General features: G+C 37.4%; 3 protein-coding genes across 8 annotated transcripts in view; 1 reads left to right on the top strand and 2 right to left on the bottom strand.

The window, feature by feature from the left end:
• Nucleotides 1-13,115, top strand: part of LOC131524872 (sialic acid-binding Ig-like lectin 13) — a 15,027-nt gene extending 1,912 nt beyond the window's left edge. For 2 of the 5 annotated variants that reach the window (XM_058752241.1, XM_058752242.1), the window contains 5 exons: nt 8,505-8,813; nt 8,908-9,165; nt 11,058-11,142; nt 11,224-11,245; nt 12,798-13,115. In XM_058752241.1, coding sequence (XP_058608224.1) covers nt 8,505-8,813; nt 8,908-9,165; nt 11,058-11,142; nt 11,224-11,245; nt 12,798-12,959 — 836 coding nt within the window. In that variant the 3' untranslated portion in view covers nt 12,960-13,115. Of the gene's footprint in view, nt 1-8,504; nt 8,814-8,907; nt 9,166-10,604; nt 11,174-11,223; nt 11,246-12,797 lie in introns of those variants that run through there. The other 3 variants (XR_009267093.1, XM_058752243.1, XM_058752244.1) reach the window with 3 other exon arrangements.
• A 30,956-nt stretch (nt 13,116-44,071) lies between these two features.
• On the bottom strand, nt 44,072-52,261 carry b3gnt2l (UDP-GlcNAc:betaGal beta-1,3-N-acetylglucosaminyltransferase 2, like). Of its 2 annotated transcripts, none has more exons than XM_058750593.1 (2): nt 52,132-52,261; nt 44,072-49,091 (listed from the first exon to the last, which is right to left on the bottom strand). In XM_058750593.1, the coding sequence occupies exon 2, from the start codon at nt 48,915-48,917 to the stop codon at nt 47,640-47,642; it is 1,278 nt and encodes a 425-aa protein (XP_058606576.1). In that variant the 5' UTR covers nt 48,918-49,091; nt 52,132-52,261; the 3' UTR covers nt 44,072-47,639. The 2 variants fall into 2 exon arrangements, with proteins under 2 accessions (XP_058606576.1, XP_058606577.1); XM_058750594.1 differs by lacking the exon at nt 52,132-52,261 and adding an exon at nt 49,202-51,514.
• A 9,216-nt stretch (nt 52,262-61,477) lies between these two features.
• napab (N-ethylmaleimide-sensitive factor attachment protein, alpha b) lies at nt 61,478-71,165 on the bottom strand. Its single transcript, XM_058750496.1, has 11 exons — nt 70,974-71,165; nt 70,214-70,293; nt 69,431-69,547; nt 68,965-69,011; nt 67,348-67,425; nt 67,206-67,261; nt 66,787-66,871; nt 66,021-66,125; nt 65,846-65,914; nt 64,776-64,826; nt 61,478-64,554 (listed from the first exon to the last, which is right to left on the bottom strand). Exons 1-11 carry the CDS (start codon nt 71,069-71,071, stop codon nt 64,453-64,455), a joined length of 888 nt encoding a protein of 295 aa, XP_058606479.1. The 5' UTR covers nt 71,072-71,165; the 3' UTR covers nt 61,478-64,452.
• Between the last annotated feature and the right edge of the window lie 924 nt (nt 71,166-72,089).

Below are 72,089 nucleotides of genomic sequence, written 5' to 3'. Positions count from 1 at the left end.
CTGCCGGGTTCTCTGGTAGTGGGCGGGACTAATGCGCAAACGACAATCTCATTGGCTGGCGCTCACCTATTATCATCACTGTTTTGATTTCAGCAAATCAATTCGAGCGAAGGCAGACAACGTGATTAATATTCATGAACCCAGCAGCTCATTAATCCTTAGTGCGTTTTATATTGATGACAAATATGCATTCATACCTGGTTATTCTAATTACTAAAGTTCTATCATCATACAATATTAAATTATCATAATATTATATTATAATGCTTGACTGACTGATAATAAGTGTCAGTAGATAAATAGTGTAGATTAATGTACAATGTTTTATAATAATAATTTATTCTTTTTAGTGTTCATTTAATTAATTTAACATAATTAATATTGGGGCATCCAAAGTTATTTGACATTTGAACATTTTTTAAAAAGTAACGCAATAGTTACTTTCCCTGGTAATTAGTTACTTTTATAATGATGTAACTCAGTTACTAACTCAGTTACTATTTGTGAGAAGTAACTAGTAACTATAACTAATTACTTTTTTAAAGTAACGTGCCCAACACTGTTCTTCAGTCAAGTCATTCTTCTTTAACACTAGCAAAGCTGTCAGCCAGCAAGCACACTTTATCACTCATTAAACAGCACTAATAAGAAGTAGAATTGAACAATCTAATGCAAAATTTCTTAACAAAATAAGAATGACAGCTCTTTACACTTCAGTATATGTTACATGGTCTATGTTTACATTACAGTACAAAATTATTCCCATTTTGTACAGATATGAAACACCTGTGTAGGTGTTCAGCTACATCTAATAGTTTTGATAGTAATTCTTTCTTTAGATTTTGAATATATTTTAATATATTACCGTAGAAATGTAGTAAATTGCTGTCTTATTCAGTTTTTTATTATGTTTTTAGCTTAAATGAAGAGACTGTATTAACGTGCAAATTGGCCTGTAGGTTCACTGAGTTTTGGTGATCATTGTGTTTGAGTGAGAAAAGAATTCATGTCATTTTGAAAGAAGTAAATACAGTTTTTTACAATCATTTTGTCGCCAATTTCAGAACCTTGATGTCATTTTTCAAAACTCTAGACACAAAACTCAAAACAATCATTATTTGTAACACAGGCTGTCCAATGTTCAAAATTTTGCATGTTGCGTTCATATCTTTAAAGAAGCCTTGCATTTGCAGAATCATTGGTTCAAATAATTAATTTATCATGAAATACATAGGTGTGTTACTTTAGATCACCCACACACAAAATACATGTAGTTTCAATGTATAGTTGTTAGTACAATGACTAAATATAGTTGTACAAAATGCACGATGCAGCCATTTCATTATGGTTCTACACATTCATACATCATTGTAATAGACTAGAGAGACAATTGATCATATCTGAACATACTCAGTCCTCAGTTGTTTCACTTTCATAATCTAAACGTATTGTTCATCATTTTGTAAAAAACTGTGCATCAAGAGTTATGCAACAGTTAGCATTTTGAGCACATTACTGTATCTGATAGTAGATCATTGTAATGAAATGAATAGACACCTGAAAACTGAAGCGGACTATGTATGTCAAAAGTCTGGTTATGCAAAGTACTTGCATAGGCCTACATGCTAAATTAACAGTAAACAAATATTACAGTTTTTTTCATCGCTTTGGCCCAATTCTCAGATTAGATTTTTTTCCCCCTCAAAACAAGTAAAAGTGCAAGTTGCAACATGGCTTATTATCATACTGCACATGCTAAGTTAGCCCCTCATCCTTCCTGAAAGAAAGCAGCCACATGTGATCATTCCTTCTACAAAAAATAAATAAATAAAATTTCATGGTAAAAAGGTAAATTTTCTATGATCAGATTTTTTTTTATATATGCTAGGTTGTTTGCATGAAGCATTGTAAAGTCATATCATTTTAATCATTCTGAGCTTCTATTAGGTATAGCTAGCGTGTGTCAAACATATTGTGTCAAGTTAGAATAGCAAGTTTTAGCACGGCTGCCAGTGTAGGGACAGTTGCTGTCCCGTAACACAACATTGATGTAAACGCTTGCCATAACATTACAAAATTGTAGTTTTATGGATTAATAAAGAACCCCTTTCAATGGTCAGGTATCTCTCCTTTTTTAAGTAAATAGGTTTTAAGGCAAGGTAAGGCAATTTATTTCTAAAGTACAATTAAAACCATAATAAGCCAATGTGCTGTACTGTAACATCACGCCAGCAGAGGGAGCCCTCTCCAGAGTACAGACTATGTTCCGCTCCTCTGCTTCACTGGTTACTTTCTGTTGTGAGACATTTAGCATGGCCTGGCTAGAGATTATCTTACTATAGGGCAGGGTTCCTCAAATCTTTCCTGGAGGGCCAATTGATCATATCTGAACATACTCAGTCCTCAGTTGTTTCACTTTCATAATCTAAACGTATTGTTCATCATTTTGTAAAAACTGTGCATCAAGAGTTATGCAACAGTTAGCATTTTGAGCACATTACTGTATCTGATAGTAGATCATTGTAATGAAATGAATAGACACCTGAAAACTGAAGCGGACTATGTATGTCAAAAGTCTGGTTATGCAAAGTACTTGCATAGGCCTACATGCTAAATTAACAGTAAACAAATATTACAGTTTTTTCATCGCTTTGGCCCAATTCTCAGATTAGATTTTTTCCCCTCAAAACAAGTAAAAGTGCAAGTTGCAACATGGCTTATTATCATACTGCACATGCTAAGTTAGCCCCTCATCCTTCCTGAAAGAAAGCAGCCACATGTGATCATTCCTTCTACAAAAAATAAATAAATAAAATTTCATGGTAAAAGGTAAATTTTCTATGATCAGATTTTTTTTTATATATATGCTAGGTTGTTTGCATGAAGCATTGTAAAGTCATATCATTTTAATCATGCATTGTTTTCTGAGCTTCTATTAGGTATAGCTAGCGTGTGTCAAACATATTGTGTCAAGTTAGAATAGCAAGTTTTAGCACGGCTGCCAGTGTAGGGACAGTTGCTGTCCCGTAACACAACATTGATGTAAACGCTTGCCATAACATTACAAAATTGTAGTTTTATGGATTAATAAAGAACCCCTTTCAATGGTCAGGTATCTCTCCTTTTTTAAGTAAATAGGTTTTTAAGGCAAGGTAAGGCAATTTATTTCTAAAGTACAATTAAAAACCATAATAAGCCAATGTGCTGTACTGTAACATCACGCCAGCAGAGGGAGCCCTCTCCAGAGTACAGACTATGTTCCGCTCCCTCTGCTTCACTGGTTACTTTCTGTTGTGAGACATTTAGCATGGCCTGGCTAGAGATTATCTTACTATAGGGCAGGGTTCCTCAAATCTTTCCCTGGAGGGCCAATCTGCTGCAGAGTTTAGCTCCAACCCTAAATCAAACTCACCTACCTGTGATTTACTAATGATCTTGAAGACTCTGATTAGCATGCTCAGGTGTGTTTGATTAGGGTTAGAGCTAAACTCTGCAGGAGTGGGCCAGATTTGAGGATGCCTGCTATAGGGAGATGAGAGGGTTACTTATTGGAGAAAGCGTAACGGCTAACTTGGATCACGTGTCGCTTAATAAAAGTGAAGTGACATGTGGCCAAGTATGATAACCCATACTCGGAATTTGTGCTCTGCATTTATCCCATCCAAAGTGCACACACACAGCAGTGAACACACACCCGGAGCAGTGGGCAGCCATTTATGCTGCGGCGCCTGGGAGCAGTTGGGGGATTGGTGCCTTGCTCAAGGGCACCTCAATCGTGGCCGCTGGTTATTCACTCCCCCCTACAATCCCTACCGGACCTGAGACTCAAAGCCACAACCTTTGGGTTACGAGTCCGACTCTCTAACCATTAGGCCGCGAATTCCCCTATAACCTATCACATTAGAGTTGTGTGACACTCGTTTATGGATCCCATAGGAATGAATGCTATGCTGATTGTAGGTTGTAGAAATAGGAGAAAAAAGATGGCACCGGTGCGTTTGGCTTGCCGTCTTCAATCTACCTGGTTGTGTTATTGTTCTGTTTTTATCTCTGATTTTTCAATATGTTTCAACTATACTTGTCTATGACAAGCAAACACTTTTTGATATTCGAAATGCAGTCGAAATATCGATTAACAAGGATCTAAGGCAATCGAATAGCAGTTTTCCTCCGCCTTTGTCTACTACTCCGGAAAGCCTACGCCAGTTACCCTATGCTTTTCCCGGGAGAAAGCGACGTCGGAGACGTGGAAAGCGAGGTGGTGTACTTTATCAGATGGAAATCGTACCTGGCGTCTTTTGTTGTTCCCCATTCCTACCCCTCTGCCTGCCGATATGAGTTGGTCCGGGATCATTACTTTTCTTGGAGTTGCCTGGAGCCGTTGCACTGTTGGATTCGGTCTGTTGTACCTGTTTTCCACTCAATTCCCTCTAAGGTACGTTTGCCTCGTTTGCATAGAGGTGGTGTGGATCTGATGAATCTTCAGCCGCTATGTCATGCATCACGGTCGGTTGGTGACCCGATTGTGGTCAGGATGGCTCTGGTTAACTCAAGATCATTAGTAAATAAGTCCTTTATATTGAACGACTTTTTTACTTCACGCGGTCTGGACTTTTTATTTGTGACTCAGAACTTGTGCCACCGGAGTGTACGTTTTTTAATTCTCCTCGGACTGCTGGTCGAGGTGGAGGACTTGCATCAGTTTTTAAAAGACATTTCGGCTGTCGGAGACTGCCGGCTGATGTATACTCCAGTTTTGAACTGCAATTGTTACAAATTGATTTAACCAATCCAGTGCTATGTGCGCTGGTTTACCGACCTCCCAAATTACATAAGGATTTTATTTCTGAGTTTACTGAATTTTTAGGAGGAATTATGACAAAGTATGACAGACTGCTAATTCTTGGGGATTTTAATATTCATGTTTGTTGTCCTTCAAACTCTCTGGCTAAAGCATTCTTAAATCTTATCGACTCTTTTAATCTTGTTCAGTCTGTGACTGGGTCAACGCACGAACATGGTCATACTTTAGATCTTGTTCTATCCCATGGCTTTACTGTATGTGATATTGAAATCTCTGATACTGGTTTTTCTGACCACAAGTCTGTTGTGTTTGAAATTTCTCTACCCTGTTCTGTTGTCAAACCATGTGTGGCTGCCCGCTGTCTCCGTACAGTGAATTCTGAAACTGTCAATGATTTTTGCAATGCTTACAATGATTTTGTTTCTCCTCTAAATTTGGATTGTGTAAACTTATGCTCGCAATTATGTGCTGAAGAGTTACTTTCTCTGTTTAATTCTACATGTACCAGTATCTTAGATTCTATTGCACCTTTGAAGGTTAAGCGTGCAAAACATAAATCAAAGCCTTGGCAAAATGAATCTACTCGTGCCCTCCGACAGATTTGTAGTCGAGCGGAGCGCAAATGGAAGAAGGACAAGCTTCAAATTTCTTATGAGATTTTTAGGGATTCTCTAGCCAATTATCAGAAGTTTTTAAATAGAGCGAGGGATAATTATTTCTCTGATGTTATTGAAAAAAATCGGCACAAACCTAGAGTTTTGTTTAACACGTTAAATTCTGTTATAAATCCTCCTGCTCCTGATTGTCTTGATGCTTCTTTGCAAACAAAGGGAGCATGTATAGAGAAAAAATTAATGGGGCAAGAATGGACCCTTGAGGGACGCCACAGGTGAGAGGAACTGGGGTAGATAAAAATTCACCAACATTTACTGCAAAGCTTCTATTTGATAAATAAGACTTAAACCAGGATTGCAGAGGCTCCAGAGTCAACGGTTAATAAAATATCATTGTAGACTTTTAAGAGAGCCAGTTCTGTGCTGTGTTTTGCTCTAAAACCTGATTGGAAAACTTTGAGTACTGAATTTTTCTCTAAAAAGGACTGTAATTGAGTGAAAACTACTTTCTCCAACACTTTTGAAAAAAAGGTAGTTTCGAAATCGGTCTAAAATTTGAACAAACTGTAGGATCCAAATTAGCTTTTTTAATAAGAGGCTGCACATGATTTTTGGATCACGTGTCACTTAAGGTGTGGTTAGGAGTACATCACATAAGAAAGATTGGTGGGATACCTAACTTGTAGAACCTTTACTGCATTATCAACACAAGGAAGACACTAGTGTAATAAAATAGATTTTATTAACAAATGATAGACAAGAGTAATCAACAACTACTAAATGAATACCATGAATGGGAACGGAATAAAGTGCATAAGATCCATAAAATGCAAGTGATTATGTTGGATGTTGCTATGTCAGAGCTACGTTATCTGGAAAGATAAACTGTCACTACTCTGAAACAAGTAAGGTGAAGAACCTTATTATGCATCAAACAAATACCTGAAAGATTATTTGTTATCAACTGCAATCAGCTATATAACATCTAATGTCAATTAGAAAAAGCATATACTGATAATACACAACAATGCCAAGGTCTCTGGAAGAGGTTTGGATAGATGATAGTTATGTTCTCTGTGGTCGAGTGAGCAGTCTGGTGGCGGTGACTTCATCCACTGGTTGTGCTGGTAACAATGCAGTGGGCAAAGGAGCAGGAAACCGTTTCGACAACCTTGAACACAAAGCGCTGGAGGATGCTGATCTCCTGGAGCACCAAAGGGTCCTAGAATCTGGAACACGCAGATGTGGCCCGGGAGTAGGTGCAGAAGGTCCTTAGCCTGGAACACACAAGCAAAGGTACCTTGGAGTGAAGGTTTGCTCACCGGAGCTTAACCTTTTTGCAAATGTCTGTGTGTCTTCTGCCTGTCTGGGCTAGAAACCTAGAATTTGGTCGATCCGCTTTGTCTCTCTAGGATGGAGACTCTGGATGTACTGCGTCTGTTGTTGTCTCACTGGACGAAGACTCTGAAGTCTAAAGATTATCTCTTTCCTCGCAGGCTGGAGGCTCAGAACGTGGTCGTATCTGTGGCTGCCTCGAAGCTGGAGTCTCTGGACTTGGTATCTGTTATTGCCTCTTCCCTCACGGGCCCGAGGCTCAGAATGTTGGTGATCTGTTGCAGTCCTTTCCTTGACAGGACTCAGATAGTAGGTTGATCTGCTATCGTCTCACCCATGCAAAGCTCAGACTCAGAACGGAGGTGTTCCTTTTAGTGTCTCTCTGGACGTGCCGGAGACGGTTAGTGTCTCCCCCTTTCGGGACACAGACTCAGAACAAGGAGTGTCTTTTGGGAAGGTACCTTTATCTCTTTCCGATGAGGAGGAGATTGCAGTCTGGCACTTCTCCATTTCCAGACTGTGATTGGCTGTTTCCATCAGAGTGGGGACACACAGTGTGGTCCACCCTTCTTTCCCCCTGTGGAACTTATTTGCATAGTCCAAACACACATTCAGAAAAGTGTCACTAAAGTTTTAACAATGCATCATTCAATTACCAAACCACAACCATAATACCTTTGGCAATGTTATGAACACATTGAGTCCAAACATGATGGAAAAATATTGAACTGTCATGCGTGCATTCATTTGTCCATCAACAGCTGAGTTTGTGTAAGATGTTGCACTACACATCGCTGTCACTGAGAATAAATATTTCTCTGAATAAGTATGAGATGTGAGTGTTTTAATGTGCATCAGTTTTAAGGTTTGAAAACATAGTTATGAATGGATTTGGATGGATCTCTGTGATCTCTTTTTGTTTCACCCACTGCTGATGTATCCAGAGGTCCTAAGGAATTTTACAGGCCAAAACCTTAGAAATCAGTCTCTTGGTGGGTGAAGGGCAGAAACTGCATTTTGACCAATGAGAAGTCCTGTCCTTCCTGGGATTGTACCAAAGGTCTTCTTCTTGCCCTCTAAGAGGTGTCTGGCTGTTGTCCTTGCATCTTTATCTGATGGCGTTGGACAGTTTGCTTCTGTTAGTCCACCAAGATCCAATAAAAATGTAGCAAACCTTTGTCCACTATTGTGGTCAGAGAGGGGCCCCGCCATAAACTGGGCCCTGGAATGTGCTGTCCACTACAACAGCCAGTTTAACTTATTGAAGACCCTGTCTGTGAACAAATAAAATAAAAAAATAAAATAAAAAAATTATATTTAAGAATTTTAATAACATTTTAATGAATGTTGCAACCATCACCTGTTATGAGGTCAGTTGCAGAATTTGTCTTTGTCTATTCAAGAATTAATTGTACATATAATATGATACAGTATGTAAACATGTTACAGAAGGTTGGGTGAGTAGCTGACAGATGTAGCTTTATTGTATTAATATTTTGGCTTTCCAAAACAAACCGCCTCTGAGAAACTGATATGCAATACGTGTTGCAACCATCACTACTCTCCACTAGTTTTACCTACTGCTGAAATCTGTATCTAAAAAGTATGGAAGCTTGTTCCCACCACGGGATTTACAAAAAAAAAAAAAAAAACTTTACTCACAATTTCAAGTGTATATCTCATGATGAAGAATGTTAAGACTGTTTGGAAGATTTCTGTAAATGAATACATTACGTTCTCCTCTCAAATAGATTCCTTGGCTGAGCCGAATGTAACTGTGCCGGTGCTCAGGGAGGGTGAGAAAGTAAATATGACCTGCACTGCTCCAGCTCCCTGCCCCAGTCACCCTCCAAATATAAAATGGGATCCTGCATTAGGTGGTGACATATCACAGAGGACACAGATGAACGCTGATGGGACTCAGAGTGTTTCTGCCATCTTGAATTTTGTCCCGTCGTTCCACCATCATGAGCTGAAAGTGAACTGTGTTTCCATTCATCCTCTACACAGAGAGGACAAGCCCCTGCTCAGCCACAAGACCGTCATCCTCAGTGTGGAGTGTGAGATTTTAACCCAACACAGTTTGTAGCTTTTTTTTTTCTTTTTTTCTTTTGTTTTTAAATACACACTGTTTCTTTCCTTTTCGGCCCACAGATCCTCCTAAGAAAACATGGATCTCTCTCACAGGCTTGGTCTGGCTTGGTAATAATATGACCCTCACCTGTCAAAGTAATGCCAACCCTCCTGCGGTCCACAGGTGGTTCATGAAGAGAGCAGGTGTAGAGGAAGAACTGGGCGTCTCGCATGTGCTTTCCTTCACTGCGGCCCATGAGAACACTGGGGAATATATTTGTGAGGCACAGAATCCATACGGTGCAATGAACTCCACAAACCTACAGATCACTGTCCCAGGTCAGTCTGTGCTTGTAGAGTTTCATTATTTATTGTTACACTTCACTTTGGCCCAAGTCTCGAATCAGAACACTTTTTCAATAAGTTTAGATCTCTGAACAATTAGTTTCTTGTTCACACCAAGTTTTAATTTCTTATTCTTTTACAGTTTTTTTTCCATTCACTAGGACTCATTTCTCAATATTTAAGTCACTTTTCAAAACTTTTTACACAGTGAGCTCAACAGCTCAACAGTGGATCTTTAATAATAATAATAATAAGCTTTATTTTATAGTGCCTTTAAAAACAGCTATATACAGTATTTGCTTTATAAAGCAGCTTTGTAAAGTTGGTGGAGGAAACGAGTAGCATTACTTCAGTTTTGCTGTTGTTCAGAAAATTGTTATTCATCCAAGCCTTTATCTCAGAAACACAATCAGAAAAGAAGCAAACATCAAGCTTTTAACAAAATGTTGAGTGTAGGGGAGCGCGGGGCACAAAGTAACGCAGGGTTAGTTGTAACACACGTCTTTTAAATATTTCCAAACATGCTAGCATAACCAAATTTACAGTATTTACTAGTTACCATATAAACATTATATAGAGAAAAAAAAGTGCGCCAAATTCAAAAGTCTTTTGAACATATCGCTGAACATTTATTTTACCTTAAGTAAAATAAGGCTTAAGTACATTTTTCATCTCAGTTTTTATTACTAATTTAAAATTAGACAAATCAGCTATTATTTTAATCTCCAATCTGTTATTTATCAGTTTAGATAGTTTTTTTTAATGCCTCGATAACTAGCAGAAGACACTAACCGGTTTTAAATTAAAGTTGCACAGACGGGGTAAGTTGTAACACTGCGTTACAATCTGCCCTGCCGTGCTATTCTATGACATTAGCGATGTAATTCACACTATTTACTTTAATACATTTTAATGAGAAACGACAAGAAACAGGTGAATAAAGACTGACAATCATTGGTTAATGTTCAGAAATTATTATTTCAAGACATGTAAAGCATTTTGGCTCGTTTATGTGGGCCGTCCCAGGCATGGTTGCAATATGTTCATTGTCAAACTCAAAAATCAGATTACTTTAAATTATTAAAAAATGCCATTATTTTATTTTAAATAAATAATTATTTTATTTTATTGACAAAATATTTTAGTTTGTCTTGTATATTTTTTTCATAAGATCAGATAACATTTTAGGGTGTCATATGGTCATGTTACAATGTACCCCACCTATGGGGCATGTTGTCACATTTCACTTCCAATTTTTGAGGGTAAATAAAGAAAAACGTATACACTGTATTTATGAAACAATGCGACATATTTGTACTAGACAAGTGTGAAATTATTGTGAATAAAAAAATTATACTCTGAACACGAAGTGGATTTACACAATTTGAGAAAGTCAAAAAGTGTTACTTTGTGCCCCACTCTCCCCTATATAGATCATTGTAAAAATGATAATGGAGGTAAGAGATGCCCAGGTGGTGATAAATAGATACTGAAGAGTAAAGGACCCAATACTGAGGCCTGAGGAACACCAGTGAATATGAAACTTATTTCAGACCTGTAACCACCCAAATGAACCGCAATCGTCAGTAAACTTAAATTTAAACAAGTTTAAGGCTGTCCCGAAAAAGCAAGACAAGTAAGTAAAAGACTATGATCAACAGTATCAAAAATGAAGGAGGACAGAAATGAAGCCATAATCAGATGCCATCAGCAAGTCTTTGGTAACTTTGACCAAGGCCGTTCCTGTACAGTGAAATTTATGAACACCTGACTAAAGGGGTTCAAGGTGGTTATACAAGCAAGAGGAAATGATGGTGTGGTAATTGTTAATAGTTTCCAGGTCAGCTACAGTAACAATTTTTAATGCTACTTCTTTGTTTTTGCAGGCATATCCTTCACTGCTTTCCTCTCAATTTTGGCAGTTTTATTATTGCTTGTATTTGCACTTCTTATTCTTATGATTTACAGAAGGTAGGATCTTGCTAGATTTTTTTATTGTTAAATATTTCATACATTATTTGAGATAATGTTTTCTTGTTTTGGTATATGCAGGTATAAAGAACCAATCAGAAGTGTAAGTTCTGCCATATGTTTTTCAAGTGTATGTGTGTGTGTGATATATATATATATATATATATATATATATATATACACAGTGCCCTCCAAAAGTATTGGAACAGTGAAGACAAAATTGTTCTGTTGGCTGTGGGGTCAAGACATTTGCAAATATGATGAAAAGATGAATATTAGACAAAACTACAGAATGTCACATTTTATTATTAGCCGTTTCAACACAGATGTTTTACCAAATAAAAAGAACAGCACTTTTAGAGTTCATCCCACTCATTGATGCGAGCATAAGTATTGGGACAGTTGAACATAAGTCAGATATAAAAGATTAAAAGCTATTATTTAGTTGCAGATCCCTTGTGCACAATCACAGCAGTGAGTCTGTGACCCATAGACATCAGCAGACTCTCGGTCTCATTCTTTGAAATACTTTTCCCAGCCTTTAATGCAGCCAATTCCAATTGTTGCTTGTTTGGGGAGTTTCTGCCTTTACTCTCCTCTTCAGCAGGTGAAATTCATGTTCAATCGGATTTAAATCTTGAGATTGACTTCTGAGTTGGCAATCTAAGACTTTCCATTTCTTTGCCCTTATAAACTCCTTGACTGAACTGGCAGGTGTTTTGGGTCATTGTCCTGATGCAATATGAAGCACTTCCCAATGAATCAGGTGGCATTTTCTTGAATATTGGTAAGCAAGATGGTTTTTTACTCTTCCAAATTCATTCTGCTACTGTCATCATACATTAAGTCATCAGTAAAGTTGAGAGGGCCTGTTCCAGAGGCAGCCATGCATGCCCATGCCATGACACCACCTCCACCATGCTTTACAGATGAGGCTGTATGCTTGGGATCATTGCAGTCCCCTTTTTTTCTCCACATTTTTGCTTTCCCATCACTTCGATAAAGGTTCATCTTTGTCTCATCAGTCCATAAACACAGTTCCAAAACTCTTCTGGCTCACCTTTGTGCTTTTTGGCAAACTCTAATCTTGCCTTTCTATTTTTGGTTTGTATCTTGCTGTGTAGCATCTGTAATTCTGTGTCAAAGTCTCCTGAGGACAGTAGATTGTCAGAGCATCACCCCAGCTTTCTGGAAGTTGTTGGTGATTTTACAGACACGTTTTTTAGGGTTAATTTTCACAGCTTTTATGATTTATCTGTCATCAACTATATACTGTTGCTTTCTCAGTCGATCAGATGTTGGTTGCTGGTGGTTTCCAAACTCTTCCTCTTTTCTTTTAGCATCCAAATTGCTTGCTTTTCTCCTAAAGTCAGCTCCCTCATCTTCATCCTGGTTTGTGTGTGTCATCATCGAATGCAAGATTCAGAATGCAGAAGTAATGGATATAACTGATACGACACATTCCCTGCTTTTAATATCTGAAGAATTCAGATTTTGTCTTTACTGTTCCAATACTTTTGGAGGGCACTGAATATATATGAAATTATTTGATTTTAAAAAATAAGTTTCATTTCTGTTTGTATTTTTGTATTGTGCCTGTTTGTGAGAGAATTAAGAGAAGAGTAATTTACAGCTCATTTATCAATGCATTTCAGGAAACAAGCCAAGATCAGAACATTTATGCCAATGTGTCTGCAAGTGCAGTGAAAAGCCGGCAGCTTCAGTCAAAGAAGACCTACACCATTAACCCTGTATACGGACTCAAACAGAATCTCCCCGACGAAAGCATCTACGCAAACTATTCAAGTGAAAAGTAGCATGTTTTAAACACCCGTTCATGGATTACCACTGAACAATTAGTCTCTGCATGTCATTAGTGATCATTTTAATCAGTATTAAATGTACACTTCCCAAAAATTATAATGTTCAGAACCATATCCTTCCCTGCAAACAAGGCTGCACTGGTCCTTTACGAGCCCACTTAGGGCTGCCAGCACAGGGCCCCTGAGAATTTGCTCATTGGCAAAACATTGGCCCCTTAGCACTGGCCCTGCACGGGCAGCCGTCACTTAGCCTCCAGGAAGCCTAAGCACTGTTTTATTGAAAATAATAACGTTTGAATTCACCGTTATGGAGGTAAACGCTTGCTTTAGTTGGGCTCTTGACCCTTGACTTTTTAACTTTAATGTTTCTTTGGCTGCTATAACTGTGTTTCTGAAGCACATTTGTTATAGCAAATGTTGTGAGAAGACAAACTGATCAGATGGTGATGGTTACTTGATGATGCAGTCATCATGTAGTGTCCTCCTGATTCACTGATCTCATCCAGAGGCTGATCTCTGAGAACATTATTTAGGTTTAATAGTTTCACTTTATTGTAGCCCTAGAATACCACTGCATTAAATTTTGTCCTGCTTTAATATTTTGAATGTTTTTAAGTCGTTATGCAGAAATTATTTGGATGGGATCATGTAGACTCACAGATTTCAAGATTGAGCGTATGAACCTCAACAATGGTGACAGACAGTCAACGAAAAGCTTGTTTTGTGATGTTCAGAGTTGATCTGAATATTTTGTTGACTGTCACCATTGTTGAGGTTCATACGCTGAATCTTGATATCTGTGTGAGTCTATGTGATCCCTTCCAAATAATTTCTCCATAACAACTTAAATGTTCAAAATATTAAAACAGGACACCATTTCATGCAGTTGTATTCTAGGGCTACTATAATGTGAAATAATTAAATCTAAATAATGTCCTCAGAGATCAAACTCTGGGAGAGATCAGGGAATCAGGCCACTACGTGATGACTGAATAATCAAATCAGTTTTTCTTCTCACAACTTTAGTCATAACAAATGAGCTTCAGAAACACACAGTTATAGCAGCCAGAGAAAAACTTAAGTTTAAAAGTCAAGGGTCAAGATCCCAAATAAAGCAAGCCCTTACCTCCATAATGGTGACTTCAAACTTTATTATTTTTTATAAAACAGCGCTTAGGCTTCCTGGAGGCTAAGTGACGGCTGCCCATGCAGGGCCAGTACTAAGGGGCCAACGTTTTGCCAATGAGCAAATTCTCAGGGGCCCTGCGCTGGCAGCCTGTAAAGGGCCAGTGCAGGCTTGTTTGAACTACCTGTATCTTTATTTTTTATTTTTATGTGAAACAATTTCCCCCACGTAATTTAAGAATTTTATAGTATTTATGGGTAATTTTTGCATTCATAATGCATAATGCATTAATACTGTAAGTAGTATAGTACAGTGTAAGGTTGGAAATTGAAATTGAAGGTTGGAAGCAGACTTCTGCTTTCCTGTCTCAAACCTATCTTCTGTAACAAAAGAATCATTTGGAATTCCTAAAGTCACAGAAGTGCTGATTGTTGATTGTGATCAAGGCCTGTAGGCCAACATGCGACATTGGGTGTCTTCTAACTGTCACACCTTTAGTACAGTGGGCGAAGCTGTGCTATGCTGATTGGTCAGTTTGAATGTCTCACATTTGGGTTTTAGTCACATGGTCAAGAAAGGGATAAAAGAAGATTGTAACTGTCTCTTTTCTTGGCTGGTAGATCACCAATCTATAGATCACGATCTCTTCGCTGGGGCTCTGCTCTCTCTCCCTCTATATTTCTCTTTCTCTCTCAGGTAACATTTTACATATATGCTGCATACATTTAAACTTTGTTTTATCACCCTTAATCTATTTTGTAATCAATTAAAGTGTAACCATAACAAAATATTTTATGAAGAGTAGGCTACTGAAGAGTAGAGCCTGTGGTTAGGTTGACGATTGGCTGAAAACCATCAAGAAATGTTACTTCATTTAAAAAGTGATGGATGTGCACTCTTCAGCGCAGTGATTTGTTTGAAACGGAGTATTTCTTTGTTAAATACTCAAGTACATCCAGGTGTGCTTGTGTTATGTTGACTGACAGTATATGTGTATAATGTAAATAATTACAAAATATAAGAAATATATATTTCTATATGTGTGTCTATGTACTGCATGAGTAAATATATGTGACCCTGGACCACAAAACCAGTCTTAAGTCGCTGGGGTATATTTGTAGCAATAGCCAAAAATACATTGTATGGGTCAAAATTGACACTTAAGACTGGTTTTGTGGTCCAGAGTCACATATGATCAATATATTTATACACACGCTGTACCATCTCTTATCCCATGTATATCTATACATGTTATGAAGTGTATTGCAGAATATAAAATTAAATACATTAATATAAGTAAATATATTGCCACATATATTTATATTAACACTGCAGTGTGTGTGGGGGGGGGGTGTTATTTGATCCCCTGCGTATTTTGTATGTTTGTCCACTGACAAAGAAATGATCAGTCTATAATTTTAATGGTAGATTTATTTGAACAGTGAGAAACAGAATAATAACAAAAAAATTCCAGAAAAACGCATTTCAAAAAAAGTTATAAATTGATTTGCATTTTAATGAGTGAAATAAGTATTTGATCCCCTATCAATTAGCAAGATTTCCGGCTCCCAGGTGTCTTTTATACAGGTAAGGAGCTGAAATTAGGAGCACTCTCTTAAAGGGAGTTATCCTAATCTCAGTTTGTTATCTGTATAAAAGACACCTGTCCACAGAAGCAATCAATCAATCAGATTCCAAACTCTCCACCATGGTCGAGACCAAAGAGCTGTCCAAGGATGTCAGGGACAAGATTGTAGACCTACACAAGGCTGGAACGGGCTACAAGACCATCGCCAAGCAGCTTGGTGAGAAGATGACAACAGTTTATTCGCAAATGGAAAAAATAAAATAAAAGTTTTGTTTAATATAAGCGAGTTTGTCTTTATTTTTGCTGTTTTCATAAAAAAAATGATAATAATGAATAAAACAATGAACCACAATGCATTTGTTTTAAAAGAGAGAAGAGACCTTGGATCAAACGACTTACTAAGTCAATTTAAGTTGAAACGATTTTCACGATCAATTTGACTTGACCTGGTAACTTAATTCATGTTTTACTGTTGCTTATTGTCATTGTAGGCTTGGGCTTCTTTTTTCTATTAATTGTAATGAATATACAAATTAATAAAATAAGTTTTATTTATTTTCTGTTACAAAATGTTCATTTATTTATTTTTAACACAGCACGCCCACGCAAGTGCTCGAGCCCTGCCCCTTTAATCGCCGACGGTAAAGTGCCCTTTCTGTCCTGGACACCCCTGGCATCTGATCAGCCACCCCAATAATAATTAACATGCTACTATTTCATTTTCTTTGTTTAATCATTCTGAAAGAAGCGTTATTTTAGCTTCGAACTCAAGGATGTGGGATGTGTCTGGGATTCAAGCGAAGCAGGAGTGAATTCTTAGCATGAAGTAAATATTGAACGAACGTCCGATGTTGAAAGATACACTACAACTTAATGAATAGTGTCTCATAATCATTCAATGAGTGTTTCAACCACGGAAAGACAGCAGCTAGGAAACATAAAAGCAGAAATTCCATTCAGTGTCTATAATCTAGTGAGAAAAATGTAGACTAGAGTTAATTTAGCAAAAATTACATTTATATATTTACTCATAATTGCTCTTTTTTATTATAATTTAAAAAATCTATGGATACAACATTATAAAAATGGTCTAATATGAACTTGTATACAAAACAATTGGTACTTTTAACCCTATCAATAGGGTTCCCTGTATAGTTTAGAAAAATTAAGAAAAAATAAAGTGTACATAACCCATCAAAAAAGTAAGATTTTTAATGGGGTTTTTTGTTTTTTTAAGAATTCTCTTCTGCTCACCAAGCCTGCATTTATTTGATCCAAAATACAGCAAAAGCAGTAATATTGTGAAATATTTTTACTGTTTAAAATAACTGCTTTCCATTTGAATATATTGTAAAATGTAATTTATTTCTGTGATCAAAGCTGAATTTTCAGCATAATTACTCCAGGCTTCAGTGTCACATGATCCTTCAGAAATCATTCTAATATGCTGATTTGCTGCTCAAGAAACATTTTATTATTATTATTATTATAAATATTTAAAACAGTTGAATACATTATTTTCAGGATTCTTTTAATGAATATAAAGATCCAAAGATCAGCATTTATCTGAAATAAAAAGCTTTTGTAACACTATACAATTCAAAAGCTTGGAGGAAGAAATTATATAAATTAATACTTTTATTTAGCAAGGATGCTTTAAATTGATCAAAATTGATGATAAAGACTTTTTTTTGTTGTTGTTGTTTTTTCTACACACAACATCACAACATCCATTCAAAACAACAAAAAAACAAAACAACAGACATATAATCAATACTTTAAAGAGTCCAGTCAATAGAAAGAGAGAGAGGGAGGAAAAAAAGAACAAACAAAACAAGCAATTCCTTTATATAATCAAGTATGTTAAAGGAAAAACCCTGCCAAGCATCAATAGTAGAGGGCTTGGCCCCATTAATTTGCGCTGTTGTACATTCACAAGTCACTATTTTCAGGAGGCTATGGATCCAATATGTTTTTCCACACATGTGTAAACCACTTCTTGTTATTGTCGTCTTTGCAGCTGTAAAACCAGCAAACAACATTCTCTTTTGTATTAAGCTTATACAGAGACCAGAATCATCATTAAAACAACACAAACTTGGTTTAGCAAAGCAATTAATTTGTAGTAAGGAGGGTAAAACCAGGTTTACATGTGTCCATAGACTGATGACGATAGGACACCCCCAAAACATATGAAGAAAAGTACCTGATGATGCAGTATTACATATATGGCAGTTAAAATTCGGATGCAGTTTCATTTTGAATCTTTTGTAAGGAGTTCTGTATGCTTTATAAATGACTTTGAAGTGAATCAGACGATGAGCCAAGCTTTTAGATGTTAAGCTGAGGTTAGACCACACTTTCTCCCAGTCGACAGATAAATTAAGGTCAGATAATTCTCGACTCCAAATAGATTGAATAGAAAGAGGTTTTGTAATACAATCAATAAATTTATTATATATTAAGGAAACAGATGGCCGACCAGAAGGTGGTGCAATCCAATCCCGCATAGGATGAGAGGAAATGGAAGATGCCCGAGGAACTCCATACGCTTTGAGAGCAGAACGTAATTAAAGAAAGACAAAATATGATGATGCTGATAAACAAAATTTGATTCTTAATGTCTGAAATAAACAGAGGCCCTGGTTATCATATATATCACCGCAAGTGTTTACGCCTAAAGAAGACCAAGAGGTTTGGACAAATGGACGATTTCCGCATACAAAATGTTAAAAAAAAAATTATAATTTGAAGGGTCCTCCTATCAGACGTTCAACCGTTTTCCAGATTTTAATAGAATTAGCCACAACCGGACCAAATTCATAATTATCAGCTTTTTCCCCTGTGCCAGTAAATAAAATATCTTGGAGTCTGTTTGGTTTAACCTTGTCAGCTTCAGTCACTCTCCATGAAACTTTCGATTGAGGATCAACCCAATTATGAAGAGCCTTGAGCTGGACGACCAATAATATAATTCAAAATTTGGTACAGCCAGTCCCCCTGCACGATTGGGATGTTGTAATGTGGTAAATTTGATTCTGGGGCATTTATCGTTCCAGAGAAACTATGGCGTTGATCTCCTTAAAGTAACCTGGAGGGGGAGAAAGTGGTAACATAGAGAAAAGAAAGTTAAACCGAGGTAACAAATTCATCTTAACTGTGGAGATTCTTCCTTGAAGAGAGACTTTAAGATTCTTCCATCTTTGAATGTCATTTTTGACCTTAACTAGAATAGTATTAAAATTGTTTCTGGCAATCTTATGTATGTTTTTATGTAGGGTAATGCCCAGATAGATAGATTCCTTAATGGGGATAAATGAGGGAATAAAAGAATTAACTTTAACATTGTTAATTGGCATTAAAGCAGATTTGCTCCAATTTATTTTGTATCCTGATAAGCTACTAAAATGATCAAATTCCTTAATTAGAGACTGAAACATCAAAGTGGTCTAAATATAGAATAATATGGATCAAGACATTTATAAATGTACAGAAGATTTCTATTTCAGATAAATGCTGTTCTTCTGAACTTTCTATTCATCAAAGAAACCTGAAAAAAATTCTACTCGGCTGTTTTCAACATAATAATAATAATAAATGTTTTTTTGAGCAGCAAATCAGAATATTAGAATGATTTCTGAAGGATTGTGTGACTGGAGTAGGCTAATAATGCTAAAGATTCAGCTTTGAAATCACAGGAATAAATTACATTTTAAAGTATATTCAAATAGAAAACTGTTATTTAAATAGTAAAAATAGGCCTATTTCACAATAGCCTGAAGCGCAGTTCTTTTAATTGTGCACGAGCGGTGTGCAAATCACCCTATACTCTGTGTGCGTTCACCAGCGCGCTCGAGAAGTGTGAGAAGATTTGCGGGAGCTATTCCTATCGCGAAGCTGATGGTAAAATATACGATCTATTTGAATTCTATTGAGAAAACTGCCACTTTAAAATGTTATGGAGAAAGGCGAACATTATCTAAAAAAAGGCACAAACTAAAAAGACTGATGAAAAGAGGAGAAACAATCTTGCACCAGCACTAACATAATATTAAAATATTTTTAAACTACTCATGACCACCTTTACTATAATTTATCACGTTTTACTGCAGGCTTATTTATTGTGGTAAATTTAGTCTAACTTGTAGAATTTATAATATATAATCTGTTAAGGGAATAGATTTTTCCCCATAGATTTATATTTCAACTGTGGCATGTTGTAGCTATTGTTTCTAAAGGCTGTTGTTTCTCATAACAAATGCAATATAGATTAATAAAAAAAAGTCATTATTGGCCTGGTAATGATTAATAGGCTAGCCTTATTATAACAAATGCTACAGTAAAGAAATATGGTACTTTTTCATAAGAGCGAGTACAAGACAGAATCGAGAGCCAGTGGGTTCTAATGATGATAAGTGATGGAAAAACCTGGCCTTCAAATATTCCAATGATGGCATAGATTAAATCATCAAGAGCCTGATGAACTGTTAAGGAGTAAGAAATAAACAATATCAGTATTAGAAAATGTTAAGATAGATTGACTTCCCATGGCATGTTGAATTAGAACATTGTCAAACTATAGCCTAAGTGTCTAAATAATATAAAACATTATATATCCTATGTAAACAAGTAATTGTTAACTATATTACTTTATTGCAGTAACGCAATGAACCAATTCCGCATGTGTGGTGGGTAGCACAAAAGACCATTTTACAAAAATAAACATTTAAGCAAACAAACAAATAAATAAACCTTAAGAGGGTCCACTTCAAAAATATCTTTTCCTCCCAAGAGAGGGCAAAATGATGGCTAGCATCAGCGTGCAGCACCAACCTCGGCCACCAGGTGCCACTACTAAGCATGAAATCAAAAGATTTCTCTGCTTTCTCTGTTGATTTGAGTAACATTTAAAATGATGTTTTGCACGTCGTAATCAAGACCAAATTTAGGTTACATGTGTTTCACTGGAGAAAACAATATTATAAAAAGGAAGCAGCGGTTTGAAGTTGAAATTTTGTGGTTAAAATGAGCCTAAAATGGACAATAAGCCTGATAATGGATAATAAAGATCCATTTCCAAAAGCATAAAGAACTTGATAAGTTGTAATTACTTTATACTCAGTTCGTGGAAATGTAAAATACAGTTTTATTTATCATATGTTCTTATATTTATTGTGTATTTATTTTATTTTCATTTAATTAATTTATTGCTATTTTTTTAATGCATTTTGGTAAAGTCTGTTTACTATTTGCAGTAGTTACTATTTATTTTTCATAGTGTGATTTTTGGTGATTTTTAGCCTCTCTTTTTTTTCTTTCTTTCTTTCTTTCCTTCTTTTTTTTTTTTTTTTTTTCCAGAAGGGACAGCGAATTACTTTGTGAAATAATTGGTTCAGTTGATTGAAGGTTTTGAAAAGATCAATTTCTCCCATACTGTACAGCCCTGGAAGGTGAAGTTTAATCTTTAAAGGTGCCATAGAATGCACTGATATCTACTGATATCTAAGGTATGTGGCTTAGGTAAGGGCAAAAATTCCCCAGAAACGGTTTTACATGTCCATTTATAACCATAGGATTTGTCCCTAGAATTAAATGATCTGTTATTACCTTATTTGGAAAGGTCATGAATAATAATGTTGAGCTCTGCTGCTCCTTTCAGTAGCTCACACAACAAACAGATCTCTACTGTCCGGCGTGAACAATGGAGAGATTAGGCATCCGACCTCATATGTTTGAGACGAGACATATTGTATCAGAAGAGGATACAGATTTTGAGAGATTTTGCAAGAATGTTTAGCGTCTGTGGTATGAACATGACCGCTGCGAGACGCTGGTGGAGTGAACGAGGCTTGCGAGAGAGTTGTGAGCAGTGGCGGTTTTAGGCATGGGCGAACGGGGCAGACGCCCGGGGCGGCATTTTTTCATGACACGTGGGGGGCGGCACAAGCACTTGGAAAAAAAAAATCATCTGCGACGCTAAGCGGTTTTCTATTATCTATCATATTATCTATCATATAACTGTGCGGGGAATTGGCAAATTGGCGCCCCTGCTTGTTGAGAAGGTACCGAGCACAGAAGCTGTGTGAGAAGTGGAAAGGGGAGGGGGGCGCGGCCGCGGGGGACAGTTCACCTCTCCCAAATTAGTGGGACAAGTGGGCTAAAGTCAGTCACACCCAGGGGCGCGGGAAGTGTTTTTTTTATGTGGGCAACTGTTTAATTGTTGGGAATATAAAAAAAAAATCGGAGTGTCTATTTAAGTGCAAATAGCTATGTTGCTGGCAGAGGCTATTTAGATTAACTCCACCCACAAATGTATGATTGAGATAGTCAAATATGCAAAAGACGGTTATTAGCTGTCAGATTCAGTGGTGCAGATGGTAAAATTTGCGTTACACTTCTTTCGACACGATCGACCAGGGTTCGAATCTGCCTTTTGGCGAACTTTTTTCTCCTTTTAAATTTAAAATCACATCACATCAGAAAAGCATTTATTTTTAATAAAAATGAAGGAAATAATCAAAGAGTTGAACATAAAGTATCGGGTAGGGTTAGGGTAGGTGTAGAGAGGGCTTTTGTCCCAATAAGGTGGCATCCATTTAATAATTAGAAATAAAATTAAAAAATTACACTCAGTAAGTTATTGCATACTATTTTATAATGTATTACAATGCAGAAGTGCAGATAATTACCACTATTTTTGCAATAAGTAATGTTTTTCTCTAATAATGTTTTTCGCCATGTTTTTATTTTATGGGCGCTCAGAGGGGGTCTCGCCCGGGGAGTAATTCAATGTAGAACCGCCACTGGTTGTGAGAGAGGACGGCCGCGGACTCAGCCTCTGTGTTGCCAGATCCACCTGTTATATGCGTTTTTGGACTTGTCTTTTCCACTTTTTTGACACTTTAGAAAGTTAATAAAGTTGCAGTTTAGGGTCAGTGATATCTTTATCTTAATTGCAAAAGATTTGAAATAATTTTGGTTTATTTTTATTTATTTATTTATCGGTTTTTGTTTGTTTTAATAGCAATATCTGGCAACACTGCATGGATGACTTGGATGTACAAATCCGGCTGGCCTAGAACATGGGCTGGTATACGTTATGCAAATGTTGGGGGCGTAAACATTAATGATCCTGACTGTAAAGTTTGGATTTGCTTCTTTTTCAGTGGTCTTTTGCAGGCACGAGATTTATAAGGAGGAAACAATGGTGTTTGAGGTTCACGGTGTGTCATTTCCATGTACAGAACTCTTATTATTCAACTATACCAAGGTAAATACAGTTTTCCATTCTATAGCACCTTTTAAAAGATGTTTCTATGCCAGCAAAGTATTAATGGTCTGTGGTGTATAAATTTTTTTGTTTTGTTTTGCATGCCACATTTAAGACTGTCATATCACATTCACTGTATTGTGTAGGCCTACAATGTCTTGATTTTCTTTTGGGATTGTACTATATGCTCTCATGCTTGGTGGTTCAAAAAACGCATTATTTTTCACATAATTTACATTATTACAATACCTTTCTCCCTGGCACAAACGGCTCAATTAGTTCCGGGTTTGATGAAGGCCTGCCTTCCTAAAAAACGAAATGTGTTGTGATTGGTTAGCTGTCCCAGTGCGTTGTGATTGGCGAACAGCTTAGATGGTGCAAGACATATTAGACTGGTAACATTGTTGTTGTTTTGGCTAAATCACGTTTTCGATAGGATGTCAACAACTGCTTAAAAATAACTGCATTAACTACAGATAAGTGCAACGGTAATATGTATTAAGTTTATTGTTCTTTAACATGAATTGCAGTGAAAGTGTTATACAGTTGAATTCATTTATACTGTAGTCCAGTGTTTCCCAGACACACTATTATCTATCATATTATCTATCATATAACTGTGCGGGGAATTGGCAAATTGGCGCCCTGCTTGTTGAGAAGGTACCGAGCACAGAAGCTGTGTGAGAAGTGGAAAGGGGAGGGCGCGGCCGCGGGGACAGTTCACCTCTCCCAAATTAGTGGGACAAGTGGGCTAAAGTCAGTCACACCCAGGGGCGCGGGAAGTGTTTTTATGTGGGCAACTGTTTAATTGTTGGGAATATAAAAAAAAAAATCGGAGTGTCTATTTAAGTGCAAATAGCTATGTTGCTGGCAGAGGCTATTTAGATTAACTCCACCCACAAATGTATGATTGAGATAGTCAAATATGCAAAGACGGTTATTAGCTGTCAGATTCAGTGGTGCAGATGGTAAAATTTGCGTTACACTTCTTTCGACACGATCGACCAGGGTTCGAATCTGCCTTTTGGCGAACTTTTTCTCCCTTTTAAATTTAAAATCACATCACATCAGAAAAGCATTTATTTTTAATAAAAATGAAGGAAATAATCAAAGAGTTGAACATAAAGTATCGGGTAGGGTTAGGGTAGGTGTAGAGGGCTTTTGTCCCAATAAGGTGGCATCCATTTAATAATTAGAAATAAAATTAAAAATTACACTCAGTAAGTTATTGCATACTATTTTATAATGTATTACAATGCAGAAGTGCAGATAATTACCACTATTTTTGCAATAAGTAATGTTTTCTCTAATAATGTTTTTCGCCATGTTTTTATTTTATGGGCGCTCAGAGGGGGTCTCGCCGGGAGTAATTCAATGTAGAACCGCCACTGGTTGTGAGAGAGGACGGCCGCGGACTCAGCCTCTGTGTTGCCAGATCCACCTGTTATATGCGTTTTGGACTTGTCTTTTCCACTTTTTGACACTTTAGAAAGTTAATAAAGTTGCAGTTTAGGGTCAGTGATATCTTTATCTTAATTGCAAAAGATTTGAAATAATTTTGGTTTATTTTTATTTATTTATCGGTTTTTGTTTGTTTTAATAGCAATATCTGGCAACACTGCATGGATGACTTGGATGTACAAATCCGGCTGGCCTAGAACATGGGCTGGTATACGTTATGCAAATGTTGGGGGCGTAAACATTAATGATCCTGACTGTAAAGTTTGGATTTGCTTCTTTTTCAGTGGTCTTTTGCAGGCACGAGATTTATAAGGAGGAAACAATGGTGTTTGAGGTTCACTTCCATGTACAGAACTCTTATTATTCAACTATACCAAGGTAAATACAGTTTTCCATTCTATAGCACCTTTTAAAAGATGTTTCTATGCCAGCAAAGTATTAATGGTCTGTGGTGTATAAATTTTTTTTGTTTGTTTTGCATGCCACATTCACTGTATTGTGTAGGCCTACAATGTCTTGATTTTCTTTTGGGATTGTACTATATGCTCTCATGCTTGGTGGTTCAAAAAACGCATTATTTTTCACATAATTTACATTATTACAATACCTTTCTCCCCAGCCTGGCACAAACGGCTCAATTAGTTCCGGGTTTGATGAAGGCCTGCCTTCCTAAAAAACGAAATGTGTTGTGATTGGTTAGCTGTCCCAGTGCGTTGTGATTGGCGAACAGCTTAGATGGTGCAAGACATATTAGACTGGTAACATTGTTGTTGTTTTGGCTAAATCACGTTTTCGATAGGATGTCAACAACTGCTTAAAAATAACTGCATTAACTACAGATAAGTGCAACGGTAATATGTATTAAGTTTATTGTTCTTTAACATGAATTGCAGTGAAAGTGTTATACAGTTGAATTCATTTATACTGTAGTCCAGTGTTTCCCAGACACACTATTTGTGGCGACATATATATGCAAATGAATTATCTGTCAGCAGGAGGCGCTGTTGGAGTAGAGATCGAGGTTTCCTGGTAACGCTGTACACAAAGCAGCGCTCCTCTCACAAACTATATCAGGCATTACATGCAAGATGAAATTAAAATTTTCTGAAGACAGTCAGTTTCCTTCAGAAATAGTGATATAAAAACACCCGGAACGGTTTCGATTTGAAACGTGCAGTGCTCATGTTTATACGAAGTCGAAGCTTTTTGGAAAATCTATTTGTGGCGGTCAGTTTTGATATGGCCGGCACCACAAATAAATCAATGTATGGGAAACACTTTGGTCTCATAACTGAAGTGTAAATTCTGCAGATTACATCATTGCCCAGTATTGCCCTTGTGAAAAAGAAGTACACTTAAGTATACTTTTTATAAAGTGTACTTATTGCAGAAATAATATACTTTAAAAGAACACACATAAGTGCAAATTAAATATGCTATTTTCGACACTTCAATACATTGTATTTGTATTGAACTTTTGAGTAATTTTTTTAAACCACTTAAGTGGGACTTTTTAGTACATATTTATATGTCCTTTCATAATTGCTTCTAGTGTCTTTAAAATATGGTTAAAGTGTACTACTAATGTACAAGCAATTAATGTTAACTAAAATATACTTTAATGTCAGTTAACAACACACTTAAGCATGAATCAAATGTAATATTTTCGACCACCTAAATGCATGTTATTTGTAATTGATTTCAAATATATTACAGTTTAAAAGTACATTAAATGCAAGTAGTTGAACTTTTGAGTGATATTTTTGAACCACTTAAGTGGGACTTTAGTATATTTTATATGTACTTTGAAATACGGTAAATATGTACTTCTGAATAAGCAATTAATGTGAACTAAAATATACTTCAATGTCATTTCAATGTACTTCTTGTATCTCTGACCAACCCGTTCTCACTCCCAACTCGTCACATATTGAAGCTTGATCAGGACCACTTGGCGTCGCTTTTTGACGCTCAGGTACCCTTTAGCGTCATTTTTCGACTTGCAGGGTCCTCCATTGCTTTAAATAGGAAACCCTTAGCGTCAATATGCCGACGCCATACTGGGAATTTTATCGTCATAATTAAATTATATATTGGGTAATAACATTGCCATTATTGCATATATGTTGGGGTGTGATTTTTCAATGTAAACAGCCACAACAGTTTTATTTATATTACATTATTTACACATTTATGAGCACATAACCCAACCCCTGCCCCTAAACCTACCATTTGTCAATAAAACACAAGATATAACAGGCAGATACAACTACCGTCATAATTTATTCAAAAAATATTAATATTCCAAGTCTTCCGAGGCAAAACATTTGATTTGTGAGAGGAATAGACCGATCCCCGTCTCCGTCCACCGTAAAGCTCATCTTGTGCTGCAGTATGTGCGCAAATTCAAAAAATGCCGCCAGAAGAAGCCTTACGTCAGCCTTGGTTGTGAAATGCTATTGGCTCTTGTGTGTCTCGTGACCGATTGCGTCATGCTACGGGACGGGAGAATAGGCTTGTTTGAGATGAGCAAAATCTGCGCAGAACCGATCACCGGTGATCGCCGCGAGATGCATGCCGGTTAGAAAAGTGTCCGAGTTACGTTCGCTTTGCTCTGATGTCATGCTGACGTGTGCCAAAAAACTCTCGCGACAGCGAGGCGGCTGTGTCGGATTGAGCAGTCGCGCGCAGTTGCTCTCCACTGACTGCGCTGACCAAAAGCATGATGGGAAACGACTGACTGACGACACAGCTTAATGCTCATTGGTTCAGACAACCGTGATGCTGCGTTCTCTTCTAAAATGTTTTATTTTTAAAATCTGATTTCATGCTATTATGTATTTAAATTGTGCATGGATATTCCCAAACACTGACAGTGCGATCTCTGTGTGAGATATGTGATTGTTGTCATATTTTCTATAAAAATCTAAAATACATGTTTGAATTAAAATAAAAAATGTATGATAAATACGCCTTTCGTATGGAATTAAATAGCAAACACTTTGAGTGTCTTGTTCATCACATTTATATTCATATAAAAGCAACAGAACTGAAATGATATCATGTTTATCAGCAGCACAGCATATGAGTGAGAATAACGCGATATCTGCCTTTGATCTCGTTTGATCTCGTTTGATCTCGTGCTACTTCTAGAGGGCAGAACTGTCTGTCTTGACTGCGCTTATTTCACTCCTCCCCTCACTGCAGCCGCCTAATCTCGCCTACATTTCAGGCGAGGCGAGGCGCATCTCAAACAAGCCTTATCTTTTGAAATGAGATGAGATGTGAGCAGGTTAACAGAGCGGGATCATTTTCAGTGGTTAAAACCTTGTGTTTTACTCTCTTCTTCGCATAAAGACTTTGTATGGCTTCAGAAGACTTGGAATGCAACACGACTTGTTTGTTATGCTTTTATACTGCTTGTTTATGGTCAGTTTTTGCAGTAAATACCTGTGACTGCACTTATATTTGCCTGTTACATGTTTTATGTTGTTCAGAAGTGGGTAGGTTTAAGGTAGGGGTGGGGTTAGGTGCTCCAATAAAAGTATAAATGTATATAAAATTATTTATATTTTTTACAAATGCATGCAAACCATTAAACTAAGACACACAACTGAAAACAACGGAGGAGAACGTGTTGTCATTTTCCATAAGCGTCTTGACCTGACGTATAAAGCAAGCAACTGAAAGCAATGGAGATCCTATTTTGTCATATACTGAAGCCTACGGGCACTTTTGGCGTCTTCATAGTGACGCGAAAGGCGTTTGACCATGCTTCAGTTTTTGACGCCTTGGGAGTGAGAATGGGTTGGTGAACAGTAAATGTTTACTTGTACTCATGCCTTTCCACACATGCCATGTATGACAGTTTCTTTTGTTGATTATTCAAAATATCTATTTTTTTGTGTTCCTCAGAAGACAGAAGGTCCAGGTGTGGAAGCACATGAGTATAAATAAATGATGACAGAATTATCAGTTTTGGGTTAACTATTCTTATATTGTAAGTGATACTTGTCCCTGACATTTCACCTGATAAATGGATGTGAAATAATCCTTTTTGTTTTTTCTCCTATTTTACAGGAGCACTTTTGTGATGCTGCAAGTGGGAGTTGGGTATCTTGCTTGGCTGAAAACTGCAGAGAAACACATCTCGTCTTGCTGAAAACTACTCTTTACAAGGAGGTCCAAACACCAGTAGCAGAGACTTTGTTCAGTGAGCAATAACATGCATTCTGCCTGGATGCTAATGAATGGGATGCTGTTGTTTAAGCTGATAAATGTAAGCATTATAAACCTTGTGACATTAAGTGTACATATGGACTAAATAAGAATATGTATTTTGTGCCTTTGCACTGATTTGCTTTGACATTATGATGTTTTAATTGTTGTAAGAACATGTTCTTTACATGCACTGAAAACATTGAATGTGAAAACATTTTTCTCAGGGAAAAAGATTTACAATGTTTCAATTAAAAATTAATAAATAATTGTAAAAGTGTATTGTTTTGTGGGTTTATTTTTTTATATTTTTACCTGAACATTGGTGCAGTGTTCACCAGTTGAGGGAGTTAAATTCACTCTTTAAAATTTGCAGTGTAGGTATATGTTTTAATCTGCATTACCATTTTAAAATAAGTATTTACAATATTTACATTAAATCAACATTAAATAAATACACTGGGTGTGTAGGATTAATCACCATAAAGTGTTAAATGTGTATACTTGCGAGTAATAATTTCTTACCACCCTTAGTGATTAAAATTAAACACTAACACAGTGTTTGTATAATAAACACTTTCGTCAGTGTTGTTTTAACACTAGCAAAGATGGACCTGTATGTTCACCCGGAAAGTGTTCATTTTAACACCCATGGTTACAAATCTCCCAACATATTTTTGCTGGCGGCACAAGGGAGGGGCTAGCAGGTGCTCCAGCACCCCCATAGTTTAAGAAAGATTCAATAATACAAAAACATCTGTCTACTTACACATGCATAACTCGTGCAATGGAATATGTGAGGTGATTTGCAGTCGCACATTTCGTAATGTCACAGCATTTTATTTAAAAAAATGGATCGGTTCCTTGCGCCAAGTAGGCTAGGCCAGCCCCCGACTATGGATTTTTCTAGTAAACTAGTCGAACGTTTATATTAAATATATTAATATAATAACCTACTAAACCATCTTTTAATAAGTATTTAGGCGTATTATAGCCTACATTCCGCGCTCAAGCGTGCGCATAAAGCTTGCTGCAAAGCACCAGCAAAAGTAGCTAATAATTATGAATGCATCGGGGAAAAAGAAGACATTTTAATTATTTATTACTAAAATAGTGCTTTCTCAGTTAGTGTCGGCTGCAAACGCCGGCGCTGACTCTCCATCTCAACAGTATGCTAATGGACGTGCACATTTTCATACGGACTACATAATTAGAGAATATTTGTTTTTTTATTTGAATTAGTTCGTAGACATTTCAAGCTTTTTATAGATTTGTTTCAGTTTAGTTTATGTCTGTGAGCCGGTTCATTGTTGCGACGCGCTCCATCCACAGAGACTGCATGAGACGACAGAAAGCACATCCAAAAATGAATAAGTATTTTATGTTCTTTCCGCAGGAAAAAAAAAAAAAAAGATTGCGCGGGCGCCCCCATGTCATAAATTAAGCGCAATAGGCCTTCCGCCTACTACTCTCCTCATAAATACTTGAAATACACCTACAGCGATTTTATTATTAATATAATAATAATGATAATAATAACCTGTTTTGGTCATATTTACTATATTGCCCAGCTCCCCCTGTCATTGATCTAGCATCCTCTGAGCACCTGCATATTATAAATGTTACCTTATGCCAGAAGGTAGCGAACAGTTACTGTTAAAATGTAATGTAAAATGTCTAATTCATTCAATCAAGAGATTCGTTCAAAAACGAAACAAGTTCATATATTTCAAATAATATTTTACATATTTTTATTTTAATTGGCTCATTTATAAAATTTTACACTCATTTAAATAAAACATTTTGTAAGACACCTAAGTGAATTAGCCTATGTATTATTTTGTATTTGTCTAATGTTTTGCTTCAGAATCTTGGGAGAACCGTGATCTCTATTCTAAAAGTCAATTATCCAGAGTCTTAATAAATAGGCTATCTAGCATCTAATACTAACTGTTTGTAATATTAAAATGTAGACTAGGATGTAAAAGGTACAATCTTACACTCTTTATTTAGTACAATAACAAGGATTTGGTACATTTATAATGCATTATAATGCTACTTCTAATCCATCGTGCCAGTGTGCGAAGTCTCCAACCCCCCTCCTTTATATATATGCTTTTTGAAAATCTGTTCTCAATCTGACATGAATTCAACATCCTTCACTTCTTCAATAGATTTTCTGTTGGTGTTAAAATTAGCTGTATTGGTTGTAATGCGCAGAAGCTGAACTGCAGTTTCCGGTGAGACACTGTGATTCCACCACAACTGAAACAGTTCACTCTTATCTGGGTTGCTGTTTAGTCTCATGAAAAAACTATTTAAAGGGGTGGTTTACTGCTTTTTTTCTTTGCTTGATTTTGTTTATGGGGTGCAATATAACATGTCTTCGTGTTTCGTTTGTTAAAAAACGCCTTATTTTTCATATATTTCACCTTTATTGTAAACCGCTTTCTCCTCTGTCATTTGAAAGACCGGTTGACTTCCTGATTCTATGAAAGCACTCCCTCAGAAACAGGCAATGGGCTCAGATTGGTTAGTTGGGCCGGTGTGTTGTGATTGGCTAAACTGCGTACTGCACATTGTCCGGAAACTTCACGCCCATTACCTTCACGGGCGACAGTCGCATGTGCTCCGGTCAAATGTAAATAATGGTGTCAATATTGCCGTATCAGTTTGAGCCAGAATCAGACCCAGAAAGCGGTAATGAAGAGAGTCAAGCAGAACTTACGCAAGCACGGCTCTTACAAAACGTTTCTGAATGAAGTTTGCTGTTGTGATTACATATAATTAGTTCATATAAGTTCGTAGACGTTTGTCTTATACACACAAAATAGCATCGAACTAACTGGCTACTATTACCAAACAGCGTTGGCTTGTGTTTACGTTCTTGATCAAATCGAAAAATTACGTCATAAAGTATACATGGAAAATACATTTACAAAATTAGTACATATTACAAATTCAGGTCCAAAATGTTTGTACGCATTTGTCATAGACACACGAAATAGCATTGAACTAACTGGCTACTAAAGCCAGTGTTGGCATTTGTTTACGTCCTTGATAAAACTAAAACATTACGTCTGAAATTATACATGCAAATACATTTAAAATTATGAAATCTTACTTACAGGTTGTGGCCCAACAACTGCTGCCTCTGGTTTTAAAGTTGGAACTGCTCCATGTTTTAGTAATAGTTTCTGTATGAATCCGGCATTGAACTCGTGTAGATTCTGGAAGCTGTCTTCCGTAAAATGCGCAGCACAGAGAGCTAAATTAGGATTGTAATTGTCAGGAACATAATCAAACATAAATTTTAACCATTGTTGACGAACTACAGCGTCCGTAGGAAGCCTGAACACAGAAGACCTGACAGCTGGGTGAAAATAACACCGTTTCGACGGCATGGCTACAACTCTCCACTATAACTCTTCCTCTTCGACAAAGCCGCAGAACATGGCCTTGCCCCCTCTTTTGCATGTTCCGGAGGGAGGGGTTGATGCAAATTTATGGGTTTGTTACGTATGCAACCCAGGAAGTATCTCGTTGTAGTCCCATATGAGTCGTTTTTGTAGGCATTAAACTTCCTGATTTTTAAAAGACGATATCTCCGCTTACGTTGAACTTTCAGCGCAGCAACTTTGCAGATACTGTTCATGCACCAACAGCAACATTACACACTATTTAAAATGAAAAAAGTGAAATCGCAGTAAACCACCCCTTTAAGGTAAACTATAACATTTGTTTTAAATTGTTACAACTGTCAAGACAAACAGACAACAAACAACGCTTACAGGTGCATCTCAATAAATTAGAATGTCGTGGAAAAGTTCATTTATTTCAGTAATTCAACTCAAATTGTCAAAGTCGTGTATTAAATAAATTCAATGCACACAGACTGAAGTAGTTTAAGTCTTTGGTTCTTTTAATTGTGATGATTTAGGCTCACATTTAACAAAAACCCACCAATTCACAACAAATACACCAATTCACCCACCAAATCTCAACAAATTAGAATACTTCATAAGACCAATAAAAAAAAATGTTTTAGTGAATTGTTGGCCTTCTGGAAAGTATGTTCATTTACTGTATATGTACTCAATACTTGGTTGGGGCTCCTTTTGCTTTAATTACTGCCTCAATTCGGCGTGGCATGGAGGTGATCAGTTTGTGACACTGCTGAGGTGGTATGGAAGCCCAGCTTTCTTTGACAGTGGCCTTCAGCTCATCTGCATTGTTGGTCTGATGTCTCTCAGCTTCCTCTTGACAATACCCCATAGATTTTCTATGGGGTTCAGGTCAGGCGAGTTTGCTGGCCAATCAAGCACAGTAACACCATGGTCATTGAACCAGCTTTTGGTATCTTTGGCAGTGTGGGCAGGTGCCAAGTCCTGCTGGAAATAGAAATCAGCATCTCCATAAAGCTTGTCAACAGAAGGAAGCATGAAGTGCTCTAAACTCTCCTGGTAGATGGCTGCGTTGACTGTGGACTTCAGAAAACACAGTGGACCAACACCAGCAGATGACATGGCAGCCCAAATCATCACTGACTGTGGAAACTTCACACTGGACTTCAAGCAACATGGATTCTGTGCCTCTCCAGTCTTCCTCCAGACTCTGGGACCTTGATTTCCAAATGAAATGCAAAATTTACTTTCATCTGAAAAGAGGACTTTGGACCACTGAGCAACAGTCCAGTTCTTTTTCTCCACAGCCCAGTTAAGATGCTTCTGATGTTGTCTCTGCTTCAGAATTATATATATTGTACGAGTATATGTATAACCTCAAAGCTAATACACATTGAATAAAAGCAACAAAACAAAAGTTTTGATTTGAAATTCTTTGATTTCAAAACAATGTTTCATTTCAGTCTGCATTGTGCCTGTTGTGAGAAAATTATCATAAAACTAAAAGAGTACATAAGTTCACAGCTCATTTATCAATGCATTTCAGGAAACAAGCCAAGATTAGAACATTTATGCCAATGTGTCTGTAAGTGCAGCGAAAAGCCAGCAGCTTCAAAGTCATGTGAAGATGAGAAGACTGGCACCATTAACCCTGAACACACATTCAAACAGAATATCCCCGACGAAAGCATCTACGCAAACTATTGAAGTGAAAAGTAGCATGTTTTAAACACCCGTTCATGGATTACCAATGAACAATTAGTCCCTGCATGTCAGTAGTGATCATTTTAATCAGTATTAACATATGAACACTTCCCAAAAATTATGATGTTTAGAACTATATCCCTGCTACTTCCTTTTTTCAAAGAATGGAAATTCTCCAATACCTCAAAGACTTCTGCTTTCCTGTCTCAAACTTCTGTAACAAAAGAGTCATTTGGAATTCTTAAAGGCACAGAAGTGCTGATTGTGATCAAGGCCTGTAGGCCAACATGTGACATCAGGGGTCTGCTAATTGTCACACCTTTAAGCTTTGCTATTCTGATTGGTCAGTTTGAATGTCTCACATTTGGGTTTTAGTCTCATGGTCAAGAAGACGATGACTGTAACTGTTGCTCTGTCTCTTTTCTTGCCTGGCAATCTCTCTTCACTGGGGCTCTCTCCCTGTCTCTTTCTATTTCTCTCTCTCAATTCAATTCAGTTCAATTAAGCTTGTTAGATTTTGCTGTATTTGGCTAAACAGTATTTTGGGTGACTCGCCAATGTACTAGACTTCTCTTATACATAAAATAAGTAAGCTTGACCAAAGTTCTTGTGGGTAGAAGAATTTATTGAAAGTAGCAGTGTAGCAGGTCTTCAGTGATGTTAGCAGGTCATCCTTCAAACAGTCTTCAGCCTTGTAAGGGTCCTAGCTTCTTCCTAGTTTCTTCCAAAGTTCTGCCTGTACGACAGAACTTTATACCTAAAGACAAATGGCTAGAAACAATAGATACTGTCAGGACCTCCCGCTGGAGATCCTGCAGTCTACAAGAAGTTCTCGAGGAGTACTGTTATTCTAAATGTATGGACCATATGGTTCACACCTTTACAGACAGTTCCTGTTTATTGCATCTGTGACACAGTTACAATGTAAATGCATCTGACTAAAGATACATAATCTTTCAAGCTTTTAGCATGACTGTGTAATACAATGTTGCCAAAGCATTAACATTAGTGCTGTCAATCAATTAAAATTTTTTAATCGCGTTAATCACAGTCATGGACTGTTAATTGTGATTAATCACAAATTTAAAATACTAGGATTTACCTGTAAATGTATTGAAATAAAGAAATGCATGACAAACTAGTTTAAGGAAACAGAACCTTTCACACCTCCGCCAGATATGAGACATAATCCTTATTATTCTTTTATCATTATTCTTTTGTTTTTATCCAGCCATTATCAGCCTTTAAACTGGCAATAAAACGTTTACCAAGCCACATCGCTTCAATCCCAGTATACATTTACCCAACTATTATCAAAAGTATTTCTAAATAAATACAACAAAACATTTTCTTGCGACCTTATGTGAAGTATTATGACAAAATGCATTATGAAGAAGAATTGGACCTGTTCTGCAGGTGCATTAGAGCTAATATTAGCATCATGCTTCATAAGACAATTTATGAGATTAATAGTACACTTTTACTCAGAACTCACTTCAAACCACCATCAAGTGTTTGTAATAATTTCCTTTTGCAATCACATGTGGAATTTGTTGTTTACTGTTGTTAAAATATGCTATTTATAGCCTTTTATGTCGCTGCACAAATTAGCATTTCAGATGTACACATTCAACTCCAGAAAATCACATTGTGTGTTTATTATTTTATATAATCTATAGTGGCTGTTGTCATGTTTATTTCTGCTGTGTAAAAGCCTTAACATGTGCTCTGGCTGAAACTCACGATGTTTGTGATGTTACAACCGCCTCTCCATTCTTAAGTTGCCAGATATACATTCCAAGTATAATACACATTAGTAAAAGGATCTATTTTTATTTTTATTTGTCTATATACACTTTGGGCGGCCGCGGTACATTATAAAAGTAACCCAAAAAACCGCAACCCATGGCTCTCTCTGTAATTTTTTATTTTAAAATCTAATGGTTTCCATCAGAGACCATGGAGATTAGAAAGAGTAAATTCAGAAGGTGTTACTCTCTGTTATGCATGTGGAAAAGCTGGTCACATTGCCAGGCATTGTCAAGACAATGAGAGACCTCATCAAAGCTTTGTTTGTCATGCATGTGGAAAGGATGGTCACATAGCAAGGCATTGTTTGGAGAAAGGTAGGAAAGATCAGGAAGTTGGTTGTTTTGCTTGTGGAAGGATGGGACACGAGGCAAGACAGTGTCACTTTTCACACAAAAGAAAGATGGGCTACCATGATTTGCTTAAGAAGATAGGCAGTTTAGAAACCCAGTTGGCACTGTTGAAAGGAAATCAGTAAGAAGCCATTCACACCTTGCCAGACACAGCACTGCATTAACAACATGACTGTAGTTCAGTCACAAGCAGATGCTGATGTGAATTGGAGGAATTGTTTTATGATAGTATTATATTTTAGAAAAATATGTTTACTATCAAAAGGGGGGTGATTCTTTATAATGGCATTGATATTGGTGATTCTTTATAATTTATGATAAATGTGTTAATGGCATTGATGTTTAAATGTAATTCATGATAAATGATTTAATTGCATTCTGTGATTTAAATTTCTGTAACAACGTTTTAAATGTGAAAAGATTCTTGTGGGGGAAAGGTGGGGGCAACCTCTTCTTTTTTTATCTTGTTTCAGGTATATGCTTGTTTGAAACGTGTAACATGGAGAAAGATGATCCAGTCATCTGAAGGACAAGAAGGCCAGCAGAACTAGTGGAGCCAGGGGACTTCCACAAGAAAAAGGACTTCTTAAAGAACAGAATGATCATCAGAACCAACAACCTACAAGATTCAGAACTCCAAGTCTAAAAGATTTGGTGTACATAATAATGTTACAATTAATGCCTCAGACTTGTAGGCCTAGAGCATTTACAGTACATGACATAAATGATATTTTCTAACAATAAATGCTTTCTATTAATATTATAAATGTATTATTATTGTTTTTCATTATAAAATAACAGTAAAAATTGTTTGCAACAAAACTTACGAAAATTATTTTTAATGTAATGTTTATTTAACCAGGAAGGTAAGTTTATATATATATATATATATATATATATATATATATTAGTCATACACAAAGCCGGACGGTGCAGAAAGTGCAAGACGGACTCATATAGAAGTAATAACTTACAACTTAGGAAATCCCTAATATGGACAAAAGCGTCCAGCTATCACTGTGTTTTCTGAATAAAAGGCAGAAACCTTTGGAAATGTGAAGACATTAAACACACGATTGCCACAATATATGGTTTATTTGTGCTTTTTTTCAGTCATCTCCAGGTAATAAAGTATATGAACAATTCAGTGCTACTTGACATAGCATTTATTACAGTACAGAAACTATTCTGCCTTATATGTGATAAAAATGAAAAAAAGTGTTTGTAGTACATTAACAAATAATTTATTGTTTATTGTCCAACAGTGTATCTAAGCCAATTAAAAGAAAGAAATAAGAGAAAAAAATAAAGTTTCCTATATTCCTAGTATGTATATATATATATATATACATATATACTGTATATATGAAGTGGTATGAATACTTTCACAAGGCAATGTGTGTGTATATATGTGTGTGTGTGTGTGTGTGTGTGTGTGTGTGTATATATATATAACATTTATGTCCCCCTCACTTCTGAAATGATGGGTATGCACCTGTATATAGTATACACGTGCTTATATACTGTCTATACAGCTAAACACTCCTTATGTGTATGTTCTTTATGGGAAAATGCTTATGCAATTTAGCTTATTAGATTCATATTCTGGTCGCAGCAGAAACCGCGACAAACGATCGTGACTCCTGGCACGAACTCTGGCAGCTGATACATAAAAATGTACAATAATAATAAAAATAATAATAAATAACACACCTGTGGGAACTTTGCCTTAATATTTTAAAACACCATCGCTCGCCACTGAGAACAGGTAGTTTTTACCGAACAGCAGAAACGGCGAGAAAAACCGTGGCAGGTGCCACGAACGACCAGTGGCAGCTGCCACGAGAAATATGGCAGCTGCCAGAAATGGCCTGGCAGCTGCCGTGGCACCTGGGGATGCCACCGGAAGTGGCGCTGCGACCTGCCACTGTCAGGGAGAGCGCCAGCTCCTGAAGGCAGAGTGAGTGAGTTTTTGGATATGGTAAGATTAAATTTATTTTAGTGAACAAAGTACCACATTTCAGGTATAATTTTGTTAGGGTGGGTACACAAAATATATTTTATCCTTGCTTCTAGGAAATCCTCAATCTATATGCTTTCTAACAGCTTCATGTGACTATAAACATTTAATTTTAACGTGACGTTAAGCACTATGCATCATTAAAGTTTCACTTTCACCACGTAAAGCCGGTAAATGTGGATTAATCATATTATGAGTTCACCTTATGGTCCTAATTAACCCAGAGTCACTGTATCAGTAAGCGATAAAACAGCATCTTCCATCCGAATTGTGTTGCATTTTGGGGCAAAGCAAAAAAAACATTGTCAAACAACAATATAAAATGCAGGAAACTATTCATTCTACAATTAATTGAATTAAATTATACTACAACTGGAAAATACTATAAATTGATAAACTGTTCGGCGTGATGAAGTTGTATGAAGTTGTCGCCTGTAGTCCCATTTAGCAACTTGTTAACCATCTTTTTTAAGAAACATAACGGTTTAAAAAAATCACGAGTGGGGTGTACTGGTGTGTTTTATGTTGTAGAATAAAATGTGAAAGTATCTTGAGCCTGTGTAAACCACGGATCTTATTTAAGGTATTTAACCAAAATCCCATTCAAAAAACCCATTGACTCTGGGACAATGGAACCGGAAGTGCTAAAATACTAACTCGCTTTCGGGTTTTCGCCTACAAAGTGACATCATAGTTCCACCACTTTGATGCCACACGTGACAGTGACGTGGCGTCAGTTCAAGTCAGACGAAATTTCTAACCGTCATGCACTGTTTCAAGTCAGCCGCCGATCGGTCTAAAGGGACTTTGGCAGGGTGCTGCATGAAGTCGAACACACCTAAAAACATTTCAACTTTTCAGAATGCTGCAAACGCACCGCGGGTCACGTGACAAGAACCAACCAACCAGCTTCATCCTTTCCCGTAACAACATTAGAGGTGTGTTCGACTTCATGCAGCGCCGCACAGACCTATCGGCGAGAGCATCCGCTTGCAGTCGGGGGCGGAATTGAAAGCGGAGGTATTGGGGGTAGTGATGCTCTTGCGGTGTTTGGATACTCTTATCACAGATGAAGTGATTAACATGCTATATTTGTCAAATGCACGGATGTTTTAGAAATGTTTTCATGAGCAACAGAAACACTTTTTATATACTGCTTAATACAGGGCCATCTGTTCAAGAATAAGTTCAACATAAACATACATTTAAATACCAATAAGCGTTTATCAGTGTTTTTTATTAAATGTGACTCAATATAACATTGTGACTATACAGTAAAAAAAGCTTTTAATGTTCTAAAAACAGATTTGTGGGCAGTATTTTTTTTATTATTATGCAAAAATTATACAAAGGTTTGTACAAGCATATACAACTCACAACAAGTACAAAAACAAATAAACATTCATGAGAATATGTAAAGTGAAACAATTCATGCCAGGGATAAAATTACAACAATTTAAAGTAACAAAAATAAGCTTAATAGATCTTTCTTGCTTTTTTGTTCTTAATTGTATCTAATGTAGTACAATATTGTTTAATCTCTTTTTATAAAATGTTCAAAGTTTGGCTTAGCTTCCATTTTTTCACACGATTGTGATATTCTCCTAGTAAAATAAGATTTGTGAACTGTATAGGGGATGGGGGCGTGACGTCACTGCTCTAGCGCCACGGTGGCTGATGGGAAAAATCGCCATTTTGTGAGGCCACTTGTTGCGACGCGCCGAGGAAGTTGTAATATGAATCTGTTTTAAATAGGCTACAGAAATTGAATAAAGTGTAAATCAACATATTAAAGTTATTCAACAAAACATTATTTAGTCAAGAGCAGTGAGGGATTTCTTCTGTCTTTTGTTGTTTGATTAACATTAATGACAGACGGCACAGCTTTATTAGGCTGCTGTCACAAGACCTGTTTCACGGATCCAATACTTATACATATGCGTTTTCTTTCGCAACTTAAGACAAAACTGACAATGCTTATGAGGATACTCGCCAGGATGAACATTTTGACATAATTTTGTGTGTATTTGGCCACTTAAGCGCAACAAGCTGTGTTTGTTTGTTCGCAGCGCAGCGCTTTGGGTGTGACTGCAGCGCACAGAAAAGCGCCTCTGGAGCGCACGAGTACAGAAAGACTTAAAAAGACGTGCAAATAATACATTTCTGTGACGACACAACAATGACCGATTAGGCAATTGACAATTCTGTCAACTGTACCGAAACGCGAGCTAAAGTCTTGTATCGCAGCGTGCAGCAGATGTGAAGAGAAGGTCAAAGAGAGAGGACGAGGTTCAGCTGAATCACTCGCGCTGTTTTCAAATGACTGGTTGTGTGAATTTATTTACTCATCTAACCTACACGCTATAATGAATAAATGTTTTGCACGAATTTCCCTCATTTTAAAGTCGAAAGCTGCGGGAATATATGCGCAATCCAAACTGAAATTCAGGACCTGATTAAGCATAATTATACTGTACATAGAATTGTGAAACATGACTTTTCCAAAACTTTCTGGCTTTATTTATTTTTCCAAAAGTTTACAGGCCTGGAAATTGCTGTTTTAAAATTCCATGACTTTTCCAGGTTTTTCATGACCGTATATGAACCCTGAATGTGACGATCGGGTGCGGTTATCTAAATCAAAATCAGGCAAAAATATAGGTGTGGGTGGTTGGCCATCTTTTCCAGGTACCGTTTTCTTGCGTCCGTTAGAAGTTTGTCTCTGTATAGTACATTTTGTTCTTTTAATCGACTTTTCAACATTGTTTTTCATGTGGTTGTTTTAAGTCTCGCCCGATGTGGCCTCACAATATGGCGGCGCCCTCTTGTTTACGTCCCAGAATGCACTGCGCAGTGACGTCGGTTGCCAAGGAAGACGTTAGAAACACACGTCATTGTTGTCATGTGGTGAATTTGGCCAATCATGAAACAGTTGTGTTGTCATCAGCGCTCCCGCAGTCGCTCTGGAGAAACTGCGCGAGCTGAGTGAGCCGGCTGCTCTCGAAACGCTATCCCGGTACTTTGATGCCACACGTGACAGTGACGTGGCGTCGGCGTCGGCGCCGGTTCAAGTCGGGTGTGTCTCACTCGTCCTTAAAAGTGAAGCTGCGGGCTCTTTGATCGCCCCCTGTGGGCTGGCTGCAGTACAGGTTATAAACCCGCCCTCTCCATGTAAACGAATGGGACTTCAGTCAAAATAAAAAAATTAATTACACTTCTAATACAATATTCTGAAATATGGTTTTGGTCATTTAAGGTAGTTGTTATCACGCTGATATATGTTCAATTGTTCGTTTTTGTGATATATGTTTGATTTTAGCTAGTAATTTGATGCTATAAAAACGGGGCGTGTCGTTATGGTTGATTGGGTCTGCGGGAGTTTGGGCGGGAGTTTGATTCCGCGGCTCCACCTCACGACACTACTGCGCAGACTCGGGCTCCAAACGAATCTCTACTGCGCAGACTCGGGCTCCAAATGACGTAATTTACTCAAGATGGCAGCGGCCATACTGAGATGTATTCGCTTCACTTTTCTATAGTGGAAGGAAGCGGAGACGCGTCTTCCATCTTTTTTACAGTCTTTGGTTCAAGTCGGACAAATTTTCTAACCGGCATGCACTGCTTCAAGTCAGCCACCGATCGGTTTTCATGGCGCCGCATGAAGTCGAACACACCTATTGAAAGCTCAGCCGGGAACAGCTGATCATTGCTGTACAGCCAGAGGCGAACCAACATGAAGTGGGGGCCCCAGGCAAAATTAATAGATGAGGCCCTTCTAAAAGATTATTTTGTTAATATATCTTTGTTACCTAGATATATATTTATACAACATACAAAAAGTAGTCAAAACACATAATATAACATAAATAGTTTATTTTTAAAACAAAGTGCTTATTCTTTAACAAAATTTTAATCAGGAACTTAAGGTGACAGGAACTTAAGTAATGCTCCTGCATGCAGAAGTATATGATTAGCATTTTAATTTAATCTTTTTAATTTAATTTAAAGTTTTAAAACTATTAGTTCATTGTTAGTTGACAACTAATTATGTAAACTCAACTAATTTACTGTATAAGAGCTAAATAAATAATGTCAACTAATTAAATGTAATGATATTTATTTATATTGATTCAAGAGCTCCCCACTGGCAGCAAGACACAGTACCGAAACTTGCCAAGTGGTGATGTGCGCGTCTTTCCGGTACCACCTATTCTGTTACAGCATATTAATACCTGCTAAATGCCATATAATACATGCTGCTGCTAAGTGCAACCCTAGCTAACCTGTTTCCCAGTAACCCTATTAGTAATTGGACTAGTAATTCATCTAGCAAATAATTAAACGAAAATAAGCTGAAATTAACAACAAAAACATGTGTGTCATATGATTATCATTAAGTCAATCTTATCTCCATCACTTAACTTACCGCTGTCATGTTTCCTCTTTTCCTCCTCTTCTTGCTTTTTTTCCGCTTTTGGCTGCCAGATGGATAAGTCCTTTTCATTTTTAAAATAGCCTAGTAAATGCATGAGTAAGTGCTGTGCCAGTTTGAAAACGGCGGCCGACGCATCACGAGGAAAAAGCAAGCACATCCAGCGTAAAGCGAGAGGGAGCCCCCTAGGGGGGATGCAGATAAATTGCTCCATGTTACGTGTATATTATTAATAATGACATTTCCGATTGTTCAAATGGTCAGCTGTCGGGGGCCCCCTCAAAAAGCGGGGCCCCAGGCAATTGCCTGCCTTGCCTGCCCTATTGCTACGCCTCTGTGTACAGGGATAGCCATTTTAAATAAATTTAGTAGCAGAGCGCAAGCGATTTTTAGCGCTGGAAATCCATTTATCTTTGCTGAAACTTCGTGTCGTCATGGAGAGCAGGGGTCTAGGTTGCTTAGCAACGGCAGACGCCACGGGAGCGCAAGCATAGCGCGCACTAGCGTTTTCCAAGCGTTTTTAGGCGCGACATGTGAACGGCCCCACGCTACTATTTGAATCTTCTGCTTTTCGAACGCTGAATTGTGATAAAGGCTTAAAAGTGTTTTTTTTAAGCAATCAGAAATCTCAGGGGGCCGGACATGTAAATGAGGGGGCCTAGGCCCCACATGCCCCCTCGTGGCTATGCCACTGCTTCAGTCAGAGCCATGTGAAGATGAGAAGACCTGCACCATTAACCCTGAACACATTCAAACAGAATCTCCCCGACGAAAGCATCTAGGCAAACTGTTGAAGTGAGAAGTAGCATGTTCCAGAAATATTTTTCTCATTCATTTTTCCCATAAAGATTTTTAAAAGGTCTTTGTTAAAGTGTTATAATATGAACCAAGCCAAGCAGATATGTTTAGAATCACAACATTAAAAACTTTTATTTGATGTAAAAAAGTAAATGAATATCAAGACAAAAAGAAAACAGTAAGACTGTGTACTTAATTTTAGTGAGGGAAAGAACTACAATCCCATGAAGCGGCACTAAAAAAGATAGAGAATTATAAAACTATTAATTTAAAGTTGTTGGTTGTGTCTGTAAAACCAATATTTAAAGTTCATTGCAAAATATGTATAGGCCTATATATATTCAAATATTTACTGTAAGTATTTTAAAGAGACCAATTCAATTCCATCATTTGCAGTGCTTCATGGGAGTGGGTGGAGCTAAGGATCTCCATTGGCATGCTTTGCTAGCTGCGACTGTCTAATTGGTGGGGTTTTACGTAATAAGATGGGTTTATCAAAAAATAAGCCAGGCACTCTCAGATCTGCCCCAATGGCTCTCACTTAGAGTACGCTGCGGTTTTTCACTATCGATTTACATTGTGAAATTGTGGAGTGCTCTAGAAGTGGGGAGGGCTCAGGCACAGGGCCTGTTCAAATACCCACACTTGTCTTAGACACTTGAGAGCACATGCACGCAACAGGAAGTGCGCAAGACACTTTCAAGCCAAAGTGCATTGACCTTAACACACACTAAACACACACTCCGGTGTGATATTCGAGGATAAGTGTATCCCATCATGCATCATGTTCAGGACATAAATTGTGAGACTTTTTAAAAGACTTGTGGTTTTCATACTCAATTGAACACTCCAAACACAGGAAATACATCATGTAACAAGGGTTCAAATGCAAAGACCACATGTTTGAGAATTTGTCTGCCGAAGCCATGCGTTAAATGTAAATACATTGTTCACTTTCTACTTAAAATAGTCTAGAAATTCTGAAAAATATTTGCTACACAATGTGGAACATGTTTACAATTTATTATCAGTTTAGTTTACATGTATATAGAGGTCTATGTTGTATGTCTATGTATTTTGTTGGAGTTTAAAGGGATATTTCACCCAAAAATTAACATTTTGTCGTCATTTACTCACGCTCAATTTGTTTCAAACCTGTATGAGTTTCTTTCTTCTATTGAACTCAAAAGAATATATTTTTAATAAATGTTGGTAACCAAACAGCTGATGGTAGCTGTTGTCTTCCATATTTTTTCCCATGTTCTTCCAAATATTTTGTGTGATTATTTGTAAGAAACGTCCATCAAGACATTTTTAAATTCAAAAAGTTGCTTCCACTTTTCCAGAACGTCTATTCAAAGCATTTGTATAATGTATGTATTTGTATAATATTAATTTATTATGAATTTAATCCATATTAAAATTCACTTTGCAGGGCACCTAAAAGCACTTGAGTCTTGAAAATTCTGGGGAATTACAGTAAATATTGTAATTCTTAAGCACCAGGAGGCACTGTAAGTAAAATAATAATTTCCTCACTCCACTGCCAAAAGGTTTTTACTTTTTTGATATTATAAGATATAAATCATGTACGATTTAAAATTGTTCATGATTTATATAGACTAAATGCAAAAATATCAATACAAAAACCAAAAACTTCAATGTAATTTCAAAAGCCAGTAATTCTAAGAATGAACATCTAGTTAATTAAAAAAAGGCAGTTTGCTTCATTTTTGCTGTATTTAACAGTGTAAGTCACCAATAATAATTATAGAACTATTAGCGTAAACGTCAGTGTGCAAATTACTGCAATAATTGTGCATTCTGTAATCGATAAAGCAAGACAAAAATTGATTGTTAACAGTTTTCAAGTTGCAGTTCCCCTAATAATTTCTTCAAATAATCTGAAGAAAATATGGATGCTATAAATACATTTATTAATGTCTCTGAGATTGCATGTCATAGCTCACACAACAGTTACAATTGGGGTGCTCATTCACACAATCTTAATGTTCTACATGAAGACAAAGACATTAGTAGGATCTATGTGGAAAGTGCAACATGCGCAATAAAATAAAAACCCAACCACTGGGAAAATTAACGAGCAAATGTTTAAAATCTTTTAAAAACTGCCTATATTCACTTATGAGAGATGCCTCTGTCAACAAGAAACAATGCAGCTGCAAAATCTGGCCACATAAAACCATATGCGCTTGACCTCGTTAAAATGTAATTACCTAACTTAATCATTAGCCTACAAATAACACAAAAAAGAAAGTACTGAAATCAATATGTCACTTTGATTACCGCAAAACTGTTCATGTAAATACAGAAAAGAAAACCAGATAACCAGATAACAACTAGATAACTAGTTATCTAGCAATATCAACTAGATAACTTTACCTAGTATACCAACAAAATAGTAACAGCACAGGCATCCCAAATATTCTGAATTAGTTCAACACTTTTGCAAGCAAACACTACGTTTCTCAGGGGAATGTAATACTTTTCCTAGAGAACGCAAAATGCAAATGTTTTGTTAGCAAACACAAAAGCATTTAAATATATTTTATAGATATTTTATTTTATCTATTCTCATAAGAGTTAAAGAATGCAGACTTGTCCATTCGTGTCACAATAATGAGTGGTTCACCCACAGCTTCCTCATTCCTCTGTCAGTGCCTGCTTCCTCCATATTTAGAATTAAATAAAAACGGTCAATTCTATAAAATGCTTGTTGAACTGTGAACTGCACTATGTTAGGTTTTTATTTCAGTTATAACACTCACTAAATAACTGTGAACTTAACATTGTTTCATTTGTGCAGTTCAATATAACTTGCACAGACACCTGGATACTGCAGAGTGAAAACAATATAACAGTCTAGACACATTAAATTACAGTTTAAGCATATACAGACTGAACCTCAAAAATATACAAAATTCATCTCATACTTTGTTATATTTTTTACATTTATCACAAGTAGACAAGGCACTCATGTATAAAGATGTCACAGATAACGATGGTAGTCACCCAACAGTTATCACAGATCACTATTCTGAGAAATGTTCCACGAAATGTGGTTCTCATGAACAGTTATTTCAAGCAATACTGTCACCCTTGCATTTCACTCACACACCAATCTCATTTCGCACATGCAAACTTGTTAAATAGTGTATCCGTCTTTCTCACAGAACATATTGTGCAGAATGCTTAAGTCAACAAGGTTTAAACTCCAGAATAGGTCCAAAATAGGACATACAGAGGTAGTGTGAATAAATACATAAGCTTCAGTAGTATTGCATATTCTAAGCCAGTTACAATCACACTGCAAGAATCATTGCTCAATTCAGATTTTTTGATCCAATCTGATTTTTATACGGCTGTGCACATTATCATTTTTAAATGTGTCAGATTCCAGTGTGAACGAATGACATAAGTCACATGAATTCAGATATGATTGTTCAGACTGCGGTCGTATAGTAAAACATTTGACCTGAATCGATTTAGGACCACATATGGTCCATAAAACAGAAGCAAAAAGATCAGATTCCATGTGGTTTGTGCATGAAATAAAACGATGTGGGTCACATATGGGAACCATTAAAAAAACAAGAACAACTGGGACACATTTTTGTAGAGTGAATGTAGCCAGTATAAGTTTGAATCAAAATACCCTCATGTCATGTCCAAACCTGTTAGACATCTTTCTGTGTGAACCACAAAACAGGGTATTTTGTATAATGGTAGCCATTAACTTCCACTGAGTATAGCAGTGGTTCCCAACCACGTTCCTGGAGGCATTTCAGGTATTGGAGTCTGAATTAATGAGCTGATGAACTGAATCAGGTGTGTTTGATTAAGGAGACAAGGAAAATATGCAGTGTTGCGGGGCCTCCAGGAACGTTGTTGGGAACCACTGGGGTAGAGTACATGACTTTGACTTTCTGGGTGAACTCTCCCTTTAAATTATTTAGGTTTGTGTTTCCATGAATGTCCTTCTTTGTTTTGATTTGAGGGTGTATAAAATAGTGCATTTTAAAATTGTGGTCCATTCAGCATACATCATGCCACTTCAATATACACTACCTTTATGTATTTTTTTGGAGCTCTAAAGATTTGGATTCTATTAATTTTCAGAAGAACAAAAACATCTGAAACATTCCTCAAAATGTGTGTTCCACAGAACAAAGCAAAGCTTGTTCTGTACGATTTTGGAATGACACGATGATGAGAGAATGATGATTAAATCAATTACCTATAATATTTAACCTTGCTCAGTTGCACAGAAACATAAGATATGATGGTGTTGGAGAACCACTTTTCTTTCAAGTATAATATTCAAAGAAAAAACAAAAAGAGTCTTATCCTTTAATGCTCAGCATTGTCTCCATGTTGCCCCCCAGAAAATTTCACCAGGTCATTCTTTTCCAACATGGGTTTTATCAAGCACTACAGCTGAACTCAATGCTGTTTAGTAGTTTACAAACATCAGCAGGTCAGCATGGCACTGTGCATATTTCTCCACAGTCTCATGGTCTGCTGAGGGTCACGCTGGTGCACCAGGAGCAGGTCTTTGTGTACACAGGGGTTCTCTCGGTCTTGTTCCCGAATGTCAAAGGTCTTGAAACTGTCGTGTTTCGTTGCAATGATTCCAAGTGCCTTGAAGCACATCCCATTGTAAACGTCATCAATTGGGAAAAAGGGTATGTAAAAGGAAACGTGATAAAGAGACGGAAGAAGGTTTCCAGAAAAAAGGAATCCGCCGCCACCAGCATAAGGAGGGTAAGGACCTTCATAGAACGACTGAGGAACATAATATTTAATTTTAGGGTCCCGTAACGGGCTGGCATCAGAAATTACCTGCCCGGTGTACAACGCTGTGGCCTGTTCTGGCTCCAGAGACTGCAGATGATTCAGTATCGCTTGAGTGTTAGCAAAAACATCATCGTCACCCTTAAAAACGAAAGACACGCGAGGACAGTTATCAAGCATCCACTTGATGAACACGTGCTCCTTGAGAGTCAGGTTGTAAAAGGAGTCATGAAAATCCCAGACGAGGAGATCTTGAAACTGCTGAGCTTCAAATGTAACCAGTTTGTCGAGATTGGGATCATCTGCAGATGATCGGCCCAGCAGAAAGACAATTCGTACCTGAAGTCCGTTTTCATACAAGCCTTCTCTTCCCCAGGTCTCTCGGACTGCTTGGCGCCTCTCGAAGTGCTTTGGAATAGATTTGATTGCAAAAAGTAAGAAAATTTGATCCGGTCTGCTCTCTGACGCACACTTGTCAGGCTGATCGATAAGAAGCGGTGGGTCTCGACACTCCATGCCTCTAAGGAAGTCTCCATAAAGGGGAGGGTACGACTGAATATCCTGAATGTTGGTTTGTAGCAACTCAAAACTCTCAGGCTGACAGTGAAACTTGTCACGTGGGTCTTTGCGTGTTTGATTGTCGATGGAGTCAAACTGCCTGAGGAGAGAATGAAGCTTCCGGTTCCAGAAGGCACCGTTTTTGGGAATGTCTTTTCTGAAAGTCTCAGAAATTGTTAGTGGTGGGAGTTCATATGGCATAGCACTTTTGGTTTTCTTTTTGATAGTGCTTATCACTACAGTTGTTGGTTTTCTAGGCGTGGCAGCTGGAACCGAAGGGATCTTAGCCAAGTCTTTTTGGCTGTGTTCCACATCCTTTAGCTTGGAAAAGAAGAGTACGACGCAAAAGCTGCTAGCTAGTGCTACGATTAGTAATTTCATGTACTTCTTTTTCATTTTACAACAACTCTGTTAGAAGCAGCACACTCTAGAGAAGCAAATAAGGATGTTGGTCTTTACAGGAAATGGTGGGGTTTGACACTACAGAATGTACTGGTGTTAAACATTCATCTTCCACTGAATTCAGTTTCTTCAATCATATTCCCATTGATGTCAAGTTCAGCTGTGAGCCTAGCAGACACAAGAAACAGTAACGCAAGTGAGATCACAAGAATGTGACAGTCAAACAGTAGTATGTGCAACTTTTTAAGTTATTTATATGAAAACATCACGTAGCATACCAAAAAACACCAGACGGTTTCCTCTGTGGTTTGTGTGGGTGACAAATGCTGTCGGTCTAAGTCTTGCTTTAACATTTACGAACTGGCTAACAGTTAAGATGAAGTTCACTCAAATTAAAATTCTGTCATCATTTACTAAACCTCATGTTAGTCCAAAGCAGCATGCATGCAATTCTTTCTTTAATTATATGGACAAAAGGAATCAAGATTTTTCAAAGTCTAGAAGTTAAATAAAACTGACTGAAACTGGTTATAGAGCTTTGTCAACTCCAATAATACCATACATCAAAATTATTACTACTACTAGTTTGTTCTTACTAGTGCTGGGCGGTATGACCAAAAATGTATATCACGGTATTTTTCAAAATTATACCGGTTTCACGGTATATGACGGTATTTATTTTTTTCATGCATGATCGGGTGTTAACCACATTTTCTACTGATTGAGAGAGGAAAAACTGCAGTAGATTGACTTAGAATGCCCTATTTTACTGTCATGATGAGCGAATATTGTAGAAAAATTCCACACTAAATAGTGACTAAACACGACCCATTAATACATGTTAACCAGGAGTCACTCTCATTTATAATCGCGACATCGTCTGATAAAATCAACATGCATCTAACGTTATACTAAAGAGCGGCTATATGCGGTGGTTTTGGCTATATTACTTTTTTGTCTCATGCAGCGCACTGCCTGCGTCTGAGTAAACTAAAAAAAAAAAAGTGCATAATATTAACAGACGAACTATGCTCATATTTATAATTCCAAACAGTCGCGGTACGGCCAAATGAATGCGTTGCTTCTCTGCCGCTCGCTGCACAGAACAGACGCAGAGAGACGCGACGCTGCGCCGGGAGTCAGATCTCGCGCTCGCGGGGCAGCACTGGCGACATCTTCCAACTGAACCATAGCTAAGGTTTATCCAAAACATTCGCTAGGTTTGTCAGTTTGTATATTCTATGGAATAAAAGCCGCTAAAAGGGTCTGAAAGTTGCTAAATATAGTTCTAAAGTCACGCTCGTGTGTGTGAGACGCGGGAGCTGGTGGCGGCGCGCGGTGGATATTGTGGATGAGTTCTTCTGTGTCATCACCTTCTACTAGTTCTACAGCTTCAGAACACGCTTAGTAACACATACAGCTGTGTTCTTGCCACAATGCAATAGTGAAAAGAGACCCCTCTCAAACCGTGTGTCGCGTTCCGAACGTTATTTAAATAACACCGGTATTGCGGTATTTTAAAAATTCATATCATAAGAAAAATAAACACCGGTATTCGGTATGAACCGGTATACCGCCCAGCACTAGTTCTTACTGTGCATAATTAAGACATTATTTTTGTACGTGGATCTAAAATTAAACACAACCTTTTAATTTATTGGAAAATTAGTCTCCAGTGATTAATTAAACAGCACAGGTTCTAAAATGAAGTACATTTCAGTCCCATGAGGACACTGCGTTGAGCTCAGGGACAGATGTTATACAGCACCTGAGAGAAAGAGACAGTGTACACTATATGGTCTTAAAACCCATCTAGATACTCCTTTAGTAAATATTCCCATTGTAAATAGATCATTGTCCTTCTGGAGGTGTATTCAGAATATTTTTTGATCTGGTGCGTGATTTATAAAGTTTAAGCCCTTCATCCTGATCTATTGCTTCAGCATTTGAAGTATACAGCAAAACTTGGCCTCATTTTTAATTAATAATGCAGATAAAATTATGTTTATTGTGGTTGTATCCCTAAGCCTTTCCGTTCGAGTATCATGTATAAACCACAGGCAATCAACTATGATTTATACCATATCTGTCTTGACTCATTAGTTGATATGAAATACTAAAAATGCATCCCCAAAAAAAAAAAAAAAAAAAAAAGCAAAATAATGTTTTTATTTCCAAATTTACGGCAAATAAATATTTATGGTGGAGTGATGCCTGCTGCTTATGTTAAACAGTATTCATATAACGCAGCATTACTTGTATTCCTCTCTTAACACAGGCTGCCTACATATTCGTGCATGCAAGTCAAAAGGCAACGCTTGAGACACAGCCCGTTTTTTTTTCTTTTTCCCCCAGTCAGATAATTCCTGAAACGGTCGTAGGCTACTATGAAACACGGGGATATTAGTTTAGAAACTGCACTGATTTTGTATGTTGACGGGGTAACACTTTAGAATAACGTGTTAACAAGTAACTATGCAGGAAGTTTGAAATAAACAGAGAACATCCATCCTTTGGTAAGAGTAGTAGCCGACTTATTTGGGGGATATCATATTCATAAATTAGTTTCCACAAAGAACCCAATTGTTCACTTTTAAGACGTTACTGTTGTGATTAGTAATTAATTGGTTATTATTTATTAATTGGTCATAGTTTGCAAGTAGTTCTCAATGAGTATATTTTTATTTAATAATTATCAAATATCTAATAAGGAACCTTTGTCCTAAATTTACTACTACTTACTGCTTAGTTAATCTTGCTTCTCTATTAATTAATATTATTAAGTTAAGTGTTAATGTAGTAGGTACTACATATTACTTCCTGCATAGTTACTTGTTAACAACGGACCATTATTCTAAAGTGTTACCGTTGACGGAAAACTAACACATTAACTTGTTAATTAAACATTAAAGCATAGTTTCTGCTAAAATACCTAAATAAGTAGATTTCTGAAAAAGAAAGAAAGAAATCAATTTCATAATTGTATAGTGGTTCCCTATTAATACATAGGCTACGTAAGATTTGAACACACGAATGTATCTATAGGCTCTACTATCTAGTAGCAAGTAATAGTTACTATAGGATACTATAGTATTCAGCATTATAGCTACCATTGCAAGTTTTGTCAGTTTGTTTGAAAATGACACTAACGTTGAAAACTTCTCAAGATTTTGAACAGAACGATGAGGAAAAGCATAACATGGCTTACCGTGTGAGCGTCTGTAAACATTCTTAGTCCAAACTGCTCGTCTTGACAAAATGAAACCACGTTATCACCCACCTCCAGAGAGTGCGTGCTGTTCCACTGCAAAAGCTTTAAAAACGCTACGTCGACCTGCCTCTTTTTTTCCATCAGCACCTCACTGTGATTGGTGCTCATCAGCCAACACACCTGAGCACTTCAAGGAAATATCGCGTCCGTCTCGAGCGAAGGCTTTTTCTAACAGAAGAGTATTTTAGTTTCAAAATTAAATACTGAGGGTGTTCTAGCAGGATAGCATATTATTTAAGCGACAGTTAATCATTCATAAACCATACCAACAAGACGCGAAGGAGAATGTCTATGTCATTATAGAGGAGTGGAAGAGGATGCCAGCAACAACCTGCGCAGCTCTGGTGAATTCCAAGCCCAGGAGGATTAAAGCAGTGCTAGATAACAATGGTGCCCCTTCAAAATATTGACACTTTGGATACAGTTTTGCCATGTTCACTTAGGGTGTACTCATATTTGTTAGAAGATAAAGGCGGCTAGAAGCTAAAAGTGGGGGGAGGAAAGCGAACAGTTACATCAGGTTACCTTTGCTCATCTCTCTCACTATACACAGCATGTAGCCTACAGCACTACAGTAAAATCCCAGGACAACCTTAATCCGAGAGTCCACTGCTATTTATCATTGTCTGGCATGAATATTCCATTCATTCATAAAGAGACAGCAGCGACGGGTTACACTTGAAAGATATTGAGTTAGAAAATAGAGTAAATGAAGTAGCCTATGAGGTGAATGCTCTGATTAACAAGACACACACACACACACACACACACACACACACACACACACAGAGACACACAGACACACAGACAGACAGACAGATATGAATACTGAGGAATTCTGTAGTTTCTAAATTTTGTTTATTATTATGTCATATACATTTTTGCTTTCTGCTCTTTTTATGTAGATTTCGAGTATATAAGTTGATGTAATAATACATTTATTTAAATCCCCTGCTGAAAACAACAATTAGAATAGAACTTGTAATTGTTTTACTGGTTATAATGGAAATTGTAATGGCCCTGTTGGTCTCTACTGATAATTGGTTGCCTGTTATTGTTGTTAAAGAATTATTATTGTTAAATCCTAATGGAACATGTCCCAAAACACACTGCAGGAAACCATTATTTAATGGTTTTAATGATTAAAGGTTTGTAATGTTTGTAATGGTATTTGTAGTGGAAACCAGTAGAATTTCTGTGATGGTTTTAGGGCTGCAACTAACGATTATTTTAATAATCGATTAATCTGTCGATTATTTTTTTTTCTCTCGATTAATCGATGAATCGGATTAAAAAAAGAAAAAAAAGAAAAGCATTCATTTCCAACCCTTTATTCAAAAACAGAACTAAAATCTTTAGAAAGTGCACAAACATGTTGCTCCTTGAACATCCCTGAGCTGTTATAATAATAATAAAATAAAATAAAAATGGACTAACACAAAAAACATACACATGTATGCTTTACATCTGCCAAATATATAGACTTTTTTTGGGGGGGGGGAGTGCAAAAAACTAAATAATTTAACAACACTGCGTCGTTAGCGTTGGTATTGTATCAGACACTTGCACTTAACATTATATGAAAATCAAGCTCAAATGGAGTTAATAATGTTTTTGACCAGAGAATGACGGAGATGGAGTGTTTTGTCTGTCATTAGAACGGCTGTAACTGTTATCTGAAGCAGCAAGTGCATTATGCTTTCATCAACTTTTACAGGTTATATAACTTTGATTGTAGCTATATGGGCGCTTAGTTTTTTCTTGTCGTTTAATACACTTGGCCAAAATCTCAAATTAAGCGCTTATGCACATAATGCACAGGATATTTAAAACGTATATAGACAGCAAATAACTAATTCTTCTCCACTCTTCAAACACACAAAAACATTATCCTTTACTGACATAGTGTTTGAGTAAAGAAAACGCTGTACTATTCAAACACCAATTATTTATTCACCCTTGCATTGCGAAAAAGCAGAGATCTCATCTTCTCCAGGCTGTGCGCGGCGCGTCAATCTGAACGGAGGCGGGGTGAAGTTACGAGGTCTCGCTGAGAGCTCGATGATCCAATGGCGTTACGAAGTTTTACTGACAAGTTATTTTAATGCTTATCATTGGTTTACTATTTTTAAAACTCTCTGATTTAAAATAATAAAAACGAATTATAAGCGACTCAAGTTTGGATAATTTTTCACAGCACCTGACTGGGCTAGGGTATGGCAACTGCCATATTCTGCCATACGCAAACGCCGCCCCTGCTCCCACACCTTGGATGACTTGGGTCGCACGGATTTCTCTGCCTCCGCCATGTATCTTTCCTCTACCTCCGCTCGTTTTTTTTTTTTTTTTTTTTTTACTTTTTTTTTTTTATTTATGAGGCGCCAAACTCTGCTAGCATCCGTGCGCGAGAGAGACCGAGTGTGTTCACTCCGCTCCGCGCTCAACTAAAGTTTTTTTTTTTTTTTAATCAAACGTCTCCGCGTCGCGCGACACAACGAATCGATTATGAAATTCGTTGCCAACGCTTTTAGTAATCGATTTTTATCGATTTAATCGATTCGTTGTTGCAGCCCTAGATGGTTTCTATTGTTTTTTTCAGCAGGGTCACCATGGGTTTTGTGATGTTATTTGCCATAAACGCAATACATTGATTGCTGTAATATTGTGAGATAGTAGCGGCTGATTGTAGTTGTGATGGGCTTATTTGGGAGAAAATCCAGGACTGTTTTTTTACTCCCAGTCCGTCCCTGCCAAGGGCGTAGTTTTGGTTTGAACATTGTGGGGGTTGAAGTGGACCCCGGGTAAAATGGTCTTTTGTATATGCACCACACATGCAAAGTTGGTTGATTGTGTAATTGCAATAAAGTAATAGGCTAGTTAACAATTACTTGTTTACATAGGATATATAATGTATTTTATATTATTTAGACACTTAGTTTGACAGAATGTTCTAATTCAACATGCCATGGGAAGTCAATCTAACTTAACATTTTCTTATACTGATATTGTTTAGTTCTTACTCCTTGTGACGGCCCGAGTGGTGGCCGCACAAGAGTGGTAATGTGGATGTATCATCTTACACACAGCACACGCATCCACACGTATCTACAAGTATGCGCTTTCATACATGTATCTATATGAAGGATATATTCAGTCATTTAAGGTTAATCTTCATTTAAATTTCCCTCTTTGCCATTTGTATTTATTTTGGCTTTAGTTTATAATAACCACATGAAACACAATATTCATTAGTTCTTTATTGTTAGGTTTTCATATGTTTACATTTATAATCCATCTTTATATACATCGTTGCTGATTTGGAGTGCACACGAATTAGTTGCGTTGTATCTGTTACTTACATTTGTTTCTATTTTGAGTTTAAGTTCATCGGTGATGTACGGCGATCTTCAGGTGTCGTCTGCTGCAGCCGCATCCTGGTGTGACGAAAATTAGAGCCCGGGCAGGAACCGAGAATTTAAGCATCAGTGGTTCTGCCCGGACATACCATTCGTTGAGGTTGCCCGGGGGAGGAGGAAAAGTTGATTTCTTTATTAATTGATTTATGTAGTTGTATATTTATGCGACGTAATTACATTTTGTTTTCTTTATCTTGATTTAATGTTTCTCTGTTTGACTTAAGTTTGACTTGTGTAATGTTACCTGTTGAATGTAAAAGTTGTGTTGCTTTCCCTCTTAATTTGTAATGGGCCCATCTTTTGCTTTATAAGCTGTTGCTTTGTTCGTTTGTGAAGTCAGTTTTAGTGGTTGGTTTTGTGTCTGTTTGATTTCATTTCTTTTTGGTTTATTTGTTGTATGATTATGAGTTTGTAGAGTTATTGGTTTGGGGGTAAATAAAAACCCAATTTTCTTAGTGAAAGCTGGTGTCCCTTGTTCCTGACTTCTTGGTCCCTCACATATGGTGGCAGCGGTGGGATCAATTTAGTGAGTCAAGGACACTAAGCTGGTTTGTTTTCCTTTTTGCCCCTCGTGGCAGTGTTTTTTCCTGTTATTATGAGTCGTGCCTTAAAGAAAAGTATGCCTAAAGTTACACCCTTGCAGTAAGAAGAAAGGGGTGAGGAGGACCAGGATGTGCCGGAAGGTGCTGAAGGCGGCAAGGTAACAGGAGACCGGGAAATTTCAGTCACCGAGTTGGCAAATCTGCTCTGAGCCCATATGGCCAGGACGGACGGCCGGGAGACTGCAAGAAAGCAGGAGCAGGCAGATCTGGAGAGGCGGTTTAAAGCTCTCCAGCATCAGTTCGAATGAAATCATCATTCTAGAGCAATATCTCAGAATGTTGTCCCCTGAACTCCAGGTGTGGGTTCGTGAAAGAGATCCCAGAACTGCAGTGGAAGCAGCGTCTTTGGCAGATGTGTTTGTTGCCGCCAGAGGAAAGAATAAGCCGTGGGCTTGGAAACCTGTCAGTGATCGTCGTCCCCCTGACGTGCCCTACTTTCAGCAAAGGAAGGTGGAGGGGTCTGGTAAGCCCTATATGGGAAAACCTGCTACAGCCAAATTAAATTTTGCTCCTAAACGACCTCCCATATGTTACCTGTGCGGTCAAGAAGGGCACACTAAACCGAATTGTCCAAAGGTAACAGCTCAGCTTGCACAGCTATGTTTGGTACCAAGGAGAGATGTAACCAAGTCTCCAAGTTCTTTGAGAACTACACAGGTAGAGATAAATGGTGAGAAATTGACTGCTTTGATTGACACCGGCAGTGATCAGACTCTGGTAAGAAGAAAGTTTATATCACCCTCGTTGATCAGCGCAGTGAACAGGTTGCCTATTTGCTGTGTGCATGGGGATGAAAGATTGTTACCTACCGCCAATGTTTATGTCAAGATAGAAGATCAGACTTATCTGGTAGAGGTTGGGGTGACTGATAACTTGTCTTTCCCTGTGATTCTGGGTCGAGATATACCAGTGTTGCTGGAGTTGTTGCACCCGACACAGCAGTGCCATATGGTGGTGACCAGAGCAAAGGCGAACCAGTCAGAGGAGACGGGACACACGTTGAGCACTTTACCCTTTTTTAATGCAGAGCTTGAGGCTGGGGTGCCGAAGAGGAGAAAGTCTAGAAGGGAAAAGAGACGAGAAAAGGTAAAATATGTGGCTCCTACAGGGTCTGAGAATATAACCTCTAATTTACCTGTGAACTTCCAGATGCCCACCGACATCATTCAGATGCAGCAAGTAGATGATAGTCTCACGGAGTGCTTTGCTAAAGCTGCAGGAGTAAAGGAGAGACCTCTAAATAACAGTACAGCCAGGTTTGTGCTAACAAGGGGACTACTCTATCGGGAGATCGGGGCCCAGAAGCAATTGGTGGTTCCGCAGTGTGTTCGAGAGATGGTGTTACAGCTGAGTCACTCGATTCCTTGGGCTGGCCACCTGGGGAAAAATAAGACTACTGCAAGAATCAAAAAGTATTTTTTCTGGCCCGGTTTGAAAGAAGATGTGGCCCAATTTTGTAAGGGCTGTCCTGTTTGTCAAAAGGTTTCCCTCAGACGTCCGTTGAGAGCACCACTGCAACCACTTCCTATTATTGGCACTCCTTTTGAGAGACTTGGAATGGATGTTGTCGGTCCTGTGGAGAGGAGTTGCTCAGGGAATCGTTTCATGTTGGTGGTAACAGACTATGCCACCAGATACCCAGAGGTATTTCCACTGAGATCCGTGAAAGCAAAACCTATAGCTACTTCCTTGGTCCAGTTATTTTCCAGGGTTGGATTTCCCGTAGAAATTTTAACCGACCAGGGTACAAATTTCATGTCTACTTTGTTGAAGCAGGTTTACCAGCTCTTGGGAATTAAGAGTCTGCGTACTACCCCCTACCATCCTCAAACGGATGGGTTGACTGAGCGTTTTAACCAAACTTTAAAACAGATGCTACGGAAGTTTGTCAGTGAGTCCGGTCGAGACTGGGATCAGTGGTTGCCCAATCTTTTATTTGCATATCGGGAAGTCCCTCAGGCTTCCACAGGCTTCTCTCCTTTCGAGTTGTTGTATGGCCGTGATGTCAGGGGCCCATTGGCTCTGCTCCGGGAGATGTGGGGAGGAAATCCTGAAAGAGAAGAGCCCACCAGTGTTGTCTCTTATGTTTTGCAAATGAGGGAATGGTTGCGGAGCATGACTACTTTGGCTCAGAATCATTTGGCGGAAGCCAAGGAACAGCAGAAGACCTGGTATGACCCTCGGGCTCGAGAAAGAAATTTGGAGGTCGGGAAAAAGGTACTTGTCATGTTGCCCAGTCAAGAGAGTAAGCTGCTAGCCAAATGGCAGGGGCCTTATGAAATTAGGAAACGTCTGGGTCCTACGACCTATGAAATCTGTATGCCTGGTCAAGATCGTTCCAGTCGAACTTTGCACGTTAACTTGTTGAAGGAGTGGGTTCCCCGTCCTGAGAAGTCGCAGTCACTGATGGTTCGCTGTGTTGGGGAAGAAGAATCGGATGAGCAGTATTTGCCACAGCCAGGTCCTGGGGTTCTGAGGTTAGATCATCTGACAGATTCCCAGCGGTCACAGGTACGAACTCTCTTTACTTCAAAGACATTTTCTGAATATCTTGGCTTTACCACTTTGATTGAGCATGATGTAGTGCTGAAACCGGATGCCGTCGTTAAACGCCAGAGTTATAGAATACCTGAACGGTTTCAGGTGACTCTGCGGGAAGAGCTGGACCTTATGCTCCGCTTGGGCATTATTGAGCCATCGAATAGTGAGTGGTGTCATCCTATAGTTCTCGTACCCAAGAAGGATGGGAGTATTAGGTTCTGTATTGATTTCCGATATCTGAACTCAGTATCTCAGTTTGATTCCTACCCTACGCCTCGCATAAGTGACCTAATTGATCGTTTGGGGCAGTCCAAATATCTGACAACTATGGATCTTTCCAAAGGGTATTGGCAAATTCCCCTGACTCAATCCTCTCGACCCTTGACTGCATTCAGAACACCAGGGGGCCTCTTCCACTTTAAGGTGTTACCCTTTGGCCTTCATGGGGCTGTGGCGACATTTCAGAGGCTAATAGACCGGGTATTACGTGGTTTACCTTTTGCTGCTGCATATCTTGATGATATTGTCATTTACAGTGATACCTGGGAGGAACATGTGCAGCATCTCCGGGAAGTCGTGTGGCGCCTTCAGGGGGCCGGCCTTACTGTCAACCCCAATAAATGTGCTGTAGCTAAACAAGAGACTGAATACCTGGGTTATGTCATTGGCCAGGGTGTTGTGCGACCACAGGTGAAGAAAGTTCAAGCCTTGGAGAAGTGTGTGGTGCCTCAGACTCGCAAGGACCTGCGATCTTTTTTGGGTATGGCTGGATTTTACCATCGCTTTGTCCCTAACTTTTCTAGCAGGGCTGCTCCACTAACAGACATGGTGGGGGCACGTTGCTCGAACAAACTTCAGTGGACTGAGGAGAGATTGGAAGCTTTCCGGGACATCCGGGCAGCGTTGACCACGGACACAGTGCTACACAATCCTGACTTTAGTCAACCCTTCATTGTACAGACTGATGCCTCCGAGAGGGGAGTAGGAGCCGTTCTATTGCAGGGACCACCAGAGAGTCGACGGCCAGTGGCTTACATCAGCCGTAAACTGTTTCCAAGAGAGGTACGTTATTCAACGGTAGAGAAGGAGTGTTTAGCCATAAAGTGGGCCTTGGATTCCTTGCGATATCTACTAGGCCGGGAGTTTACCCTGGAGACTGATCACAAAGCATTGCAGTGGCTGGAGAAAATGAAGGATTCTAATGGAAGGATTACGAGATGGTATCTCGCCCTACAGCCCTTTAGATTCAAGATTCAACATGTGCCTGGTAAAGTCAACGTTACCGCTGATTATCTCTCCCGCTCTAATGGCGGAATTTCTGAAGAGGGGGGAGATGTGACGGCCCGAGTGGTGGCCGCACAAGAGTGGTAATGTGGATGTATCATCTTACACACAGCACACGCATCCACACGTATCTACAAGTATGCGCTTTCATACATGTATCTATATGAAGGATATATTCAGTCATTTAAGGTTAATCTTCATTTAAATTTCCCTCTTTGCCATTTGTATTTATTTTGGCTTTAGTTTATAATAACCACATGAAACATAATATTCATTAGTTCTTTATTGTTAGGTTTTCATATGTTTACATTTATAATCCATCTTTATATACATCGTTGCTGATTTGGAGTGCACACGAATTAGTTGCGTTGTATCTGTTACTTACATTTGTTTCTATTTTGAGTTTAAGTTCATCGGTGATGTGCGGCGATCTTCAGGTGTCGTCTGCTGCAGCCGCATCCTGGTGTGACGAAAATTAGAGTCCGGGCAGGAACCGAGAATTTAAGCATCAGTGGTTCTGCCCGGACATACCATTCGTTGAGGTTGCCCGGGAGGAGGAAAAGTTGATTTCTTTATTAATTGATTTATGTAGTTGTATATTTATGCACGTAATTACATTTTGTTTTCTTTATCTTGATTTAATGTTTCTCTGTTTGACTTAAGTTTGACTTGTGTAATGTTACCAGTTGAATGTAAAAGTTGTGTTGCTTTCCCTCTTAATTTGTAATGGGCCCATCTTTTGCTTTATAAGCTGTTGCTTTGTTCGTTTGTGAAGTCAGTTTTAGTGGTTGGTTTTGTGTCTGTTTGATTTCATTTCTTTTTGGTTTATTTGTTGTATGATTATGAGTTTGTAGAGTTATTGGTTTGGGGGTAAATAAAAACCCAATTTTCTTAGTGAAAGCTGGTGTCCCTTGTTCCTGACTTCTCGGTCCCTCACACTCCTTAACAGTTCATCAGGCTCTTAATGATTTAATCTATGCCATCATTGGAATATTTGAAGGCCAGGTTGTTCCATACCAACAAGAATAGCAATGTACACTGACAGACTTTTACGACTTCAAGACTAGCCTACATACTTTTTGAAAGTAATTTTCTGATTCTTGTCCTTTTTAGGTTAAAAAACACTATTGTTAGTGCCTTCGATGCTTGACTTCATGCATGAAAATAGTTGTATATGTGGGTCACATCAACATAATTAGAAAATAATAATACCCAAACATTATTTTCTCAACTTGAGGGGTTGAACAATAACACCGGCCAAGAGTAATGGAGGTTGTGTGGCCTGTAGGCCAGTCTTCACTGATTTTACGCTCCAATTAGTGTGTAAGCTGAATTAGCAGAGCAATAGCACAGTTCTGCATTAAAATATTGCAATCCACACAACATATGGGAGACATATTGTTACGTTGTTTTTTGCTAATAAAGCACACGACGAAGGAGTAATGTCAAAACAGAGTCTTTTAATGAAAATCCAAATAAGAAACAGAAATCATCCAGGAGCAAAGCAAACACATAGATCAAATAAATAGCAGACAAAGAAACAATGATGAACACAGGCTTTACATATTAAACATAATCAAGGGGAAGCAGAAACAGGTGTGGAACTAATTAACTAATCAGGGGAACTAAGGAAACTAGGTCAACATGTGACACATATCAGAGTTTAAATCATTGGTGCACATCTTGTGGCGCATCTGAACAGCAAGTCTTTGTGGTGTAAAGAGAGATACAGTATCCAGACTAATGCCAGCATGAAGGATGAACCACATCTAACAGGAGTAGCTGTCAACAAGAGGACGCTGTCTGAAAGGGATGTACAGGTTATTAACCTCGATTGTACTCAAAACAAACATAAAACCACAGCTTCCTAACACACTACAGAATGAAATGTGCACCATGACTGTCCTGTTTCCACCAAAAGTGTTCATTGGGAGCTTCACAAGGTCAATATGATCAAACTGCTATGGCCAAACCTTTGGTCACTCGTGCTAATGCTGAGGAATACCCAACCATTCTGAAGGACCACATGGTTCAATGTACTGGTGCCATGTATCCTCTTGATAATGCACCAATACACACGGTATGACTTTGAGGAACATGAAACTGAAGTTCATCTCCCATGACCTGCACAGTCACCAGATCTGAATATCATTGAGCCGCTTTGAGGGAGTGACCTGGCCACTGTTCTGCAAGATGAATGGCTCAGAATCCCTCTGGCATGTAAAGCACTTGTATCTGTCATTCCCAAGATGAACTGATTTGCTGTCCCCTCAAAATAACTCAACACAGTCATTAATGTCTAAACCGCTGGCCACAAAAATGAGTACACCCCTAAGTGAAAATGTCCAAATTAGGTCCAATTAGCCATTTTCTCTCCCCGGTGTCATGTGACTCGTTAGTACACACACACACACACATATATACATATATATATATATATAGATTTTATACATCTATTAAAATTCTTAAAGTTAATCTTTTAATTATCAATTAATTGATGTTTTAATTAATTTTTTTTAACTTTTTTTCATGACAAATCTGTTTAGCTCACAAGCCACCAAACAGTGGGAATGACCCTTAATTTTATTTGTATTTTATTTATTCAGGAAATAAACTTTATGAGACTAAATGTCTCTTTTTCAGAATTGTCCTGGCCAAGATGAGCAGCTACAGAATTTTTAAAAATGTTACAAATCAACAAACACCATACAAATACATATTTAAAACATCGGCGATTCGAATCTTTCTTTACCAGAATTTTTGGTAACAATTGGTAAAGTATTTTAATCAATAGATGTGTCATAACAAAAAAGCTGCTTTCCCTTGTTTCTTCTTACAAATGGAATTGAAAGGGTAAACAAGTTCTGTGTATGTGAAGAGCATGCATTAAAATTTGCTGTTGAGTAAGAGAACAAAGATATGACAATAGAACCAAAATGGATTTATAAATGAACAGGTAATGCTTCAGTCTGCATGTTGATAATGAATACTAACATGCTATATTATACAACTCTAAAATGACAATTTGTTTTGAACCTGAGTGCACCATGATAGAGCATGTCTAAAGAACATTAAAAGCTGGCAGGTGCAAATTTGTAACCATCTCCATAATCAAGAACTGGCAAAAAAGTAGCAGAAACTACTCTCTTTTTTGCCTCCAATGAAAAATAGACTTTATTTCTAAAATGAAACCCCAGCTTTAACTTCTGTTTCGACTGTAATTGATTTACACAAGATTTAAAAAAAATAAATAAATAAAGATAATCAAATATAAAACCAAGATATTTGTATTTTGGCACTAACTCAATTACAGTGCTTCGTAAGGCTCTAACCATATGTGACCCTGGACCACAAAGTCGCTGGGGTATATTTGTAGCAATAGCCAAAAAAACATTGTATGGGTCAAAATGATCTATTTTTCTTTTATGCCAAAAATCATTAGGATATTAAGTAAAGATCATGTTCCATGAAGATATTTTGTAAATTTCCTACTGTAAATATATCAAAACTTAATTTTTAATCCCTTTTAATCCCTCAGATTCCAGATTTTCAAATAGTTGTCTCTCAGCCAAATATTGTCCTATTCTAACATACCATACATCAATAGAAAGCTTTCAGCTTATGTATAAGTCTCAATTTTAAAAAAATTGACCCTTATGACTGGTTTTGTGGTCCAGGGTCACATATAGGGTTTGGTTTTAGTCCTTTATTTAACCAGGAATTAAACTTTCGTTTTCTTAGCTTTAAAAGAACAATGAATTCATAGCAAGACTAACCGTTACATATATTTACCAATGACCAAATTACAAGAAAGGCGGAAACAAGCCAATACTTGTTTCTCCCTTTTTGGGAACTCAATAAAACCACACTGTATAGGCTGAATCAGTCCTTCTTTTACTCTTTTCTTCTCCATATGTCAAAATAAAAAACAGGAATAGCATTTTTCAAGATTAGTCTACGCAGGAATCAGCAAGCAAAAAATAAGCAGATACAAAGTATGGTATTTCCGATAAGAATAAAAATACATATGCCACTACTAAAGAATTGAACAAATGTTTTTGTGCTCAGTAATATGGGTGCTCTGTGTCAGCCAGAGCACAAGGCATTTCTGAAGCTTGGTGTGCACAGCACCCTGTAATATTACTGTAGCTGGTTTCAGCTCTCATGCAACACTCCCTCAAATCTCATTTAAACAACCAGCCTTCCTATCTTTAGTGTTCTCTGAGGTCTGGCGGTATGGCCGTGTCAGAGAGAGAGAGAGAGTGAGAGAGAGAGAGAGGTAAAGCAAGGGCGTTAAGGCACTGAGAGTTGAGTTGGTGGTAAAAGAGGGCGATAGTCGACCATCATACTGAAGTCACGGTGTTAAAGGCACGAGGCAGAGTGAGCGGCAAGGGGCAGGGGGGAGGAAGAGGATCTTAGCGAAGGTCGCTTTCGTCGTCTTGTATGGATTTCTTGATACGAAGCAGCATGGTGGTGAGCCACTGATCCAGTCGTGAGATGGTGTCATATTCTTTTACCTGGAAGACAGAAACAATTAACAGTAAAAATTATGAACAGCCCTGCCATTGTTCCTATGAACTGACGCAAAAGCCATTGACAGGCATGTCATGTGGGTAGCTTTACTCATTTTTAGTGAAACTAGGAAGCTATGGTAGTGAAACTATGCTTCTCTAGTTAAATGAAAATTGTTTATGAGGTTTTATAAACAACAGAAAGGGCAAGTAAGCATTTGTCTTACAGCGTCAGTATATGCATCCATATTCTGTTCCTCAAAGGCATCTAAAAGTTTCTGTAAAAAAAAAAAAAAGAGAACATGTTAAGCACACAATTTACCCATCATCCCCCTGTCAGGACCACAATATGCTGCTGTTACCCAACACACTTCACAGACAGAATGATTGTGATCTATTCACAATACTTTCACATCACTGGCATGATTCTTTTCCACAAATGAGAACAAACTCTTTCAGCAGATATTATTTTTGCACTTTTAAATATCACTGCATTAAAAATCACAACAAGCCAATCTAGAAGCACGCCTTCAGAGCAAAGTATACAAAACCGGTTTGCCTTGTCCATTTATGAATCACCTCAAGATTGTGGAAAATTTTACAAGCTAAAAATACAGCAATCTCAATGACTCTGATCAAATGACTACTGTAAAAAAAAAAGTTGAGCCAACTTAAAATTAAGGCAATCAGCTTCAGAGTTTTCTCAACTTGTCGTTTTAAGTTTATACAACAAAAATTTGAGAATCTCCCACAAAAATAAGTTGAGCAAACTCAAAAATCTGCTGAAGCTGAAAAAAACTTTTTTTTTTTTTTTTAAGTTCGCTGAACTTTTTTTTCTTTTTTACAGTGTACAACCTTTGTACCTTTGATCAGCCATAACGTTTTATGGAATACTTTAATATAAATGAATAAATAAAAGTACAAAAATAAATAAAAAGGATAAACAAATAAAAATAAATTTAATGAATAAATAAATAATAAATGTTTGAATAAATAATTATACACATACCTACGGTATTTAAAAAAAAATGATAGTTAGGGGTTTGTTTAATTCCTCAGTATGGGCAATGAAATGTTCAAAATGTAGAACGCATTTAATAAGTTATTTATTTTTAAACATTCCAGACACAAGACACATTAAAGAGGGAGGGTTAAATTACAAATAATAATAAAACACACAAAAAATAAATACATTAAAAAAATTATTTTAATAACAGTTATGATGATAATGCGGTATATTTTATCAGTAATTTGACTTTTTTTGCTGAGGTCATTTTGTGCTGACATCCAGCCTTACCTTCACCAATTTGCATTCACGTGAATCTGAAAAGGCTGGAAACATTTCCTCATACTTCTGGACGGCAAGCTACAAGGGCAGCAGGAAGGACAATATATATGAAAGGGAACTGCAAACGACACAGCTGTTTTCCATCAGCTTGTTAAAAGATGTGGTTGTGGTGGGGTTTTCATACCTTCGCATTTAGCATGTCCACACAGAAGTGGCAGAGAGCTGCCTTAAAGAAATAGTCCTTTGCGCTGTACTTCAACAGAGAGCTGTCCATTGCATGTGTTGCAACCTGCAAACCCACCAACACAAACAAGGAAACAACTTAATAACTAAATCTTTCCATGTGCAAAAAAAAAGGGGGGGGGGCAAAGAGTTTATATGCAACTTCTTGTTTGGAGCAACTGTATTGACTGACAGTGACCGCTATTTGACCCTGACAGGTAAAAAAACAGCTTATATTTCTTTCACAAGTTCTGCTGGTTAGTTTCAGCTAAAAACACTGGCAAAAAAGCTTTTTTCCCTCTACTGAAATCCGTTCAAAAATAGCAGTTTACATTGTTAAAAATCTACGTTTTCGCATATGCAAAAAAAAAACTTTTGGGACAAAGATTTAATACGCAACTTCTTGTTTACGGCTGAAGTACAAATAGTCAGTTTTGAGTAAATGTGACTGTTTTCTCAAGATCTGTTTGTTAGATAAAGAAACCCTCACATGAGATTTAATCTGTTTTCATTTGAGGAAATGAATGATAACAGGACTAAAATGTGGTATAAATGTGTTGCTTTCACTTTTAACAGCTATCTTTATTTACATTTCCAAAATTAATGTTGGCGACACAGAGGCTAACTCTGTTTAAGGTAATATTTGTGACTAAACACTGATAACCTCATATGGCATCTCCTCAGGGGATCAGGTGTACTGAAAACCAGACTGACATGGTTTTGTTTACCTGTTCATAGATTTCAATGGCTTTAGGGTACTGTTCCAGTTGAGCTGCATAGGTGGCAACTTTGAGCAGGCACTTGTTGGCTGAACTTTGACGTCGGAGACAGAGCGAACAGGTTAGAAGCAGTTCTAGGACATGACTTGGTTACAATAATCAAGTGTTAATGAATAATGGTATCATGTGCTGTATTGTGCCTGGAAGGTTGTATCTCAATAATGGTATCGTAAATGTGAGATGGGGGCAAGGGTCTTTACCTTCAGCAAACACGCTTGCTATGCATTACGTACTCTCACTGTAATCAAAACCATTCACTAGAAGATCTAACTTCATAGGTAACCTATTTTCTACTATTTTTTGCATCATCATTTAGGATTGATAAATCTTGAGCAATAGGAGTAAAAACAGCTTTAAAACTGCCATACCTTGTGGACTCCTCGCCTTTGTAATAGTCTGCCGCCTGTTCATAGTGAGCTATGGCCTAAGGAAAAGGTTATAAAGTACTTTGAATAAATCTTACTTTCTGATAATCTAAATAATCTATCAATGTGACAAAAGAAATCTGACCTTGTCAATGTCAACCAGTTCGGTCTCATAAACTTCAGCAATAGTGACGTGGTGTTTTGCCGCAATGGTAAATCGACCCTACAAGACAAACAAATTGTATCACATTTACAATCTAGGCATGACTAAATGCATAGTTTAGATGAAATCACTGATACTGAAGACAGGTGAACAACAGCTTAAATTTCTTTTACAAGTTTAGCTGGTTAGTTTTAGCTGAAAAACACAATTGCCCGTTTTCCTCCACTGAAAGCCATCCAAAACAACAGATTATTATATTGACAAAACAATTTCTGCAAGCAAAATGTTTATATTTACAAAACAAAATAATTATAATATATTAATAATCTGTTATTCAAGGTTTTACAAATATCATGAATTACCTTTTCGAAAGAAAGAAAGAAAGAAAGAAAGAAAAGAAAAGATGAATTCTGTCTTTCATCACAGCTCAGGATAGTCAGAAGTTAAAGGTTTGAGACTGTGGTTTCATCAGCCATTGTGGGTAATCATGTTGTCATTTTCCAGTTGTTTCAGAGTGATTAATCACTTAGACATTTAGAGTTCTGTAGCCGTATTCACAAAGAATTTGATCTTACCTCCTAAAAGTTCTTGGCTAGGAGTTTTAGCTTAAAACCCATTCTTAAACTCTTACTATTTTACTAAGAAACTGGTAATATAAGAGGTGTGGTTGACCTCGTTTCTATGGATGATGTCGCTTTTTATGACAGTGATATTTTAAATCGCCCACAGTGGTTGGTAGAGATGTGTAGCAGGTAGACAGTGGGAAGGAGATATATATATAACTATCTGAAAAACAAACACTTATACTACATATTAACATTCACAAAAAATCTTAAGACAAAAAGTTGCTCCTAATGCAGAAATTTAGGAGAAACTCATAAAAATAAGGGCGTCACACACACACACACACACATGAATTTGTGGTTTACGGGGACTCTCCATAGGCATAATGTTTTTTATACTGTACAAACTGTATGTGCTATTGCCCTACACCTAAACCTACCCCTTGCAAGAAACTACTTGCAATTTTGGAATTTCATAAAACACCGTTTTGTATGTTTTTTAAGCCTTTTGTTTCACGGGGACACAGAAAGTGTCCTCATAAACCAAGTTTACGTTGTAGTGTACCCATGTCATTATATACATTTGTGTCCTCGTAAACCATATATACCAGTTCACACGCACACGTTACATTCCCATGGCTAATTCTATTCAGTTTTCCTTAATCAATTAAACTAATTAGTTATTATATTTTCCTAAAAGTCCTAAAATTAGGAGTGACATGTCCCTTATTTTAATGAGTTGCTCCTAATTTCTTAAGAGTTTATTTATTTATTTATTTTTTTTAATACAGCCCCTGGTTAGTGCACTCTAAATCACATGTATTGTGTTACAGTGCCTTCTAGTGGTGTATCAAGTCACTTGCAGTATGTTTTATGAAATATTGCTTTGGATGTGTCAAACAATTTCCAAAACAAGTTTTCACTGCAAAAAGATAAACAGATGAAAAGTGTCATATTGATTCTGGACAACAAAAGCAGCTCTACTTTTATTTAAAACACCATTTACAGCCCTCACAGATGAAAGATAGACTCTTACCATGTCTGTATAGATCTCAATGGCCCTGTTCAGGCAGTTTATGGCCTCTGTGGAGAAAAAAAACACCTAATTCACAACACATGCATACTGTTAATGAAAGTGGAGATTTTCAAAAGAGTGACCAAGTATCTAAAGTTAGACATTTGCATAAAACACACCCAGACCATCTCCATATAATTGGTTTCTGCACAATATTTCAGCCTTTAGTCACAGCTTAATATTTTTGTGGAAAGCATGACATATTTTTTCAAAAGAACAGAATTTATTTGAAATGGAAATCTTTTATAACATTCTAAATGCATTTACTAGCACTTCTGATAGATTTTTTTGTTGTTGTTTAAACTTCAACCTTTTGAATGTTTTTACCTGATTTCCACAAAAATGTGAAGCAGCGCAGTGAATAGTTGTAAACAGCAAGCGGATGCTGAGAAGTATAAAATAATTAATGTGAAATTCAGATGAATACCTTGAGGGTCTGATTTTTTAAAGGCATTGCCGGCATCAATGAAGTTTGTGGCTGCGTCATGTTTACTCTGCATCTGCAGGTGTAGGAGCGCCGCCTGGGAGAAAGCATTTCCTGCAGCTAACAACCACATACAACAAAATATAAATATTACGATAAATACTACAATACAAATATAATGTGCAATAGACATGCATAGCCTGTAAGCTTCAACTAAAACTTAAATGCACTTTTGTTCCATTCACACATTTAAATTAAAGGGTTACTCCACCCCAAAAATGACAATTTTGTCATTAATCACTTACCCCCATGTCGTTCCAAACCCGTACCGAACACAATACTTTTCAAAAAGTATGAAAGACATCGCCAAAATAGTCCATCTGCCATCAGTGGCTCAACCGTAACGTTATGAAGCTACGAGACCAGCCGCACCACACGGATACGTCTTCTACGCTTTGATTTGAACGAAAACAGCGTATCCTTGTGGTGCGGCTGACACAGAACAGCGTACACAGTTTGCGTCCAGCGGATATTCTCCAAAATGGTGCTACACTGACGCAGAGGAGACGAATTGTTGAATAAAGTCGTTATTTTTTATTTTCTTTGCGTACAAAAAGTATTCTCGTAGCTTCATAACGTTACAGTTGAACCACTGATGGCAGATGGACTATTTTGACGATGTCTTTCATACTTTTCATTTTGGGGTGGAGTAACCCTTTAAGAGGACCAAATGACAAGTAGATTTGTATATTGATTTTTATGTTGAAGCTGAGTGTATGTCTTTACCACTCCAGTTCTTGGCCATCTTGAACATGTTTGCTGCCCTTCCATACAAGTCACAAGCATCCTCCATCTTTGAAGAGCCCCTAGTAAAAATAACACATATTAAAAATTGTATATATATATATATATATATATATATATATATATATATATATATATATATATATATAAACACACATTTTTAATAATAACACACATTAAACTTTTCTTATAAATATCAACATTGATTACAGGTTTGGTGGTTCTAAGAGTCTGAGCAGGTTAATGTGTTCATGTAGGTCCAGTGATGTTGTAACTGGCTCAAATGGAGGTCAGCTGACGCCTAGCAAAGCCTAGTTCAATTTCACCGTCTCATCTCATCGCCTGACTATTTCATCATCAGTTTTATGGAAGCTTTACGCCAGATCACATGACTAGATCTCAACCTTAACAATATAAAGATATAAGTATAGACTTATACAGACACAAGATCTATGATGACAATATTTAGGTTTAGTACAATTAGTCGTTGCTCTAACTACATAACGAACTCACATCTGGAAAACAAATATAAATTAAACTTACAGACGTTTAATATTAAATGTGGTTGCACAGTCCACATCCAAACAATCTCATTTGGCAGGAGAAACTGTTTTAGACATTTTTTCCCACTCGGATAATCACTTATATGAAGTTCGTGTTTGACAGCTAACTGACTAGCATGCTAACTGTCTGTTTACCCCGGTTGGCCTGTCAGCAGTGTGTTAAAAGTTATAAAACATACCCAAACAGAGAGCCAAAGAACGACTGCGTGGACTTCACTTTCTTCTCGGCTTCAGCCATGAGAGCGATGGCCTCTTTTTCTTTCCCGGAGTTATCCATGAATATTGTTTACAATTCAACTTTAGCAGCAGACTCTGGAATCCAGCCACATCAACACATCTCTGTGGAAACTTCCAACATGTCCGTCTGCCGCCTCATTTCAAAATAAAAGTTGAGTTGCGCTTGGCCAAAAATAAAAACATAAATAATAACAAGAAACAACAATTACTATAAAATATTAAATAGACATATTTGTATAAAAAAACAGCCTATATACTTTTAAATATATTTCTACTTTTTTATCTATTCATTTGACTTTTATCCAAAACAACTTGTTTACATAAAGAAAAGGGGGGAAAAAACTTGTTTTGAGCACTGAAAGTCACAGTAAAAACCTGACATGTAAAATAATAGTCAATAAAAATCCAAAATGAAACAGTTCAAAACTTCAGACAACATATTTATTATTATTTTAAAGTTTATGTTTTGCATTATCTTTGATAAATCAGGCTTTTGTGGCACATATAGTATAATATAGTGAGAATATTGTGGTTTCTTGATTTTATTGCTTGTAAATTTAGTGCATTTTTATTTATTTGGCCAGATTATTTTAAGGTGAAACTCTGATAACTTGTAATGTAAATTATATATGTGTATATATAGAAGCTCTTATATGAGTAAAACAGACCACTTGCATATAAATGTATGTAAATATTAGTTGTCACTCTATACTTCACAATAATGATATTTATATGCTTAGTTTTATGATCAAAACATGCTGTAGTTTTATTGTTGTAATGGTCTCCTTCGGTTTGTTTATTTTTGGTTCCGTTTTAATTCTTCTCCCTGTTCCTGTTCGCCTGAGCTCTTGTACATTGTCAGTTGTCATGGTTTCCAGGCATGTTCCTATTTGTTTTCACTGTTACTCAATAGTTCCCTCAATTTGTGTTCTCAGTTAACAGGATGGTAGAGGAGGACATCCCCCCACTCAGCCGCAGCCTACCCAGCCCATCATCATTCCAATGACCCGCCTGCCTCAGAATTCCTCACTAGTCCTTCCCCACTCCTCCACATTTCT

This window comes from Onychostoma macrolepis, chromosome 18 (assembly GCF_012432095.1).
Source record: "Onychostoma macrolepis isolate SWU-2019 chromosome 18, ASM1243209v1, whole genome shotgun sequence".
Lineage (NCBI taxonomy): Eukaryota > Metazoa > Chordata > Actinopteri > Cypriniformes > Cyprinidae > Onychostoma > Onychostoma macrolepis.
This window is presented reverse-complemented; position numbering and strand designations above follow the sequence as displayed.

Excerpts from the sequence above, each read along its gene's own strand:
- napab (XM_058750496.1), bottom strand. The coding sequence starts at position 71,071 with ATGGATAACTCCGGGAAAGAAAAAGAGGCCATCGCTCTCATGGCTGAA. Across the intron at positions 65,915-66,020 it reads TGGACATGCTAAATGCGAAG|CTTGCCGTCCAGAAGTATGA; the intron begins GTATGAAAACCC and ends CTGCCCTTGTAG. Across the intron at positions 64,827-65,845 it reads GTGAATGCAAATTGGTGAAG|AAACTTTTAGATGCCTTTGA; the intron begins GTAAGGCTGGAT and ends TTTTTTTTACAG.
- b3gnt2l (XM_058750593.1), bottom strand. The coding sequence starts at position 48,917 with ATGAAAAAGAAGTACATGAAATTACTAATCGTAGCACTAGCTAGCAGC.